The sequence below is a fragment of the Vipera berus genome (assembly GCF_964194415.1).
Source record: "Vipera berus genome assembly, chromosome: 5".
Taxonomy (NCBI): Eukaryota; Metazoa; Chordata; class Lepidosauria; order Squamata; family Viperidae; genus Vipera; species Vipera berus.
In genome coordinates, this window is record NC_138207.1 from 28,939,143 (window position 1) to 29,011,231 (window position 72,089).

The 72,089-nt window shown below is 38.0% G+C and overlaps 1 protein-coding gene across 1 annotated transcript; it reads left to right on the forward strand.

The window, feature by feature from the left end:
- Positions 1–34,387: 34,387 nt before the first annotated feature.
- Positions 34,388–48,280, forward strand: LOC308668533 (phospholipid scramblase family member 5-like; the record flags this gene model as incomplete). The annotated part of the gene is made up of 7 exons (XM_081328535.1): positions 34,388–34,400; positions 36,393–36,535; positions 40,749–40,791; positions 44,043–44,263; positions 45,298–45,459; positions 47,231–47,392; positions 48,096–48,280. The coding sequence occupies 7 exons, from the start codon at positions 34,388–34,390 to the stop codon at positions 48,132–48,134; spliced, it is 783 nt and encodes a 260-aa protein (XP_081184661.1). The 3' UTR covers positions 48,135–48,280.
- Between the last annotated feature and the right edge of the window lie 23,809 nt (positions 48,281–72,089).

Sequence of the window (72,089 nt, forward strand, 5' to 3'; positions counted from 1 at the left end):
CAGTACGTTGCAAATACGATAATTTAGAAATTAGAATCCGGGACAGAGTCGTGCTGGGCTTACGTGATGAACAATTACAAAATAGAATAATCGCCAAACCTACCGGCGATTTACAGGAAGTGCTCGACGAACTCCTAACGTATGAGTCAACCGGCTATCGCGACCCCCCCCGCAGTAGCATGGCGGCAGCACCCGAAATTAACCAAGAGGGCTATGTGGACTGTGGGGAGGTGGATCAGCAGTGGGAGGAAGAGATCGCCGAAGTCTCCAGGCGATTCGGAAAGATGGCACCAAGACAACTCAGAAGCGAGGGGCCTGAACCTGGCCGCCGGCAACAACCCGCAACACCGCAAAGACCACCGACCGGGGCACAACGACCGTGGCGGGACACCGCAACTCGACCATGCGACAACGAAACCCAGAACCGATGTGGCAGCTGCGGCGGCAACCATCCCCGCGCTTCCTGCCGATTTCGTACCGCCAAGTGCAGGGCTTGCGGCAAGACCGGCCACATCCAGGCCATCTGCAGAAACCGCGTTCGGGACACCCGTCTGAACGAAGTGGATGTGTGGCCAGAGGGTAAGGTAACCCCCAATGCTAGTGGCAAGGAGACCCCTAAACCCCGGGTAAAATTTCCAACCCTAAGGGAGGTGGCCCGCGTCAATCGAAGACGGCGGGGAAAGGGGCACAATTTTCCGGACGGAAAATTAAAAATCACAGTCCTTCTGCAAGGGGTCCCTTGCAGAATGGAAATCGACTCAGGGGCTTCAGTGTCGATAATTTCCACTGAAACCCTTGAGAAAATTGAACGACTAAGCGGAAAAAGACTTCCACTTAGTCCAACAAATATTCAATTAATGGACTTCCAAAAAAGTCCAATAATCGTAAAAGGGAAGACCAGCCTTAGAGTAAACTTTAAGGGGTTTAAGGGGGTCTTAGATTTGATAGTTACGGAGGGGAATAGGACCAGCTTAATAGGGCTTAATTGGTTTCCTGCCCTGGGAATTTGGATAGGGGGAATAAATTCAGTAATTAGAAATAAGACCCTCGAATCCGTCTGCAAAGAATTTGCAGACGTATTCGATGGGTCTCTAGGCAAGTACAAAGGGCCCCCCATTAATTTTAACCTAGACCCCTCAGTAAATCCAATCAGGCTAAAGGCCCGGAGGGTACCTTTTGCCTTAAAAGGAAAAATCGAGGCCGAGCTCGACCGGCTTGTAGGCCTCGGAGTTTTAGAACCTGTTGAGGGCGGTTTGTGGGAGACGCCGATTGTCACACCCCTCAAACCCAATGGGGATGTGAGAATCTGCGCCGACTACAAAGCCACCCTCAACATTGGAATGAAAAAGCATGCTTACCCGGTCCCGACGGTGAAGCAGGTCCTCGCCACGATCCAGGACGCCGCCATCTTCGCCAAGCTCGACTTGGCGCATGCGTACTTACAGTTGACTGTTTCCAAAGAGGCTGCAGAGGCACAGACAATTGTTACCCACAAGGGGGCGTTCCGAGTCCACAGACTGCAATTTGGAATTGCAGCAGCTCCAGGCATCTTCCAAGAAGTGATGGAGAGGACCTTAAAGGGCATACCTGGAGTATGCCCTTACTTTGATGATGTCCTAATAGCTGGAAAAGATGAAGGAATGTTAGTAGAGCGGCTGGAACAGGTACTGGGTAGATTTAGAAAGGCTGGATTAAAATTAAAAAAGGAAAAATGTAGTATAGGGGTTAAATCCACTGATTTTTTGAATTTCAGGATTTCCTCAAGGCCAACTCGATTAAGCATAAGACGTCTGCACCCTTCCACCCCTCCTCCAACGGATTGGCTGAAAGGAATGTGAGGACCACGAAGGACGCGCTTAAGAGAATCATTCGAGGAGACTGGCATCAGAGACTAGCTGAGTTCTTGTTGGCTCAGCACACAACCCCTTGTTCGGCTACAGGGAAAAGTCCAGCTGAAATGAGGTGGGGCAGGAAAATATTGACCAAGTTGGACAGATTACACCCTGACAGACTCCAACCAAACATTGAATTAGACATTCCTAACAGAACATTTGAAGTGGGGGACTTGATTTGGGCCAGGAACTACGCCCATGGGGACAAATGGATTCCAGGGGTGGTAACTGAAATCTTAGGTCCCCTATCATACATCATTGAGGGGGAAGGGAATAGGATCTGTAAAAGACACATAGACCAGCTGAGGAAAAGATCTAGTGGGTGTGTGCCTGCTGAGGGGGACCAAAGCTCAGTAAGGGGAAACAGTACAGACAACATTAGGCCTGAAAGCGATGTAGAGGTTGGGCAAGATGACACATTCCCTGATGCCCAACAACAACAATTCAGTCCAATTAATTGGGAAATACCCCTGCGAAGTAGGCCAGTGACCACTGAATCCCAAACACAACCTAATACACAAGACAGTACATCTGAAGCCAGTAACCCAGAGCCCAGGTCCAGTAGTAACCAGCATAGTAACCAGCAGCCAAGCAGTCAACCAGAAAGAAGGGTCCCTAATAGCCAAAGTAACAGGTACCCGTCCAGAATACATAGGCCACCAAAATACCTAATGGATTTTGTAAAGAAATGACACCAACTGGGGGGTAAGGGGTGTTATGTATGTAAATAGTTAGCAATAAGCCATGGAAGAGATTGCAAACACAGTGCAGCTTTGCAAGGTTTAAAGCGGGAAAATAAGGTGCAATCATTGGACGCCACAACCAAGGAGCGGGAAAAGAGACTGTTTGTATTGGTTACAGTTCAAACGCTTTCTCTATAAAAGGGTTGCAACATTTGACAGTTGACAGTTGACTTTGTGTATTCAATAAACTCGTTCAGCGTTTACCACTCTGAGTCCTCGTCAATTCGAACCAAACACCTAAAATCTGCATACCCCATCCAAACTCTAGGACAGGACATAACAGGATTAACTCACAGATACCAAAGGGGCACACTCAGGTCAAAGTACATGACACAGGAAATAACAAAGCCTCAAACAGGAAACTCCAAACAAAAGCCAAAAAGGATATAAACCCACTTCCTATTACATGTGCTCTCTCTTTTTTCCTCCAGAGCCATCTTTCTGTCTGGTTCTCCTCTTCAATAAACTAAAACCTTTTTTCTAAAGCAGTCGCCATGTTGTTTATTCCCGGCTTGGACTGGACCCTGATGAAGACTTTTCCTTCAGCACAAGATAGGCCTTCTATTTGCTTGCTTTTTTTATATTTTAACACTCATGTTACCATTTGTCCAGTTACTTCTGTACATGTAGCTTAATGCCCAATATATAATATTACATTACTTCCTCTCTTGTGTTGCCTGTTCCTCTCAAATTTACCGGACCCTTCCAGGGAAACCTCCTTGTTTATTAGTCAATAAATTCAAACTGGCAAATTCTGGCACGTCAAACACACTGCATTGTTACCTTGCTAATGACAATAAGACTTTCCTGATTAGTATACACTGAACAAAATGAATATTGTTCAGATCTGTTTGTTGGCTTTAATTAATGAAGTAGTGTACAGCTACCTGCTACACTTAGTCAGTCCCTCCCTATTTGGAATGAAGCAGTTATTTAAGAGAAAGTAATTTTAGTAATTTTTTTTTCTTTTCATAGGAAGCCTTGCACATTTTGTGTACTGCTTCATGTTATTGGATCATCACTGTTTAAATCCACTAATCTTCTGCATAATCATGAATTGACATGCTGTGCAAACACTCAGGAATCATTTTCAGACTCAATTTGAGTGGCAAGGAGGATACATCAAAAAGAACCTGCGTGTTATAAAATGACTAATGAAATTTAGGCTTTTTATATGTCTAGAGATGTAAAAAAACTGCTTCTACCTAGTATTTGCCCTCCACCGCAGCATTAGAGTAAAAGGAAACGTATATACAATGAAGCTCAGGACAAGAAATAAATACAGTCTTTTCAGAGAAACCTATAAGACCTTTTGACAATTGACTTTTCCACCATCATTTTCAAAAGATTCTGCCAGCTATTTACTTGTCAGGAGGTTGATTCAATTCTCAGATGCTCCAAAAATTGTTTTTCATGTTACCATACTGATATAACAAATTATTAATATGGGGGCTTTCATTGAGGGAAAAAAAGACTTCTTCTAATGCTGACTTCTCCCTCCCACCCCCTATACCAACTGAGAGACAGCCTTACTGCCATTTCTGGCATCTAGATAGCAATTTTTAGATCCTTTCAAAAATAAAGTCCCCCTCCCCATCCAAGCTAAAAATTACATTAAGAATGTATCAAAATAGCCTCAGATAAAGTGGACTTGACTATCCTCTGTCAAGCAGTATATTAACATACTGATTAGTTATTACTCTTGCCAGTCTTCTAAAAAATTATGACAGGCCACACAGCAGGAAGCAAATGATCCTTAATACTTTCTCCTTTGAGACACAATAAAATGCCTTTCACTTCCATACAAATAAAATATACATAAAACTTGTCATACAAGATGGCAGAAGGATAAAAATGCTTCAAAGTGACTTTGCAATGTAATAATTAAGTTTTCTTTTTTCTTTTTGTCTTAGATATGATCTTGCTATAATTGCTGTAGATGTACCTTTTCTATTTAAATCTGCCAGTCTCTCTCTCTCTCTCTCTCTCTCTCTCTCTCTCTCTCTCTCTCTCTCTCTCTCTCTCTCTCTCTCACACACACACACACACACACACACACACACACACACACACACACACACACACAAAATTGTATCTGCTTTCCAAATAACATTTTTCTACATTTGGTTGGGTCTTTTATGAGAAAAATCACCTATTTTACCGACTTCTTTTACAGATTCAGTGAAGGCCAACTCATCCATTGCACTGAGAGTCGATAGATTTTTAAAATATCATGAAAGCTCTAACACCCTTTTCTACCACAATTATTGGTCTGACAATTATTCTACCACAATTATTGCTCTGATCTTGTACCCCATGCAGTCACTCTAATGTACTGAGTATATGTACATATACAGTACATACAGATATCTTTATTAGGGATACAGCAAAAGTGTGCAAGGTTTTACATACTCCAGAACTCCTCTTGAGGAAAGATCAGCAAGAAGAAAGTCCAAGAATTAGGCCATGAGGCATGACCTTTAAATTCAATTCTAAATTGAAGACCATGGATTAGGACTACGTATGTAAAGCTAATTTCAACAAACATTCATTTGAAGCAGCTTCACACAGCAAAAATGATAAAATGTTATTACTTTGTTTTAATGCTTCATTTGACAATTCCATTTACTAGAAGAAACTTCTCGGCCTGCATTGCACCCATGCAGAATCCTCTTCCAGCTCATGGCACTGACAAGCAAGTGTATTAGGTAATGCAAGGTGCTTAATGAGACAAATTACATTGTATCCATGCCACAGTAAGGTAAATCTCTGCACCTAGACATGACCATGCTATACAGCTTTATTGTCCAAGTGAATTGTATTATCAGTAGCACATTTGCCATGATTGAATTACACCTAGGACAAAGAAACTTGCACTTTTATTTAAATACTTGTATCCACATTCAGTTAAGTTCCAACAACACAAACAGGAAAAAAAAATTATCTGTAATCATCTGTTGCCTTGCTGAACCATGCAATCTCTTTACCTGAAAAAGAACAGAATTACAATGAACAATTACAGATATGTGTATACAGTATACTGTAGGTGTGTGTATGTGTGTTTGTATATGTATTCGATTTATATACCACCCTTTTCCCGAAGGACTCAGGGTGGTTTTCAGGGCAAATTAAAACAGTGCAATGTACAAATTAAAATAAAATAAAATTAATCGCCCCAAAACAGTTTAAAATTTAAAATTTAAAACCTTAAAACCCCTCAGTCCAGGCCAGCTAAGTCAAATAGCCAAGTTTTTAGGTCCTGGCGAAATGAGCGAAGGTCGGGGGTGATCCGGAGTTCCACAGGCAGCTGATTCCATAGGGCAGGCACGCTCACCGAAAACGTTCTCCCCCTGGGGATTGCCCACCGGCACTCCCTGACCAGTGGGACCCTGAGGAGGCCCTCCCTGTGGGAGCGCACAGGACGATGGGAAGTGGATGCTGGCAGCAGGTGCTCCCTAAGATAATCTGGACCTATACCATTTAGGGCTTTATAGGTCATCACCACCACCTTGAATCTCACCCGGAGGGCAACTGGAAGCCAATGCAGCTCGCAGAGAAGAGGCATTACATGGGAGTATCGGGAGACCCCATCACAACTCACGTGGCCGCATTCTGCACCAGCTGAAGCCTCCGAGTGGTCCTCAAGGACAGCCCCATGTAGAGAGCATTGCAGTAGTCTATCCAGGAGGTCACAAGTGCATGAGTGACTGTACGTAGGGCGTCTCGGTCCAGATAGGGCCGCAACTGGCACAACAGGTGAACCTGGGCAAAAGCCCCCCTGGCCACGGCTCCTATATGATCTTCCAAACTGAGCTGTGAGTCCAGGAGGACGCCCAAGTTGCGGGCCCTATCTATGGGGGATAACACCTCACCCCCCATAGTTAACGATGGAATAGACTGGTTAATCCGAGATGCTGGTATGTACAGCCACTCAGTCTTGGCGGGATTGAGTCGAAGCCTGTTTCTCCCCATCCAAACCTGGACCGCCTCCAGGCAACAGGACATCACGTCGAGGGCATCACTGGGTTTGTTTGGGGTGGAAAGAAAAAGCTGGGTATCATCAGCGTACTGATGATACCCCACCCCAAAACCACGAATGAGCTCACCCAGCAGCTTCATATAGATGTTGAACAAAAGGAAAGAGAGGACCGACCCCTGAGAGACTCCACAAACGAGAGGCCTCAGGGCGGACCTCTGCCCTCCCATCAACACCGACTGCAAGCAGCCCAGGAGGTAGGAGGAGAACCACTGTAGAACAGTGCCACCCACTCCCAACCCCCTGAGGCACTGCAGTAAGATACCATGGTCGATGGTATCAAAAGCCACTGAGAGGTCTAATAGGACTAGGACAGAGGAACAACCCCGGTCCCGAGCCCGCCAGAGATCATTCACCAGCGCGACCAATATATATATATTGTAACAATGTATTATACATCAGGTTTTTTTGTTGTTATTGTATGTTTTCACTCATTTTTAAGCATTGATAGTATGTATTTTTGTGGCGTGTTTCTTTTGGCTTTTTTATTTTTATCCAACTCATTTTTAAATAAATAACTCATGACAATGAACATATTCATCCCTCCCCCTGTTTTCCCACAATAACAACATTGTGAGGTAAGTTGAACTGAGAGAGAGTGAATGGTCCAAGGTTACCCAGCTGTCTTTCATGTTTAAGGCAGTAGTAGAACTCACAATCTCCAGCTTCTAGCTTGATGCCTTAATCACTAGACCAAATTGGCTCTCTCTTTTTCTTCTTTTTCTGTCATTATTTTAAATGCAGTAAAGAAATTATTTAAATAAATCTGAAAGAAAACAAAATTAAAAAAGTTTTCCAGTCTTTTTCTCAAAATATTTTCCATTATTTTTGCATTTTTCTTCTTTTCATGGGATCTCTTCAGTGTCAGTATATTGTTGTGAGAATCAAATGAAGCTCCCATAAATTAAATTTAATTCAGCACTAAATACAAGAGATATTTATTGTTTTTCTATAATGTAGGCCCATCAGTTGTAAAGTACAGAGGAAATATGTGTTGATCACAAAAACCTAGGGCTGGCCAATGAGAAAAGGAGTCCCTGTGGGCTTTACTCCACTACTTGTTGCTGACTATAGGGGGCAGCACTCATCTCTGTTTCAAGGATTTTAAACCAGCACCGTCCAAAGATGGTTCCGTGTTATGTAGCCAGCATCATGACAGAAAGTGCTGTTTCCTGTTTTGATTTATCTACTCACATTTACACGTTTTTAAACTGTTAGGTAGGCAGGCACTAGGTGAAGCGATGGGGCTCACCCTGTTGCATGACACTCAGATCTTGAACCTGGACTGTCGGCTTTCCTGCCCACAAACCCAGCATCTTAACCGCTGAGCAATCGCACTGCCCAATGGGACATAGGTGTAAAAAATGTCAAGCAAATTAATTGGAACAGACTCATGGCAGATTAATTTTGTATAAGTACAAGCAAAATTATTATGTGTTCATAAATGGGAGAACAATGAGATTCCCACAATGGAGGAATGGATTGTGAATGTCAGAATTTGCTGAAATGACAAAACACTGAAACACTGGAAAGCTTATATGGACTTTTTACTGAAAGAAGAAAAAAATCATATTGTTTATCAATCTGAGTATTTAAAAAGATGTAAATTTGGAGGAGTTTGTATAACATCTAAGAGGAGGGAAGATTATAAGATTATAATTATTTGTTGAAGAGGTTGGAATTAATTATATTTCATAACTTTAGATTCCTTCTATTTTTTTCCTCGCACATTTTCTTTTTTCTTTCATTTTCTTTAGATTTATCTTTTACTTCATGTAAAATCCTTAACAAACATAAATAAAAAAGTAATGTGTCAGTTAAGTATTGCTCTGTACTGTAAAAGTTCTAGGGCAGATCTGCTGGCATAAAAGAAACGTTAGGAAGAAAGATGTAGAAATATGATTGCAAAGATGAAAAAAGTAGAATAGTTCAAACTGTTGTAAAGTAAATTCCATTGTAATGCAAGAAGACTCCTGCGAGTCCCTTGGACTGCAAGGCGATCAAACCGGTCAGTCCTAGAGGAGATCAATCCTGACTGCTCTTTAGAAGGCCAGATCCTGAAGCTAAAACTCAAATACTTTGGCCACCTAATGAGAAGGAAGGACTCACTGGAGAAAAGCCTAATGCTGGGAAAGATCGAGGGCAATAGAAGAAGGGGACGACAGAGAATGAGGTGGCTGGATGGAGTCACTGAAGCAGTAGGCGTGAGCTTAAATGGACTCCAGAAGATGGTAGAGGACAGAAAGGCCTGGAGGAATGTTGTCCATAGGGTCGCGATGGGTCGGACACGACTTCGCAGCTAACAACAACAACAATGCAAGAATCCCAGTTATCTAACCTATGTACATTTATTCAAAAGTAGACAATAGGTAATATATTGTCCTTAGGAAAGCATACCTAGCCACTATCCTTCCCTTCTAACTTTGCCTATTAAGGATTAGTTGCTCTTAGAAAAAGTGAATGCAATTGTGCTGATATTCCTGTATTATTGATATCTTGTGTGATATTATGATATTTTCTAAACTGACTATTGGGGGCTAAAGGTTTTCCTACCTCTACTGGAGGTTCTAAATGTGGCTTTAGTAGGCTTCTCCTTGACTCTGGTGCTACTAAGCTATAGAGGTCCTACAAGGTCTTTGAATTCAGGTAAGCGTAGATTAATCTGCCATTTTAAGGTCCAGTGGCATTGGTTGGATTGATTTACTAATTGTGCCATCAAGTTGTTTTCATCTCCTACTAATGGCATAAATAGGTTTTTCTCCCTGACGATCACTGCAAATAATGTACTCATCAGCACTGTTACTGAGTCCATCCAACTTGCTGCTGCGTTCTCTTCTTCTCTTTGCTTCCACCTTTCTGAGACTACAGCCATCTCCAAAGAACTAGATTTTTTCCATAATGTGTCCAAAGTTGGATAATTTGAGCATGGTCATTTGTACCTCAAATGAGAACTCTGGGTTGATTTGTTCAATATTTATTGGTTTATTTTCTTGGTTGGCCATGGTATTCATTCTCAGGAGTCTTTTCTACAACAAAGCCCAAAGGAATCAATACTCTTCCTATCTTGCTTCTCCAAAGTCTAGACAGTGGACTTTTTCTTTAAAATGGATTACCAGCTATGGTTGAAAAAGGCATCTGTATGAAAGTGTACAGCATTCTCTATCCAGGTGTCTTTTGGATTTTGAAATTATAAATATGTACCTATTGGCTATGCTGAGAAGGAATTGTGGAAGCTGTTTTTCCAGCTGGGGGACACTGAGCTTGACAAGGCTACTATAATCATACACAGTTTTGAGATAGACAAATATTCAAGCTTGATAGTCCTGGTTTTAGGAATCATTTGCACATTAACATACCAACTTCTTTACTCCTGTAATTTTCCCATTCCTATTCTAATTCTAATTCCAGAACAATATGTATCAGAGTTACTTTTTTTATAATACTTATGATATATGGTATATGGCAAAGCCCCTGCATTTCTATAAATCTCTGCAATTATGGGGGTCTATAAGATAATACTTTCTATTTTCCCATTCATGTGGATCATATCAAAAAGCAACATTCTTTCCCTGTATCTCAAATTGCTTGAGCTGAGTCTTGGAGAAGTTCTGAAAACATGATTTGGAAAAAAAACATCTTGAACTGCAATAACCCACTTGGAAAATATTACATGTGTTTCAATCATTTGTTGGAATACTATATCCTGTTTTATGAGAAAGAAATAGACTTCTCATGAGAATGTTTAAAATGTCACTTAGGTTCAATGTTGAGTTGGGTGCAGGTGGTCCTACAAAGCATTCATTTGAAGGATATGTGTTTATTCAGTTGTTGCGGAAAATGGAACTGATTGGCTGGACAACTAGTAAAATAAGCAATTGTGCTTTGATCTTGATTCTTATTCTCTCTGAAGATGGAAAAGTGGTTTTCATTGTTTATTCCTTTTATTCTGCTTATTTTAATTTCTTAACATTCTCATGCAACTGTTTGCCATCTTCTTTTCTTTATAGCCATGAAGGCATCATGCTGGTACAAAATATCTCCCACCGCCCACCATTTAACTGTGCTATTTTACAGCTGCTTTGGATCAATGGAAATAAGGATTTGCTGACCCTGATTCTCTATAGATTGCATTTCTTCCTAGTGACAAGAAATTTCTTGAAATAACATCACAAGAGGCATGCGTATTTATTTCCAAAATCATTTTAGTTGCTGGAAGGAAGAGTCATTACATTTACACTGACAAATAATACTGCATCAGCCTCTGCGAGTTTCTTTGATTTTCAGAAAAGAATCTCAATCCTTACTTATCTATATAACTGGCTCTTCTATAAGGCATTGTGGGATGACTGCTTGATGAGGTAAAGTGCCTAAATCAGCTAAGGACCAAAAACTATTTATTCTTTATTTGATTTATTTATTAAATTCATGTAACACCAATACCACCAAAGGCGACTCCAAGCAGCTTAAGTAAAGGTAAAGGTTCCCCTGCACATGTGTGCTAGTCGTTTCCAACTCTAGGGGCCAGTGCTCATCTCCGTTTCAAAGCTGAAGAGCCAGCGCTTGTCCAAGGATGACTCCATGGTCATGTGGCCGGCATGACTAGATGCCAAAGGCACATGGAACGCTGTTACCTTCCCACCATAGTGGTCCCTATTTTTCTACTTGCATTTTTACGTGCTTTCGAACTGCTAGGTTGGCAGAAGCTGGGACGAGTAACAGTTTACAACCAAGTAAAAGCAACAAGATAAAACAGGAAAATAATACAATAATAAATATTAACATTAAAATTGATTTAAAATTAACAGAAACAGCAAAGAAGGAAGCAAGATGCAGATGGGGTGGAGTGGTCTTATCTCAGTTTGTTAACCATCTCCAGTATGACATGTCTCCTTTGGGATGCCAGGCCAACTGGCAAAACCAGATTTTCAAGCCCTTTCACAAGGCCAAAAGAGTGGGTGCAGATTTTAATTTGAGGGGCATTATGTTCCAGAAGTCAGGAACCATGTCAGAAAAGATTCTTCTCCTGGACCCTGCAAGCCAGAATACCTTGACTAATGAGGTTTCTTCTGCGGTGTGAGTAGCGCAGACCAATCCCATTGGAGTAAGACAGTTCCTCAAGTAACTTGGACCCATGGCATAAAAGGCTTTAAAAGTGATAACCAAAATCTTGAATTGATCTGGAAGCAATCTGACATTAGACTACAAAGTTGCATGAGTTACATGAACTGTCCTATACTTCGTAAATTTGTCTGCTCGTGTCAAAAGCTATGGAAATCTTGATACCAAAAAATAAGCATAAAGCAATCATGGGAATATTTTGGAAGTCAGGGAATGTTAAGAATTAGGGGAGGGGGCAGAAGACTGCAATGGGTTGGATAATGAGATGCAAAAAATATTGGCTGGTGCAGATACTAAATTTTTGAGAGGAGTTCTTTGACCAATATTTCTCTTTGTGTGTAACTGCCTACTTTGGGCTTGAAACTTTTCATGTATTTCCTTCATCAAACTTGTAGAAACTACACTCAATTTTTGGCAAGTAACACAAAACAATAATCAATACATATACTATAAATAGAAAACTGATATTTAATGCTTTTATTAAATTTCTGAAGGTTGCAAAGAGAGTTTTACGAGCAACATATTGCCTTAAGACTGTCTTTTGCTAGGACAACATTCTGACTTCGGTATTAGAACTGTACATACCTCACCAAAAAGAATATTGTCTGCTAGTCCAATTTACATAAATATGAATGAAAATGTTTGCATTTTTAAAAATAGGAGTTCAGTACTTAGAAATAAGCCTCATATATGCTTCATATATGCTTGGGTGGTTACATTTTTAAAATATGCATACTCAGAAACTCCTGATCTAAAGTAGTTTTTCTCAACTTTGGCAACTTTAGAATGTCTGAACTTCAGTTTCCATAATCCCCAGCTGGCATGAAGTAGAGAAACATTGATCTAAAGCAGACATATCAAACTCGTGAGGTCACATGACATCATGCAATGTATTGGACTTTTTCCCCTATTGCCGGCAATGGGGTTGCCACAGTTTCCTCTTGATGCATCCAGCCCGTGGACCGACAGTTTGACACCCCTGATCTAAAGGAATTATGGAGACTTAAGTCTGGTTCAGGGATAAATTCTCTCTAAGCTTTGTTGTTTTCTTGCAGTCATTTCATTACTCAAGTAGGTAACATCATCAAATATTCTCAACTGCACAGCTGTGACCTCTACAAGTAGTCTGATAAGAGGTTTTTAGACAACCTTTAGGTAACCAGGGTCTTATACGTTCTTAAGAAACAAGCAGAGAAATCATAGTTTTTCATTTATACAAATAAGTAAAACCTGTACAACATTACTTCATAGTTTCTATAGTGCAGTCATGTCTTTTTCGAGTCCTTTGTTCTTGTTCCACACTTCCTCATTATCCAAAGACCAGGTTCAACTATGGATATGATTCCCAAGTTAATAACATTAATACCATACCTGCTAATATTTTTTCATAGGCCACAAGCAGCAGCAAAAGCCAGACCATTAGTTTGAAAAATCCCATACAGTTCATATTCAAGCTTGTTCCTGGCCAGTGAGTAAAATTAACTGATTTAAAACTTCTTATTTTATTTTTATTTGTCTATATTTAATTCTACCTGTCTCCACATTTTTTTCTCTATGATAATTCTTATGCTGATATGGTGGGAGGGATTTCTTGCAAGAAAAATATGTTTATTTGTTTGCAGAAGAGAGCTATATTTTGTTATCTCTCTGGGAAAAAATATCTGAAATGCATGTAAATGAGGCATGCAGTTTATAATGAATTGGTCTGAAGAACATGATGATCTATCTGCTCATGAACATTTCATTAACTCCGGGTGTTATAACGCTCCTATTAAATCTTAGTTTTCAGATTTAAAGTGAAGATAACATTGGTTTTACCAGTCTTACAGCTCTCCCACATAATTATAAGATGAATAACCACTTCTTAATTTCAGTTTATGGATTAACAGAAGGGCTAAAGTTAGAACTAAGGATTTTGGCTGGCTTATACAGTACACTAACCACACTGAATGTTTAACAAACAGGCATCTATCCCTCCCACATACATACTTAAAAACATATTCCAGCTAGCATAAGGGAGTTTATTCTGTATATACTATAGAATGGAAAAAATATATAGGAAAAATATAGGTTCAGTAAAAGAGGTTGCCAATCCAAGGGCATCCATGAACACAGATGAAAGAATGGCAAAGACTGGGAATAATATTTGACCCTGTAGATGCTGTTACTATGACAGTAGAGGTTGAATGAGTGAGACCAGCCCACAGTAGGTTCAGACTAATTCTAGGGTTAAGGTTTTGTTCTGCTTTGTACTCAGTGCTTATTAACAAAGAAGTAGATGGAAATTGAAGAGATAAAGAGTATATATTGCTCAGCACCGTGAAGCATTATATAGGAGATGTCATTTCTGAAGCTATAATCACTATTTGTTTGCCTACCCTGTAGTTCATTTTGTATACCCTTATGCATTAAAGAAGGAAAAGGAGGCACTCTGACACATACACTGCGCACGGAGTTATATTTGTAGAAGATACTTAATTGAGAAAGAGAACACAATATGTGAAAAAAACAGGAAAATTTATTTTTAAAGTCAAGCTCCCCAGACGTGTATGCATTTTGTTGATATTAATTTCTTTACACATGAAAGTCTTAATTAGTTGAGGTGTTAATCTGCCATTCTGATCAATCATCATTCTATTGTTAGCAGTTTTATTGTGAAAAGATCTATACAGTTTGTTTATTTATTAATTTTTTACATTTCCCTGGCTCTTCGGCTTTGAAACGGACATGAGCATCGGCCCCTAGAGTCGGAAACTACTAGCACGCATATGCGGGGGAACCTTTACCTTTACCTTTAACCCTCACCTAAGTGGCCCTTGTTATGATGAGCAATCTATTGCAACTTTGTAGTTTGCACATAACTTTGCTTTAGAATTATATCAATACAAATCTACATCTGGCTTGTGAAATTTAGCTAAAAGGCTGAGAGCACTGCTAGGCTGGTCAATGTTTGAAAAAATTAAATGTTAAAATCCATACATTTGAATGAATATATAACCATCTCTAGCAAGAGAAGAAGAAGTGATTTGGAGTTTAATACTTTTTGTCATTTATCTTATCTCGTATAGTTGATGTGTGATATAGTTTATCACTCACAAAATCAAAGAAAAAGAAAACCAGATATGCTGCTCTGAGCTTCATGCAAAGAAGGTGAGTGTTCTGTACCAGACTACTACCGGCCCTGCAGAAAAGGCAGGGACAACCCCTTTACAAAACGGCAAGAGGCTGGAACTAAGCCTGCCAAATTTATTGACATAAAACAGAGCAAACAGAGCAAACAGAAACACGAACCATGAAACAGGAGCTATTCAAACGGTTGCCTTCAGCAAACCAGCCCTCCCACACATTCCCCTTTTAAACAGTTCAAGGCGTGACTTCTCTCTGCCTCCTTCCAAGGTGCCCCATTGCCTTCCTCTGTTTACTCCTGATTGACTGCCTCCTGCATCGGGCGTCCTTGAACAGGGCCAGCTGTGGGTCATCTTCATCCACACTGTCAGGCTCACACAGCTGGGTCTGCGTCGTAACCAGATGGGAGGGGCCTGGCTGAGGGCTCTGCGGAGCCTCAGGGCTATCCTCTGGAGGCTCTCCAACACCCCGTCCTCCTCCTCTGAATCGTCCGACCCAACTGCCAAACCCACAGGCTGACCCTGAATCACAACAGTGAGATACAAACAAACTCCTGTCCAGATCATTTAGGTTCCTTCTGTACTGCTTGTCTTAGCTTTTTATAACTTAGAAAAGATATTAGGCACATGATTATCAGATTGATGGTTTTGAAGGAACTTTCACCAACAAGAAAAGGTGGCCATGAGTTTTAGCTCTTAATATAGGCTTCCTAGAGTCACCTATTATCCAGGGTAAAGCATACAAGTTGTGTCACCACAGTTGTATCCACCCGCCAAAACCTTGAGGGATAACTCTCAGAAATCTTACAAATTAATCTGCAGAAGAGGAAAATTATTATTCTACACACAGAGAATGTTATATTAAGTACATAAAACTAATGAAATTTAAATTCAAGGAAGATTTACATTACATCAAAATTTCACTACAGTTCCTAACATGCCACTCAGAGGACAAATGCAGACCTCATATGTTTGTAAATATACTATCCTACATATCCTCCAACTGATTGATAAAACTGATTTTATGACTATAAGCAACCCAATCTTACTCTGAAGAAGATGAGTAGCCAATAAATTTTACAAATACTGTAATTAAAAAATAAAATGCTGAAATATAATTATATAATTCAGCTTTTTACAAATTATATTTCTGTCTTTCACATATGTACATCTCAAACAGGAAAAAGGCTAAAAATGTTTTAAATGGCACATGTAATATCCCTTTAAAACAAAATCTACAATAGGGCTTTGCTTAAAAAGTCTGCCATTACTCAGGATGTCCAGGGACCACCTCCTGCTGTTTCTTATACAAATGAATGGGAAATCCAGAGATAAATTGCCACCTATAGTGCATGATAGTGGACATAGCAAGCAACTGTCACTGCAGCTCCATAATTATGCAAGTATTCTTCCAATATTATACAATTAGATGGCCTCATCTCTCTTTCTTTCAGCTGATAACATTTTGTAGGTGTCAAGAGCACTGAACCATCTACTTGTTCATTCACTTAGGCATTAATGCTTGCAGGGAGACTATGTTTTTGGATATAATTTTTTTTAAGTTTTTCCATTGATGTAACATTTTAAAGATGTGACACAAACATACATGCACACACACAGACAAACACACACACGATTAATTTTCATTCTGGGGCAATGAAAGTAATTTCTTTGTGGTTCCATTCTTTCTAAATATTTTATTTATTTATAGGTTATGCCTGAAATATATATTTTCCATTCTTCTAATTTTTATTGGTACCAGTAGCTTATATTCACTGGAAATCCCATCCCATCCAAGAAACATATTAACAATATGAGAAAATAAGTGTTATAAATAAATAAGCACACATGCGTGCAAACAATGCATAGATTTGCTCAATGATGCAACATATGTCTGTCTTTTTATATAGTTTTTATTTAAACAAATACTTTAGACTTTAAAAATTTTGATAATAAGATTCTGTGTTCACAATAATTTTGGCTGAGTTATAAAAACTATCATGACAACCTAATAGAGTACTGTTTACAGTAATTTTTTTTTATTTTTATTTATTTTAATTGCATTTATATCCCGCCCTTCTCCGAAGACTCAGGGCGGCTTACAAGCTTAGCAGTATTACCGGTAAATACATTCATTTATATTAGTTAAATGCCTCCTTTTTTAATGTGTTATGCTTTGGCTGGTCTCAAATTATCAAGTACCTACAATTATTGACACATCATTTCATTTTACTACCTATCATAAAAAATCTTTCATTGTTCTAATATGACAGCTGAGTTTATATATTTATATAGTGTCTATTTCATACATTCTGGTGAAAGTATATCAGAACCATCATGTGGTGGCAACATTTTATTGTGCAGGTTTATTTTTTTCTCCTGAAGGTTGGAGTTTTCACTCTGTCTTCAGAAGAAAAAGTCAGCTGTTGTAAGGTTGCAGCTTAATTTGTTATCACTTACTGCTCCTGCCCTACCTTTCCTTCAAAAGCCACTCTTTTGGTTCCTTTATTAAAAAAAGAAAGAACAGTGTCAGAAGTTGAAGAACGCTGAGTCTGTCAATCTTCCCTTATCATAATATGAAATGTCACAACTGTCCAGTTCTTCAGACATTGCCAGTAGGCTTCCAGTCTAACCTAAAATGCTGATTTTAATCTTTATTACCCCACATAACGTGACACTGAAGTTCTTTTGAAGACCTTCTTCTCTTGGTGGCATCACCTGTTGTGTACATGCATCAGGTTGTGAGGTTCTCCACATTTGTGAAGTGAAAGAAGGGAGATTCCAAAGACAGTGTGTTTTCCACTTTATGGAACAACCTCCCCCTGCTATTTACAAATCTGTATTGATATAATCTTAAGGTAAAGGTAAAGGTTTCCCCGCACATGCGTGCTAGTCGTTTCCAACTCTAGGGGCCGGTCGTCATCTCCATTTCAAAGCCGAAGAGCCAGCACTTGTCCGAGGACGTCTCCATGGTCATGTGGCCGGCATGACTAGACGCCAAAGGTGCATGGAATGCTGTTACCTTCCCACCGTAGTGGTCCCTATTTTTCTACTTGCATTTTTACGTGCTTTCGAACTGCTAGGTTGGCAGAAGCTGGGACGAGTAACAGGCGCTCACTCTGTTACACGGCACTCGGGATTCGATCCGCCAAACTGCTGACCTTCTGATCGACAAGTTCAGCGTCCTAACCCACTGAGCCACCGCATCCCTGATATAATCTTAAAATCCTTTAAAAATGGGTTATTTCACAGACCATATCATTAATGTATATTTATATAACACCATAGTTTTCTACTTACATTATATGAATAAAGAATAATAGAGTTGGAAGTGACTTTGGAGATCTTTTAGTCCAAGCCCCTGCTCAAGCAGAGACCCTATACTGCCAGCCCACAGGTCGGATGCATCACGCTAAAACTGCACCCACCCCATTGCCGGCAATGGGGAAAAAGTTGTGATACATCACAACACATCACGTGATGTCACAAGTTTGACACCCGTGCCTATACCATTTCAGTCCAATCTCTCCTTAAAAACCTCCAATGTTGGAGCACCCACAACTTCTGGTGGCAAGTCATTCCACTGTCAGGATATTTCTCCGTAGTTCTAGATTGCTTTCCTTGATTAGTTTCCATTCATTGCTTCTTTTCCTGCCTTATGCTTTGGGGAATAGCTTGACTATCCTCTTCTTTGTGGCAACTCCTGAAATATTGGAGCACTGCTATCATGTCACCCCTAGTCCTTCTTTAATTAAACTAGATACACCCAATTCCTGCAACCATTCTTCATATACATTTATATATTATATATGCATTTATAGTTGTTGTATTGTGTGGATTTAAATGACAGTAAACCTCTGAAAGTTAGTTGAAGGTATTTAATCTCTGCTTCTGAAAAGCTTCCCACCCTAAAAGTGCATGAAGTGGTAACAGTTGTTGTGCTGAGGATTAGGATTAACAAAAATAAGAATATCAGCCTATGAGGCCAAGCTCTGGAAAGAACAAAATCCTTAGTTCATTAGTGTAGCTTAAGAACTTACATCAAAGAGCAAGCAATTGAAACAATAATTGCAGTAGCTATTCTTTATATTTTTGTGCCTAGGACATTGACAGAATTTGTTCTCCAGATTTCTAAGCTTTGACTATCTATATACTCTGCATCTCATCCTATGAATTTACGGGATTGTTTCCTTGGTTCTCAATGTCTAAGAAAACTTTGATTATGCTTCCCTCCACTGTGGGTGCCCATTAAAATACAGGAAGCACCAAATCAGAATAGAAGGAATACATCTTCTAACACATTTGCATACCATGTAAAATGTAAAAGTAAACAAAAATAGTTTTCATAACTATAATGTGCAACATTTGAAATGAGTTGTGTGGTCAGTGGCAACCCTGAAGGTTATTTACTTACCCATAATCTAAAAAGCTTCTTCAAAATCATGCCATTAGCTTTATGTGGGTACCGCACAGCAGAGCTAATAATGCAAATAAGGTTCATGTAGTTAAACACTGCTATTGATATTTTTTTTAGTTTCCCAGGAGGTCTCCTTATCTAGCAGCTATAATCATCTCCATTGTGAAGTGGTATAAATTCTATGTATCATTTAGAAAGAAAGAAAATTGCATAAAGTATCAACCATATCCTTTTATATATATATAAATGCCAAATTTAGTAACGACTTCCAAATGCTGGAACCCAGTGCTTTTTTTGTAAAAGAAAAAGGTGCCGGAACTCACACATGTTATACAACCTGCCTTGCCTACCCTACAAGGTTCCATCCAAAAAAGGTGCCAGAACTCCGTTCTGAGCGTTCTATGACAAAAAAGCCCTGCTGGAACCTATATATGCTTGAGTTCTGCATCAGAAGCCCAAGGTTATCGTTACTTCTATATTAGAATGGTGTCTTTTCTCTGAACAGTGATCTCCCATAATATTTCTAAGAGAAAATGTCTGTCATTTTGGAAACAGCTCAGGGATACTGACAAACAAAAAAGAAGTTTAGCACATCCAGCAAAAGTATGTATACACATATTTTATTGTAAATATACTTTGTCAAATATATTACATTTTTTTTAAAAAAACAACAACAACACATATGCATACTATTCTTTAGGCCTTGGGTATATTTATTAATCCTCTGGATTGCAAAACAGCTGTTTTATTGTCAATCTATTTTTGATTCTGCTCTGTTCCATATTGTCATTGACGAAGAAGCAAGTTCCATGTGCAAAACAAGAGAGCAAGATCTTGGCTAAATGTTCCTCTGTGAACAGATCTTATTTATATATGGAATGTACATGCAGATATGTATGGTCCAACCTTGAGAGAAAATTTGTGTCCTGAGTCATGAAAGCTCGTTGCAGTATTTTTGGTCCTGTTCAGCATCTAAAGCTTTCAGGCAACCATGTTCCTTCATCTTGTCATCTAGGATAAGAGAAATTCAAATAGGGAAAAAGGAATATTATGACATCTGGCATGGCTTGCTAAAGTAAACCATTCAAAAAGTTCATACAAAATACCAGGGTAACATCTATTCTCAGTAAGCTAAAACCTGAAAAATAAATATAACCAGTTTTATCCTTTCTTCTCCCATACCACAAATGCATTTAATAGAATAAACACACAAAATTTGCTCAGGACGATTTTTGTTCTATCAATAATTTTAGCAGTCTCTTTCACTTGGTGGTTGAGTTCAATTGCCCCCTAATATAGGAAAAACTCTTCTCCCCTCCCCCAATAAGTGGGAGCAGGATATGTTCCAGTATTTTTGCTTGTTTATTCAAAAACTCTTGATCAGATCTGAAAATCTTGCTGAGCACAGCAACTTTTCCCTGTGGGTTACACATGGGAGAAAGAAATAACAGGACACATTCAGAGATAAATTAAGGAGATAGGTTTGTCTCTTGTGCATTTCACAGTATTTAATGGGCAATCCTGTTCCTTCTACTTAGGAAAAAAATGTTCAGGGATTTGCCTGGTAATTTATCAGTTGCTTACTGACCACTGAATTTACCAGGTATCTTCAGACATAGTGAACCTGCTGTGCTGGGAATGCATCAGCAACATCTGAAGCTGCTATTCATTCTGGTGGAATGTTAATGGGAAACAGTCAGTTGAGCTGATCAGTGCAAAAGGTTCCCTAACAGAGCATATAGCCTTCTTTTTGTTATCTGCATTAATGGCAGAGAAAACATTATGAGGAATGAACTGATGTGATGTCTAGCAGAAATAACTACTGCAGGGGAACAGAATAATATCATCAACATGCCATCAGGAAGATATTTGAAAGGAATTAAGCACCAAAAATAAAACTTTTATGAATTAAAAAAGATTACTCTGCAACTACATTGAATAGTGTCTCTAAACATTGCTATTAAATGCAGAAAATAAATTGGATGGAGACTTTTAATTCCTTTTATTATTTTTTTAGGAGATGAAATGCTTTATTACAATTAAACTCATCTTAAACTTATTATTCTTTCAGTATGCTAATTAATAGAGTAAGATCATGGAATTGTTAATTAAAATACAACACCTCAGGGAAACTGAAATTAATTTTGATGTCCTAATCGAGCTACCATTATGTCATTAAATCTTCCCAATACTTTGTTTGTTTTAAAAAAGAGAAGTAGATTTTTTTTTAAAAAATGTAGTTTGCATTTGTAATAGAACTGTAAAATGACACAATTTTAATGTGGGCAAATGTGATGAGTCAGTAGAATAACAACTGTGAATGCAACAAGAATGGAAATCTTGATAATCTAAGGGTAAAACATTATCCACTCTTAACAGATCATCGGCAGACTCTTAGTTTGGAGTCCATACTCCAAATGGGACAATGTTAAGCGGTGGTCTTAGGACTTCCTGTAGAGAATTCTCTGAAGCCCTGATATTGCTAGAACCCAGATCTTTTAATGTATCTTTCCTGTGACTTCTAGTTGACCTTTTTGCTGTCTGTTTCCATAGTTGGATATTTTAAGCAGGTCAGTGTCCTGTGTCTCTTGTATCCAGCTGTTATTGATCCTTCTGCATAAGAGTGTTAATAGGGATTAATTAAAAATTAATTATTTTTCTTGAGCAACAATACATTTTTTTAAGTTCAAGCATGTGTCCATACTTTGAACTATGGTGCTGGAGAAGACTCCTGCGAGTCCCTTGGACTGCAAGGTGATCAAACCGGTCAGTCCTAGAGGAGATCAACCCTGACTGCTCTTTAGAAGGCCAGATCCTGAAGTTGAAACTCAAATATTTTGGCCACCTAATGAGAAGGGAGGACTCACTGGAGAAGAGCCTAATGCTGGGAAAGATTGAGGGCAATAGAAGAAGGGGACGACAGAGAATGAGGTGGCTGGATGGAGTCACTGAAGCAGTAGACATGAGTTTAAATGGACTCCAGAAGATGGTAGAAGACAGGAAGGCCTGGAGGAACGTTGTCCATAGGGTCGCGATGGGTCAGACACGACTTAGCAGCTAACAACAACAAATGTGTCCATAACATCATCATTTTTCCTGGCTATTGATTTCTTCTTCAGTCCATAATCTTGATCTTGTCCTTAAGAATTAATTTACTCTTTGGTCCTAGCTTAGATTTCTTCCATGTTTTTTGTTTCTTGATTTATTTTACGTTCCTGCCCAGGGTCTCAACCTAACAGAATCTTTTGTGCTAATTGCATGAAATTAGAAATTTAGAATGAAATTAGAAATTAGAATGAAGAGCCAGTTTGGTGTAGTGATTAAGATGCTGGCCTGGAAGCCAGGAGATCATGAGGTCTAGTCCTGCCCAGCTGAAAGCCAGCTGGGTGACCATGGGTCAGTTATCCTCTCTCAGCCCAACTCTCCTCATAGGATTGATGTTGTGAGGAAAATAGGAGGAAAGCGTATTATGATTATGCGGCCTCGGGTTTCCAATAAAGACAGGATAAAAATAAGTAAATTAGCAATTAGAAAGATGGATTTTCAGTGTGGAAAGCATGCATTTTGCCACTGAACTGTTTTAATTTTTTTCACCAAATTCCTCTGGTGGCCCAAGATTAAACAATCCTCTGGACAAGGAATGTCTCTGATGCTCATTCACATCACTTAACTTATTACTTTCAAAAATAATTTCTGATTCTTCTAAGTATTGTATACAGGCTTGATCTACACTTGATTTCAGTCAAAAGGCTGAAATGAACTCTAGTACTTATAGAATTTGGTAACTCTAAGCATTAAAAGCATGTTTTGTTAATGTTTATTAGAACAAAAATGCAGCTGATTGGAAGCAGAAATGTATAATTATAATTAGAGAATAAATACAATTATAAACTATATGATCTGCACAATCATAAGGAAGAGATGTTTGAAGATGTTTGGTTTTCCTCTGCCATAAACCTATTGCAGCACACATGGTCAGTGGGCACTGACTCCGCACTGCTTCCTTAAATTTGGCATCTAGGACACAGGTTCTGCTTGTCTATCTCTAATACCAGTCCTGAATGTATTGCCCCTTTAGTGCAGAAGTAAACAACCTGGTTTGTTCTCTATGGTTTTTTAAAAAAATATAATTTCCAGTTCCTTACCATTTGCCATGTTGCTTGGAGATGATAAAGTCTAAAAAAATCTAAAACATCTAGAAAACTTTGAATAGCCTATCCTTGCCATAGATCCATATTATCTTTGCATTTGCACAGGGACACAAGAAGGTGTTAGCAAATTCTTTATTGTCTATAGGCTTGAGAAATGGCTGTGCATTGCATTTAAAGTTGGGGTAGGCTTAGTGGAATAATCATTCTGAGGATTAAACTGCAAACCTGATTCAATAAATATTTGATAGAGTAAAAGCCAGTGGTCAGCTGATTCTCTTAGAAACTCCAGAACAGAGAAAAAAGCCATTTTCAGACCATAATCCTTTTTATGACATTGCAGAAGATGAAAACAAAGCAAAAAGTTTTCCTTCTCTAAAATTCATTACAATTAGTGTTAGGATTTAAACATTTGCTCTTGTTTTGCCCTGCCATTTGAAATCTATGGTTAAATTATCACTGTGACCTAGTTCTTCATTTCAGTTAATTGCCAACATAAATAGTGAATTAGCTATAGCTACTAAGAAAATTTGCAATAAACTGTTAATTGTTATTTTAAAGATTTTCTTCTTTATGTTTTGCAAGAAGTCCTGATTTCAGCTCCAAACAAAGATTTTTATTCCTTCCATAATAAACTATCAAGAACATGCTGTACAAGCAGTGAGCAAGTCTTTGAATTAAATGCAGCTAGCAAAAATCAAAAATATTGGACAGCATTTACAATTGCTACTAGACTATCTGCAATACCTCTGAAAACAGACTAATATAAGTGAAGTTACTATACATACCAGATGTAGGAAGAGAATCAAAGAAGACAAAATACAGGCAAGTCACAAAACATAGTTCATGCTAATAATACTTTTATCCTAATACAGACTTTTTTATCCTTTTAGATGAATACGACAAGTTATTCACCAGCATAAGGAAAAAATAGCATTGTGGTTAGAAATCTTTTAAGAAATCAATAGCTTCAAACTCCAGTATAGCTATCAGACTGCCCACCACTTGAACCTCTATATAAAAATGATCCTTGGCTCTATTTGTTGAGAGAAGTATGTTTTTTAACAGAACAGAACAGAATAGAATAACAGAGTTGGAAGGGACCTTGGAGGTTCTTCTATTCCAACTTCCTGCTCAGACAGGAAACCCTATATATTTTAGACAAAAGGTTGTCCAATCTCTTCTTTAAAACTTCCAGTGTTCAAGTATTCACAACTTCTGGAGGCAGGTTGTTCCACTGGTTAATTGTTCTAACTGTCAGGAAATTTCTCCTTAGTTCCAGGTTGCTTGTCAATCCATTGCTTCTTGTCCTACTTCAGGTGCTTTGGAGAATAGCTTGACTCCTTCTTTGTGACAACCCCTGAGATATTGGAATTGCTATCATGTTACCTCTAGTACTTCTCTTCATTAAACTAGACATACCCAATTCCAGCAACTGTTCTTTATATGTTTTAGCCTCCAGTTTCCTAATCATCTTTGTTGCTTTTCTCTGCACTCTTTCTAGAATCTCAATATTTTTTTACATCATGGTGACCAAAACTGCATGCAGTATTCCAAGTGTGGCCTTACCAAGGCATTTTAAAGTGGTATTAACACTTCTCGTAATCTTGATTCTATCCCTCTGTTAATGCAGCCTAGAGCACTGCTGGCTCATATTTAAGTGATTGTCCACTACAAGATCCCTTTCACAGTTACTACTAGAGTTTTATTAGAGATCAAGTGTATTGCAGCACTGCATAGCCAAAACTGAGAATCAAAATCCCTAAGTTCTACTTTGCCCACCCTTTACTCTCTCTCATTGCCCACTCAGTGTAACCAATCAAGTTCATTCAAAATGTTTTCATAACAGTCAGTCCAAGTGCAGGTTGGTATGCAGCTCCCTTCTTGAGGCAACATATTGAGAAAGTACAGCCACTATTTTCTATTTTCCAAACATTTCCCCCATAATTCCCCCTTCCCACAGTCCATAGCAGTCTGTCACCACCTAGCAGTGAAGCACAGCAAGCATAAGGTGGGAGCTGATAGTTTCTTGCATTTTGTTTATATTTAGCACTTTTAATAATGACAAATAGAATGGAATGGAATGGAATGGAATGGAATGGAATGGAATGGAATGGAATGGAATAGAATAGAATAGAATAGAATAGAATAGAATAGAATAGAATAGAATAGAATAGAATAGAATAGAATAGAATAGAATAGAATAGAATAGAATAGAATAGAATAGAATAGAATCAGTGGTGTGATTCAAATATGTGAACAACCGGTCCTCTGTGCAGATGCTGCTTCTGGAAGTCCATTCTGGGCCTGGGCAACAAAAATTAGCTACTGGTTCTGCCAAAGTGGTGCAAACTGGATGAATCCCACCACAGAATAGAACAGAACAGAACAGAATAGAATAGAGCTGGAAGGGAACTTGGAGGCCTTCTAGTCCAGCCCGTTGCTCAAGCAGAAGCACCTATATCATCTCAGACAAGTGACTGTCTAACCTCTTTTAAAAAAATCTCCAGTGGTGGAACGACCACGATTTCTGGGACAAGCTGTTCCACTGGTTAATTGTCCTTACTGTCAGGAAGCTTCTCCTTAATTCCAGGTTGCTTCTCTCTCTCTTTGATCAGTTTCCAACCATTGTAAGTGTTCTTGCTTAGAGATGAGTAAACTCTTGAGATCTTAGTATGTGCCTGTAAAAAGGTTTTTGCAGATAGCAGAAGGACTATCCATTAGCATCTCTTTGAATCCTTCTGATTCCTGAAGTGTACTCCTTGCTAGGCATGCAAACTGATATGGGAGAACGTGGGAATTAGAATAATTTCTAGTGGCATTATTTATTTATTTATTTATTTATTTATTTATTTATTTATTTATTTATTTATTTATTTATTTATTTATTTATTTATTTATTTATTTGATTTGTATACCGCCCTTCTCCCTAAGGACTCAGGGCGGTGAACAGTGACATAAACACTAATGGCTCTGTAGAACACTTTGAAAGATATTTTATATGGTATGATGGCATTTGATCAATCTGCCTCCCAAATCTAAGATTGCAGCCTATTCATATTGTAGCCCCCTTAGTTTAGTTCTATAATTCTATAATTCTCCTTATTTTGGCAGTAAGAAAAAAGAACCTGGTTTGATAACATTAAATTAAGTTTGTACACAACAACAAATGTAACCTGCATCAGGGCATATATTTTGTGTAGGTATGTGTATCCTGTCTTTTTTGTAAGAGGTAAGCCCATATTATCCTTACAACACTTCTATGGATGGGATGGCTAAGGAAAAATGACTGGCACATAATTACCCATTGAGCTCTATGGTAAAGTGAGCACTTAAGCCTAGCTTCTCCTGGCCCAAGTCCAACTGTGGCAGTTGCAACCAAGAGGCTCACCAAAATGGATTTCAAGTTTGGGCATTCAGATGGACTAAGCTTTGATTTGTGGTCATGTAACACCATGTATTCCATATTTTAGTAGATCAGTTTACAGTTTTCCATATGCGGTACTGTAACAGATAATAGACAATAGACAAAGACTTAATCTGCACATGAGAGATGATGAATCTTTGAAAACCTTAGTGGTATGTTAGCAATACAATCATGAGAAAGGTCAGGACCTCATTTTTTCATGCTTTAAAAAATATCTGTGTTAACATTTTTAAAAAAAGCTAATATAAATATGTTAAGAGTATGTGCATGTGTGTGTGTTTGCATCAATCTTGAGTCCTAGCAACTGCCTGGAAAAGTCCCTGCAGTTTTCTTGGCAAGATTTAAGAAGTGGTTTATCATTGCCTGTTTCCTAAATCCTGAAAAAAAAAGACTGGCCCAAATCACAAAGCTGGTTTTGTTCCTAAGACTGGACTAGAACTCGCAATCTCTGAGATTGTAGCCTATTGCCATACCTTCTACACCAAACTTGTCTATTATGTTAGGGTTAGCAAATATTTATTATATATTTTTTAAAAAAATATTCATAAGAAAATAATTAAAAGCAAAACTTACTAAAATGTTGTTCTCACTAGATTCTAGCAATGGTTAGTTTGTATTAACTATCAATATGTACTATGAGCACTGAATTATCCCTCTGCTTTAAATGATATTTTTCTAGTAGTCATCTATTCAATTTATTCTTCCTCTTTTTGATACAGATCAGATCCATCCTTAAGATAGAGTGTCAGTTCAAATGGTAGACCATAATTCTTTTTTCTCCTTTTTCTCCTAGCACTTCCCTCTCTGTTACTATAAATCTTTGTGTTCTAGCTGACTGATTTGTCTGTACATAACTACAAAGGAATAACTAACCTCTATTTACCATTTGGTTTCAGTTTTTCTGAAAATAAGCCTTGTAAAAAAAGAAACACAATGGACAGATATCCTCACTTAACAACATTGCTTCATCTCTTTATCCTTTTAGATCAGGCATGTCAAACTGCCGGCCCACGGGCCAGATGTGTCACACCAGAACCACGCCCACTCCATTGCCAGCAATAGGGGAAAAAGTCTAGATACGTTGCAAGTTTGACATTCCTGTTTTAGATGGAATCAATCAAAAGTGAAGTAAAGGTAAGCTTTTAGTGATGTGGAAATATTAGAATCTCCAGTACTATAGCCTTGCCTGGGCCTAACCTTGCCTGGGCTGAGAAGCTACTCAGGATTTGTTTATTAGTTGGATAAGATACTTTCAGGAAATTTTCATTGTCCACTTCCACTTCATTTTCATATTCACATAGCTTTCCTAACAACAGTCTAGAAGTGATGTGCTATTACATTCCAGGCTAGACTGGAAAAGTAATAGCACATCACTTCTAGACTGTTGTCAGGAAAACTATGTGAATATGTCCATGGAGTGACTAGGTGGAGCACTTGAAGATTTCATTTTTGAAAGCCAATAATCAAAGCAAATTCTCTGAACTCACAAAGAATGGTGAAATAAAAATATAAAACCTAGTTTTGTACTTGTAAAGTTCATTGATCAATTTTTAAAAGCACAAAAAAGAAAAATTCAAATAATCCAAGTTGAAGTTTTGCTTTTTGAAAATTATATACTCGTATGCTCTGCTGCTATTATTAGCCAAGAATTTCTGGCTGCAATCCTGTAATTTCTAAACTGAAAGATTGTGTGAAAGTGTTTGTGAAGAATCGTGTGAAAGTGCTGATACTCCAGAAGAAAGACATTCTGGTGAAAGGATAGCAATTATCTCCAAGAAAAAGTCTTTAGGAGCCTCAGTACTTCAGGTCACTGGTCATTAGTTCCAGCTTCTAAAATCAAATCATAGATAGCTTGATAGGAAAAACTTTTGGAAGTTAATTACATAGTTTCATAGGAAACTATGCAATAAAAAAGATAATTTGCTTTCAGAAATAAAATATATGTGATTCTTTTGTGGAAGATCATGTGTTGGATATTAACACTACATTGTTTTGAAAACAGCTATGCCTACATGATATTCTTCGGCAATCATAAGAATACAGAGAATATATGAAAATACCTGAAAAATACAAATTTGAGTGAGGATCCAGGTAGTCCTCAATTTACAACCATTCATTCAGAACACATTTGAAGTTCTAAGCATATCATAAAGAGATATCTGTAAGCACTTTAGAAATGTAATGACTATTAAAAACCAACAGGGATTTCTCAATAAAAAGTCCTGACAAGTTACTCTTATTTCAATTTTTGATCATTTTCTGTATAGATTGTGGTAATGCAATGTTTATATCTTGACTACAGCTAAGATTTCATAAAGTATCCCATGTTGTAATACTACAGTAGAGGCACCTAATTTGAACAACAGAGACATAAAAAGTTGCTGGTGGTAGATGTTCATTAGTAATAATGATAAAGGCATAATTTTACACTGGGCAGGAGAAGGCAACGATAAACCAAAGCTGTATTTTACCAAGAAAGTCACATGATTAAATTATATAAAGATGATTGATGATATAGTGCTAGATGCTGGGCTTTCAGAAAGAGCTGGGAATCTTTTGGAGTGCTAACTAATCCCTATAAACACCTCAGAACATCTAGTTGCGGATATAGCTCACACTGGAAAACAAATTCCAAAACTGCAAAGACAGAATTACTATGAGATTAAAACATCCAATGAGAACTGGATGTAAAAACAAATGGTGGAAATTGCCTAGAAGAGAAGAGCAGTCAAGATTTAGTCCACACTCAGACATAAGAATCCCCAACCTTTTAGAAACCATTAGAGAAAGTTGAGATTTTAAGAATACATCATGAGAAGGCCAAAAGCTAAAGGTCCACAGTGAAAAGGATGTTCCCTCATACCCTCTCTAATTCCCCAGAATAGATAGTATTAATACCACACTTTACTTTTTTGTAAGAAAGAGGTGTATGAATTTACAAAGTAAGCAAGAGGATATGGTCACCCACTAGGTTTATTTTCAAATACTCTGTGTGTGTGTGTGTGTGTGTGTGTGTGTGTGTGTGTGTGTGTGTGCATGCATCCTCCAATTAGATTTGATTTCTGGATTACAGGGAAATTTATTTTTTGAGCAACACCTTCAGAAATGGTTTGCCACTGCCTTCTTCCCAGTGCTGAAAGAAACTGACTAGGCCAAAATCATCAAACTGGCTTTGTCCCTAAGGCTGAACTAGAACTCAGTGTCTCCCAGTTTTTTACCCTGATGCCTTTAACCCATACATCAAAATGCTTCTCAAGACTATTAGGTCTATATATAATCCAATAACGTTCTTGGAAATTCAGATAGTCACACTTTTCTTTGCTGCATAACTGCCTCCTTCTATTACATTTACAATTAAAGTAGCATTTGCACATTCTGAAAACAGAGTGGGGTAGATGACCTAGGTCCTAGGAAGTACCAAAAAAGCTGTACCTAAAGCAGTTAAAATGTTATATATGGATGAACCTATGAACATACATGAAAAACACATTATGTTCTCCCTAATTGTCTATTTAGCAAGTATTGACAACTCTTTCTTGTCATCACTACAATCTTTTAATTGTAGATATCAAGTGTTAACTCTGGAACTTCATGTGAGACATGTACTAAGCTACAATCATTTCCTTTTGCTGTTTAGGCTGCAATTGGCTGAATTCCTTTGCAAGCCTCTATTGAAGCTATTTGATCCCACGCATGAATGGATCTTAATGTAGAAAACTGGCAGGTACTATGATCTGGAATACTTTGGAAGCAGTAGTTATCTTATAGAATAGACTGTCAAGATAATAGGTCTCAAGTGTTTTCTTCCACTGAGTTTTGCTATGAGGCTCCTTGTATGCTTAGTGGAGAAAAAGGGAATATGGCTGAAGTGAGTGACAGTGTATTATTGCTCAATATATCCACCTTCACAATGGTGCTTTTGGGGAGTACTAAACGTTTTTAGAAATCTAGCGCAGCCAGGGAAGCCATTGTCGAGGAGATAACCTTCTTCCATCCTCTACCTTGTAAAATGTTCTGAAAACATAAACAGGTAGCATTATTTTTGTAAGTATTATTTTGGAGAAAAGTGTGTTATTGAAAATGTCTGGTATGACTTCGCAAGCATAATAGACTTTCTTTTTGCTATGGTTCCCTCCCCCTATCACACAACTTTTTTTCCTCTTCTCCATTTTGATCATAATGTTTGGTCTTTTCTTCAGAAGAAGGTCCCTTTTATGTTGCAAACAGATTTGTTACTTCAATTTGTAACACTTAGTTTTGTAGACTAGCAGCTTCTTTTACTGCACACAGAGACCCTCCAGAACGGTGCAAGCCAAAGCAATTTTCTTGTCTCTTCTTGATTATTTGTTAAAAGCAAACCTACCATTGGAATAAGGTGAGAATAAAGAGAGAAATTTTTTTTTTTGGGGGGGGGGGGGAGAGGAATAAACATATTGTTACCACCACCCCCTACAATTCCTATACTGGCCTTTATTTTGAAAAAGGGAAAAAGAACCTATAGTATGCTTGAAACAATCAAATGAGCATCAGCTGCCCATGATAACAATCATTCTGACACCTCAAATTGTAAATAACTCCATTAGAAAAACATGTTTCCGCTGCAAATCCCATAATAAGAACCTACTCTGTCTGTGCTGAATGATTTTCATAGCTGAGAGGCTTAGGAACAAAGCTTACTGAGGAACCAATATTTCCTAACTTATATTAAGTGTAATACAAAAAGGTCAGTTTGCACACATTAACCCTAACCCTATATAACCTCTCATTTAACAGGCCATTTTATCAGAGTTATAGTGAGCAGTTTACATTTGTTTCATTACACTCAGCAAAAACAAATGCATCCTCTGCTCTTCACTAATCTGGAAAAGTTTATTTGGAAAGGCAGTGTACAATTTTTAAAAAATATACAGGGAATCGTTTCAAATTGATCCTTTATTTCCAAGCTGAACTTTTCAAGACTTAATTAAATGTTAAAAACTATGGGAAGAATCTAGTTCTTGGGTTTAACCCAAACATGTATTTTTAGCCTGGTTTTGTTTTTTTAAAAAAGTCATCCTCTTTTGAAATAAAAACAGTATTGAACTTTTTTCTTTTCCTATTATATGTACTTTAAATTCTCAGACCAAATCTTATACTGACCCTAGCCTCATCCTTCTTTTCTATATAATTCCCTCACCAAACATTCTTTGTCAGAGGAGATGAATCTAATGTTAGGTTGGAGCATTCCAACTTTAACAGACCTTTGAGTTTTTCAAAATGGAGAATTATTCATGTTTCTTTGTTCTATTCCATGTTTTTATTCTTAAATTTACTTTCCTTTTCCAAAGCATTCAATGCAGGAAGAAATTTAAACCATCTGTCAAACTATTTTAAACTTATGCCTTACAATAGAGAATTAGTTTGTGGTTTCAACTAGTCCACTCCAATCCCTTCTGGGGCTTCCAACGTTAGGCTTCTTGATGTCAAAAACAGCCTGATCTGGAACATAATTCTAGTTCCTGGCAGCTGATACACATGATGGTGGGACCTTTCTTGTTTTTGCCTCTAGTAAGTGGTCTTCATTGGGTCTCTTCTTCAGAATTCTTTTTTTTTTAATTAATCATACAGGGAGGGAAGGAGAGGAACAAAAAAAGAAGAGAGGAAGAAATAAAGCAAAATGACAAACAGCCAGGTAGCATGTCAGATAAGGCAGATGTAAAGTCTATCTATTCAGGAAAGACGGGCTGGCTGTCACATACACAGAGAGTGGCTAATCCGTTCCTTTTATTTGAGGGATAAAATGTTGCTTCTCCTTTTAAAATCTGTCCAAGTTGTTGAAGTAAGGCTAAGAAAAGAAGGGACTAATCTAATTACCTGGAGTCTCAAATTAAAGGTTGGGAGGAGTCCAGATAAAAAGAAAGGGGGAGAGGAACCAGATTTTCAAGGGAAAAATATATTAGACATCTTTACAGAAAATAAACGGATAAATATGTAAAAAAAAAAAACAAACCAGGACTTTTTTATTTGTTTCTACGTGGTATGTTAAAGCCTTGTCTCCTCTCCTATTTCTATATGCAAGGTCAGAAACTATATATACTCCAGCCTTATTTGTATAGCTCAGATTGTGCCAGAGGATATTATTTTGGGGTTAGAATTATAACTATAAAATCATGTTCCATCTATTTACACACAATTAAATTTTAACTGGTGTATATATGGAACCAATTCTTAAAGAGTTAAAATATTGATCAGGGCTTTCTTTTAATGGGACCTATTAATATACTTGTGTTCTGTAAAAATGTCTAATTTGTCATTAATCATTAAGATACATAGTCAACAAATATTATATGGAAATGTTTTGAACTGTCTTCATATACTAATGTATGGCATAAGTAAGATATCCATAAATCTTGAGTGGAATCTTGTACCAACAAATTCTATAAATTAAAATTACTGTATATCCTGAATTTTTCAGTATATAAAATGAATCTCAAGCCACAGGTTATTTCTCTGAATGTATGGGGGCAAAAGGTTTAAATTGTAGTTCTGCCATGAGCCATGAAAATACAATTTAGATGTAATTATCCTGAGCAAGAAATGAAAAGATCATAAAATGAGCTTGAGCATGTATGATAACTATCAATATTATATAACAATGACTTTCAACCTGCTGAGATTTGCATGACAACTTTTTTCTTCTATTGGCCTTTTTGTGGTCACTTAATAGTTGTGAATCATGGCTGTGTGAGTCAGACATGTGTGAGTCAGACGTGGACACAATCACCATGGCAACTTGATTATGAGTTAGAAATATAAGCTGGTAACTCAAGGATATTTTTTTCCTAATGCTTTTAGGATGACCACTAGTTTTATAATTTAGTCTCTAGATTCTGAAGAAATATCTCCATATCTGAATTCAATTTCCATTGTAAGACAAACAGCATTGTTTCCTTGATATGGTTTTCTTCTGCCAAGGAACAATCTCCCTTGATAAAAGCTGACTGACAGGAGGATAAAACCTCCACCATACGTGCATGTTTTCTTCTGTTCCCCTAGAAAACATTGTAACATCATCTTTCTTTAATTTGTGCATCTTAATATTGATGTAGATAGTGGATAATGTAAAAGCAGAATACTGGATACGATATGCAGGTGAAATTTAATTCCACAGCCATTAATACAATAGCTAGTTTGTTAAATATGATCGTTTATATTTTCTCTTTATTTCATTATTCACACAGATGTAGAATTCTTTTTCTCAGTTCCAGGCATTATCTCCCCCTGTTGCTCATAAGAGCAAAATGCAGGAATCAGTAATATAAGAAAGGTGCTGTGTTTCCATGCTACTCTTTTGCAACCTGACTTGAAGTAGACAGACATTATGTGAACTTTCTGCATACTGTGCTTTTTCCATTCCCCTTGTGTCCAGTTGCAATCAGGTAACACGTGTTTTTCCCCCCCTTTAATCCTGCTCACTTTGAAGAAGTGATCCAGGCAGCTTTATGGCTTCTCAAGGTAAGTGCTGATATATAAAATATGAAAAGAAATAATATTCCTATAGCAATGTGATTAAATGGAAAGGTGAAAATCCATTTTAATTTCTGCTCTGAATAGAGGTGGAATAGAATGTCAACTATATTATATAAATTTGAATCTGAATATGTTTTCATAGGTATTCGATATTGATTATGCTCCACTGCCTTCTCTAGTCTGCAAGTATATATCCATGCTATTTATTCAACAAGAAAACTTAGAAATGTCAGCCTTCCATTAAAAAGGTTTGCATCCTTCAAACACACTTCACCTGAGAAATCTCACATCAGCAACTCCTGATCATTCTGAAACATGCTTGAGAAAATTCCTGCTAACAAGCTTCTGAAGGACAATTGAGTGCAATCAAACTGAAGGGTAGTTCATGCCATGTCTTCCCTTTAGTCTGAGACAGCTAACTTCTCATTAAAGGTGAAAATTGCAGCCTGGCTGAAAAGCCTTTCAAATCATCTCCCCACCCCCCACCCCTTTAAATAAAAAAAGAATGTTACACTTTAAAAATGAAGTCAAATTTCTCTCCTACACCTTGCAGCTTGTCTCTTTAAATAGCATGTGTGAAATCTTGGTAGAGGAATTCTCTAGTAGTATTAACAAGTTCACTCCACTCTTTTCCCATCATGGAAGAATCATAGACGAAATGCTTCATTAATGCAGTCTTCAGGCCTGCATGATTTTTGTTGCTTGTTCCAAGAAATCAAAATACTTTCCTCTTGGCACTTTCTAGTTTCCTCAAAAAGGTACTATTTGTAAAATGGAAAGTATATGGTCAACCTTCTGAAGAAAAGAAAAATTCAAATAGCTATTATAAAACATTCTGCAGAATGAATATTCCTGTTTATGTGGTAAAACAGAAATTTCTCTATGTAATATTTCAATTGTGTTAGCAAAATCATTACCCTCCAAGCACCAAAGGAATTTGAATTGTATATTGATTTTTTAAATTTTGATTAAATCACTTTATTTGCAGTTTAATATATTTTAAGTGACTAGAAAGAAAGAGAAATAAGATCTGCAGATTGAGAAAACAACACAAATCATGATTCAAAATGTCTTCATTTTTCCAATAATATTTCCAGTATACCTGATTATTGATTTTCTGGAGTTAATTTAAGTTTAACTGAAAGGAAAGACTCCACTTTGTTTGAACCTTTAACCAATAAAACCTCACAGTAGTTCATGTAACACAGGTTTTGGCAATAGCACAACCTGGTGAGGTAACATGATGCAGAAGAACCAATGAAATATTTACAATCCAGTTATGCATATTTAAAGAAAAATTCAAAGGGATTATTTTTCCTTCCTGTGGTCTTAAACCTTGAAGGAAAGCTGTGGCTGCAATAATAATTAAGATCCCAATATAATTATAGGATGAAGGACCAATGAACACATTCAAATAAAGGGCTGCAAATTCATCATGGTCTATAACTGCAAGAAAGATGGATTTAACTTTTCAGTCCAGAATGAAAAAAAACCATCATGTAGGTTTCTTCAAATGAGGTGCCTGACCTCTTTTTATTTTTAATTCAGGAAAAATTTGAATGGTAACCAGAATATGAGCTGGAAAAAGAAGGTAAAATATGAGTCCTTGGTATATAATCATGTAGATAAGAGATCAGTAGGAAGAAACAAAAACTTGAAGACTTTATTTATTTATTTATTTATTTATTTATTTTTGGGACTTAAATGCCGCCCTATCTCCTGGAGGACTCAGGGCAGCTAACAACAATAAAAACAACAATACAAAAGTTAAAAGAAATTAAATAAACAGCCCCAATAAATAAGTTAAACTAAACAATTAAAAATTAAAAAACATTTTAAAAAACCCTATCATCAGTCCAGGTCAGCCTGATGAAAAAGTAAAGTTTTAAGGCCGCGGCCTTATGTATGTATATTTCTTAAAATGGCAATCTATTTTCATTCCTAACATAAACATTCTGTTTCATGCAAATGCTCTAGGTCCAGTTAATAAAACCACGCAAGATCTTCTTCCAGGTTCTCTGCAGATGTCTGAGCAATCAAAGCCTTCAGAAGCAACCATAATCTGGAAACAAACCCAGCTTCCAATTGCTTTTCCACCTGGTTTGGAATACTTAAGACAGGTCCTGTTCCCATTCCACATAATAACTATAAAGCTATATTAGATGCATTATGAGCTCCTGTTTAAACATTTATTTCATCTTAACAAAAATAGTTGTTATGCCTTATGTATTTTTCTGCCTATGGTACAATGATAAAATTAATGTCCAGATTTGCTGCTATACTTATTCCTCTAAAAAAATTGCTGTGTTGTCTACAACAGGTGTTCCCAACAGGTGTTCTCCCAGTTCACAGACCGGTACCAGTCCACTGCCTATTGAGAACTGGGTCATGCAAGTGGAGGGTATGGTGCACAAAGTTCCATTTTCACATACGGGGCATTAGGTTGTGCACATGAAACAATTCCTGCCTCTTCCACTACTATAGCCACTGCCTGTCTGCGGAGCCAGAAAGGTTGGCGACCGCTGGTCTACAACAATAATTAGAAGAAACATATTGTTCCTGAAATATACACTTTAAGTATAAGGGAGGGTTTATTCCTATTTATTCATTTGGTTGTGTGTTTATAGTCTTGTATCTGCCTGCAGCGTAGAAAGAGTGGTCCTAATACAGAAAACTTTTCTTGCTCTTCATCTTGAAAACTGCTAACCCTAACCTTTATGAATGCACCGCCAAGGGTTTTTTAACCCTTGTTTCTTTGTTTAGCTCAATTTAATTTAATTTAATTTAATTTAATTTAATTTAATAACATTTATATACCGCCCTTCTCCCTGAGGACTCAGGGCGGTTCACAGGGCAGAATAAAATAGCAAATACAAACATTAAAAAAGATTAAACAATTGCCCTAGTTAAAAACAATATAAATACAACGCTAAAAACCCCCAGAAAAATTAAAAAGCGAAAGATAAAACAACCCCAACACACCCCCCTCAGGCTAGGCCGGCTAGGCCGGCTTGTACAAACAGAAATGTCTATTTAATGGAAATAGGTGAGGTACCTGAATCTTGTATGTAGTGGTTTACGAGTGAGGCCAATCAATATCTGCCGGTAGACTTACCAAAAGATTTGTGTAGATCAACAATGGTGTCTGTCTTTCTATTATTTAATGACTGAAGGATTAAAACCTATAAGAATTGAAAACCTGTCCAGGTAAAACGTTTACAATGTAATCATCATAGGCTCTTTCAGATTATTGGCCCTTCCATTTCCAAAACCCTTACAATCATTAGGTTAAAATCCAATAAAAAAAGTTTCTGATTTAGTCTTTTCTTCCCCTGATCTATGCTGACGTTCACATTCGTGCAAATGTCTTATGTTTTTATTTTTGCAATATAAATGAATGGATTTAAAAGCTGCATGGTTACCATGGCAACAAGCTTGCTTTTCAATACCTCCATAAATCGTAGCAGGATGGCTGCATGCTTATAAATGGGGATGTGAGGAGAAATTGAGAGTGATCAGAAATGGTTAAACTGAAAAGAAAACATTTTACATGTCAGTATAAATGATAGACGAGGGGTTATATACATGATCCAAGAGATTGGAAAACATATTGGCTGGGGAATTCTGGAAGTTGAAGTCTACAACACTTAACGTTGCCAGGTTTGAAAGCCATTGATTTAAACAATATGTACAGTAAGCATTCCACTAGTGGACTAAAATGAATGTCTGGAAGTGCCTGTTTCTTTCATGAATTTTGCAGATGGCCTATAAAATATGATCTGCAAATAAGCCCATATATTCCACTGCTGCTTTTGACTTTACTGCAAAAGTTCAGTAATGAGGAAAAAGAGTGGAATAGGAATATTTTTCAGAATTTTTTTCATGGCAGCATCTGGCTAAGGTTGGATGGGAAACTACTAGAGATCCCCAAAATTGTACTCTAGACTGGAAAGTCAATAAAACTTCATGGAAGAAGGCAATAGCAAACAATTTTCCCATTGCTGCCAAGAAAATTGCATGGATATTCATGTAGTTCTTAGGGAACAGTTTGATTCAAGGGTCCTTTTATTGTTTTCTGTATCTTTCAAATTGCAGAGATGTTTTATGTTCCCCAAAGTATTTTCTCTTCCCTCAGGTATTCTTCAAGCAAGGCAAATGCTCGCTGAATATAGAAACATTTCTTCTTTAATAAAGATTGGGGATCTGCCTATAACTCTGCAGTCCCAGAATATTCAGTTATTAAAATTGAATTGTTAAAATTTTGAAAACAAAAGAGGGTAACATAGTGTGAAATCCTTTCCTTTTGCTTATAAAGAAATAAAATGTGACAATAAGAATGAAGGCTAGTTAACTTGCTACTTCATTTTGTGCATGCGTGCAATCTGTGTGTGCATGCATCTTCACATAAGGGTTGACTCCCCTGCTGTTTTCCTGCAAGATTTTCAGAAGTGGTTTTCCACTGTCTTCATCCTAGGCCCGAGACTGAGTGATTGGCCCAAAGTTACCTAGTCAACTTTCATGCCTAGGACAGAATTAGAATTCACAGTTCTCCCCAGTGTCTAGCCTGGTGCCTTAATCACTATACCACTATGATTTATTTGCTTTTAGTTTAACAAACTGAATAAAGTCAACCAATGTGAATTTGTAAACATTGCTTTATGACATATCATGATCTGTGAATCCAGTCAAATGTGGATTTTTGAAGTAGCCATAATGTAATTTAAAAAGCCAATAGATCAAGAGAAAAAAAAATATCTAGCCATTAAGATTATAATTCAAGCAGTAGTTTTCCAGTCTGAAAAAAAAATTAGGAACAAATGTGAATGTTGTCAAACAAATCAAACAAATTTTGCTAGCTAATTTATTAAGGTGATTAAAGAAAACTAAAACAAAGGCCAATGGGTATAAACAACAGATCAAGAAGAAAATACATCAAAATGTCAAGGAAACTATGATGTAACAATTGTCAAAAAAAGGGTCCAATATTAGTTCACTGATTGGGCTAATGTTCTTGTAAATAGTGAAGGGAGTCTTGCAAGACTGAAGTTTGCCAATGCCATTTGTTGATTTTGGAGATCTTTTTTTTCTGATGAAGCAACAGAACTATTTCTTTCTTATTGCAAAGTTCATGATAGAGGAACAAAGGTTTAAGAAACTTTATGATTTTGTTATGATCTACCTTCTTCTGCAAAAAAAAAATGTGGTCTAACCCATCTAATATTCTGCTCCAGGCTCAGATTATAGAATGAAAGAAGCTGGTTTTGAAGTTTTCTACAAAGCACAACTTTTGATTTACTGCTGGACCTAACTCGTGAAATCAGTTTCAAATTATGAAACCTTAGAATGTCTGTCACACCATCACTGCAGTTTGATCTAAGGCTCTGTGCCTAGCGCTATCAAATTTGATCAAACACTTTCAAATACTTCATGAAAAGTGTTGCTAGAAATCCTGTTCAGTAATAACAGCATAGCAGATTCCAAAACCTTCTATCATTAAATAATGAGGGTTGGACTTGGATTTTTCTATATCTTGAAAGAAGGGAATAAACTTGTTCGATGTCAAAAGTGTTTGTGACACTGACAGTGTTGTGAGAGGTGTCTCTCTTCTGTCTGATTAAGTTTCTGGGTCTGAATAATAAGTTCCTCCCTCCTCCCACTAAATATCATATCCCTGTAAAAAAATGCATTACTTCTGAATGATCACCTATTTTAGAGGTCCACGAGTCATTTCAGTAACTTAAATTATTGGGTGATGCAATATTTTTCTTGCTTTCCAATTTAAATGGAAGAAAATTAATGTGTAAATCATCAGTGCAGCCTATTCTTAGTTTTTCTCCAAGAAGGTTTTTCTGGTGTAATATTGTTTCCGCTGGGAATTATCAGAAGCATAATAAACAGACCTAGCTCTGCTGTTATTTTTTTCACCCAGCTGATTTTTATTAGAGTCCTCATCAGAATAGCTAGGGACTCAAGATTCATGCTCACTACTACCATCTAGTTAGTAGTAATGTGGAAATAGAAGGACATTGTCATTTTTTACTGTTTGACCCTACTTAATTTTAGGTGTCACATTCCTAGGCTTTCCTCACATCTTACATGAGCCAACCTCTTACAGAAACAATGCTGTAAACATTTCCAACATATTTTTTTAAATAAATTCTCTGAATTTCCCTATGCAGATTTGGCTTAGTTTTTTTTTCAAGTAGTCCACGTTATTGAATTTTTATTATACTGTACATTTGATTTATCAATGAAGGTAGTTGATAAGCATGAATTTCTTTAACTGTCCTCAGATTTTCACTGTTCTCAAGCTATTTCTTCAATTTTGAACAGTTGGATCAGATCATTATTCACCAGCAAGTGGAACTTCTTCAAGGTATTTGAAATCTGAATTCTTGCACCAAATAGAAGATAGCCATATTTGCCTGTTTCTAGTTCATATAACTTCTGCATTTGTCAAGTTTTAAGCAAGTGGTTGGTTTTGTCACTTTGTTTACTTACAGAACTAACTATCTGCTTTTCTCTCACTAAAACCAAGTAATCTTGAAAAAATATAATATGCTGGTGCATTCCTTGAATGAGACAGTTTATGTAAATCTCAAGGAGTTGTACCCCATGTTTGTTTTTTTAATTTTTTTTAATTAATTTTCCACTATTACAATAATATCTTTAAAAAGCAACATGGTGTCTAGGTCACAATAGTGCCATTTCAGACAAATAGATATTATTACAGATCTCCAAGTTGTTGTAATTAATATTCTCTCTCTCTTATTTCCTTTAATACATATTATCTCTTAACTAAATTAACATACTTCTCATTGCTATCCATCAGTCATTTAATAGTTTTCTTATATTTATCAATACCTTAGTATATTTTATACTTTAACATTCCATTTTTAAGATATCAAAACACCTTATATATTTTCCAGCTTTAATTTTACATTAATATTAAGATTAAATGTTTAAAGTTTCTCATTTTCATATTAGTAAATAACCTTCTTTCCTTTACACAATTTTCTCCAACACCTAGTAATGTAAATACACTTATTTATCTCATTTTCATATCAACAAGTTAGTAGTACAATATGAGAATGGTAGTCATTAGAATACCAGTTGCAGGGAGGAGGAAGAGGAGGAGGACAATATAATATTCTTGTTTCTCATTTATAATTTCCACATATTGAAAATTAACCAAAATTTCTCCATTTCAACATTTAACACGTCCTTTCATGTTACTACATCCAAGTATATTAGTTACATTGTATCATTCTTAACATATATACATCTTAATCCATTTCATTTAAAGAGTTCAGTATTTCAATGTTAGTATTCATACATCTGTATTTTGTTTTGTTTTTTAATTGGTCAATATTTTTATCTACTCATCAAAGCAATCTCTCATAGTCCAAGTACAATCCTATATATTTTGGTGTTATCTATTTCAGGCCTCTTAAGTATATCCATATTTCTTCAATCTTATTCTTGCTTTCTTCCTTTGCCATGTCATTTTTTGCTTCTTTGCCTCGGGGTCATCAAAGCATTCTTGTATTGTTGTATCATATTTAAGTAGCCCTCCAGTCTCCATTTTTGAAGGATTGAGGGGTCTGTTAACAACACCAAATCTTTTCATTATTTTTGCCTCTTGATATAATTGCACTGGGCTGAATAAATCTTGTTCCAACTGTTTCTCATTTTTGTCTTCGAAAATCTGTGTTTGTTGAGTAGTTAATTCTTCTGCCAATGTATTTGATTCTTCTGTTAAGTTCTGTCCCGATAAAATATTGGTTGTAGTCACAATTTGAGTTTGTTTCTTCGAGACACCTTCTAATTCTTTTCCAAAAGCTCTTATTTCACCGCCAGCTGCAGAAAGGAACTGATAAGTTTGGTAGGATATTTCCCACATAGCATAGATTTGTTTTTGAAACTCTTCCATGGTGGAGCTTTACATCTGGTGTTCAAGGTTAATCTTATCTTATTCTTCTTAAACAACGTACATTCTATATTACAGTTTAGTTTTAGGAGTAATATTTTTATTGCACCAGTTTTTATTTAGCCACCCTTCTTAATTTGTTTTTGCCACAAATAATTATTTAATAAGCTTTTATATTTTATGTTGTGTAAAATTGTGAACGGTATAAGTACGCACATATCATTCCATATTTGTAAGTGGTCCCTCTATTATCCTGTTTTAGCCCTATTAGTAGGATATCTGTGTATCTTTGTGCATTACTGCATTAGGCAGAGTCACCAAAGAGATTGAGAATAAGATTGATGACAGTAGGACTCAGTAAAAGTGTGCTGAAAAGGAAATAAAATGCAGGATGAAGTTCCATTTTTCCTGAGTTACATTTCAGAATCCGGTCAAGATGGGCTGCACTCTGGACCAAAACAAGATAGCCTGGGCAATTTCAAAAGCTGAAGATTAGGTCCTTATAGAGCTCCATTAATATGCATAATATATTCATTAATAATGCCGCTTGGGGGGGGGGGCAAAAGCCCTAATAAGCAGGCATATACATAGAATGAAGGCTACTGCTAAGCTTGTAAGCCGCCCTGAGTCTTCGGAGAAGGGCGGGATATAAATGGAATTAAAATAAAAAAAATAAAAATAAAAATATTGGCTCAAGGTTGACTCAGCCTTCCATCCTTCCGAGGTAGGTAAAATGAGGACCCAGATTGTTGGGGGCAATAAGCTGACTTTGTAATAATGCCGCTTGGGGTGTGTGTGAAAGCCCTAATAAGCAGGCATATACATAGAATGAAGGCTACTGCTAAAGCTTGTAAGCCGCCCTGAGTCTTCGGAGAAGGGCAGGATATAAATGGAATTAAATGGAATTAATTTTTAAAAAAAAAAGAAAATCAGATTGCAATTTCAGGTCTAGCCACTGGGTGTCCCCCAAGTGCCCTGAAAGCTCTTTTCTTTTAGTCCGTTTTTTCCCCTCAACATTAAAAAAACACCCCTGAGCTTGCTCGCCACCTGCCCAAAGGGAGGGCTGGATTTCCCCCTCTCTCTCCACAGGGGGGAAGGCACACAGCAGCTTGTTTAGGTGAAAAGAAGAAGATTAAGGTTTAAGTGAGGAATCTTACCCTGTCTCTTCCACGCTGCTTCAATGTTGCCTGATGGTAAATTTGACTTCGGCTGTCTGCAGCCTAGTAACTGGCCAGTCTTTCATCTGCCAGTATGAAGGGAATGCAGGCACTAATGGGGGGGGGGGGTTGTGGCTCCCCCGCATTTCTGCAAAAGCCCCTTCTTTCTGGTCACCCCTCCAGGGCAACTCCTTGGCCCTTTTAGGACCCCCCAGCGATGCAAAACTAGACGTGGAAGACGAGAGCCATCCTCCAGACGTCCATGCCGGCTAGCTCGGCAAACCGGAAGCCTGTACCCCATGTTATATTTAGCAGTATAACGTATCAGTTCCATCTGATGTTAATATAATCCTCATGCTGCAGTCTGTTATATAAGGAACATCAACTGCTACACACAACTGGAATGGTATTCGTGCCAATGGAATGCATCCAGAGCTAATAACATAACCTCAGACTATTTGGTAGTTGAGACATTTTTATTTGGTTCAGCTCTAAATGTAAATATAGCATTGTTCAAAATGTCTATCCCTTTAACTGCAGTTATACTCGGAACTGAAACCTGCAGTAAATATGAGATAAAAAATCACATGGGGCAAAGAGTTTATTTTGCTGTGGAAGAAAATGGTTTCTTTGATCGGAATTTCTGTGCACCATTACGATCTTTCACCATAAGAATCACAGACAATACTGGTCAAGAGGTGATCACAGTGAACAGACCATTAAGATGTAGTAGCTGTTGGTTTCCATGCTATCTTCAACAGGTTTGTAGTGTTTAAGAATAGTTTAATTATAGAGTAACTGGATTAAATTGAATTTATAACATACTTTGATGAGAAAATGGTTTTGAATTTGAAAGTGGATTCTATTGAAAACTCAATTCAAAACAATTCAGCTCAACCCAGTAAGATTTTTAGAGGGCTGGGATAAAAAACAAAACAAAACTCATAAATGACTTGCAAGACTTCCTATCTCTAGAGATATTCTTTCCCAGTTTTATTTCTTCCATAATTTCTGTGCCCAGCAGTCCACATATGAGTCTGTCCCACTAAGGAGTGATGTGATGATAATTACAATCAGCAATAATAATAGCATTTATATAGCATCAACTTTATAGCATAAAACCATATTCCCTTGCCCAGTAGCCCTGTCTTGAAAGAACTTATGATATAAAGAGAGCAACTGAAAATATAACTATATATGTATATGTGTGGGTGAATATACATTGACTAAAGAGCTTGTAATGTAATACGAAAATTCCAGACATTTCATATTAATGGATAAACACATATTCTCTGATTAATTGTAACTTATAAATAGATTATGCCTTAAAATAAGAGAACTTTTATGGCAAAGGGCCCACTTGGTCCTGGAGTTTCTTCTTCCATAAACTGAGAAGAGATAGAACAAAGGTGGGTGGAACTAGGAAAAAATAATGTAGTTAATCTAAATTACATCAATTAGCAAAGTAATTAGTACAATATGTATGTTTATTGAATTTCATCTTCAGTCATACATTATTGTATTTTAATTGTGATGTTAATTTTTTCAGTTCTAACTATAGTTTTATGTTTTCATTGTAAAACTTCAGGAGATTTGCTAATTGTTAAGATAATAAGCTTAATAAGCAGTCAAACATTCAGCCCCAAATTTTAGAAGCACTTAAGGGTTGAATGCAAAGCTTGGTGGGAATGCTCATTTTATACCTATACCATTTAAAGAACAAAACAAATGAAAAATGAATCTATGCATCAGGTGTGTCCATATGCTGTTAATTGTATTTTTCATTGCCTACTAGTTAGAAGTTCAATCACCTCCTGGAACCACAATTGGCTACATTGTGCAGAAATGGGACCCCTTTCTACCAATATTTACAATCAGGAATGGGAGTAATGAAGATGTGTTGAAGATCACAGGTCCTTACATCACATGCGGTTGCTTTGGAGATGTTGATTTCGAGGTTGTTTTGGCAACATTACTTAAGTTTTCAGTAATAAGAATCTGCATCAGAAATATCAGGCAGAAGTTTGAGGGAGTGAATGAATTAGCCTTTTCTTATCTGGAATGTTCATGTTTGGCCAAACTGACAGGAAATTGAAGGATTTGCAGTACCTACATCCTCTGGAGGACGTTGGTTTCAGGAAAATCCTGATTTGCAGTCCATAAATACAATTTCAATTAATAATTATATGCAAGTCATTCTTATATTCCTTGTCTTCTTCTAGCTCTCTTAGCTCCTAGGAGATAGGCATATGTATGAAAGCCTGGAAAAGCAATATCCATTCTCCACAGAATGTGATTTATACCAATATATTATCAACAATAGTTCCATTATTTACAGAGCAGCTGAGAAATAAGATATACTACTTTTGAAAAAGTGAATAAAGGGAAGTTAGTCTCTCTCTCTCTCTCTCTCTCTCTCTCTCTCTCTCTCTCTCTCTCTCTCTCTCACACACACACACACACACAGACTAATATAATACTCACACACTAACACTGCCAATATACAGAATAGAAGAGTGAAAGTACCTATTCAGTGAATGTAAAATCATGATTGCAACTAGCTTTTACAAGATAGCCATTGGTATAAATGTTTTAAATAATTCCAAATTCAGAAAAATTTAGTCCATCGGTGGTTTTCTTAATGCAATTGCTATATAGCATAGCCATGTTGCTAATGGGATAGAAAGAGAGACTCTTTGAATATTATTTGCAGAAGTGCCATAGTTGAAAAAGGCTTTTCTCAGAAAATGGCATTCTTAGGCACACCAGGTATCCATCATTTGAAATATTCTTGCCCTTACTTGTCCATCACTTAAAAGAGGGGTGGTAGTTGAGTTCACACTTAATGGTTTTAAGCAGTAAGAACTACGGGGACTAGGATGATGAGGAAAAGTGGGTCCATGCTATGCATTTATTTATTGATAACCCAAATCAACAAAAGTGACTCTGGATAACTAGAAAAGTCAATTACAAATACAAAAAGCACATAATGCTTTAAACACCAGCTAAAGACAGAAAATGTCAACTAGACTGAAATGTACTCCAATACAACATTCGAGACTCCAGTCACCTGGACCTAAAGGCTTGGGGAAAGAATCAAGTCTTAAGGCCTGCAGGGTCAGAAGCAACCCCATATAATGCATGTGTAGGCAGGACCATGATTTTTTTGGTTTTCCTGGGATTTGAGATATTTGCTTTGTTTTTCATTTTAAATTATGAGGCATACACATTATTTCTGGACTGTTTCCAAATGACAAGGAAATAAACTTTGGTAATGCAACCCAAAAGGTTCCAGAGAACACAGACAATATGGCTGGAAATAATATCCAGCCTGGGAACACAGATTGCCCATCCCAACATTTATTTATTTTAAACACTTGCCCTCCCATCTGATGTACTATAATCCAGGATGGCTCACAAACAATGCTGCTAACATCAAATCACAAAACCATAGGGAAAACTCTTAGTTCCACAAGGACAACACTCCTCATCTGCTCTGAATTCCACTTTATTGACCTTCAGCTTCACTTATGCTAACATTTAGCATGCTACGAATATCCTTGGCCAAATGGAGATAAAATACTCAGTAAATACCACTTTATTACTTTGTTAACCAACAATGTGTTAGAAGAATTCATCACAGTTAGAGAAATTATGTTACAAAATGTTTTAGGAATACACAGGTGAAGTTTTCCAAATAATTTCTATGCTGTTTTGCTTCCTGGCAGGTAAAATCCGTAAATGATATGTCAACTATCGGCAAGATTTCTAAGTATTGGTCTGGATTTGTCAATAACATATTTACTAATACGGCCAACTTTGGCATTCAGATTCCTGTGGACCTTGATGTAAAAATCAAAGCTGTGATGATCGGTGCTTGTTTTCTCCTAGTATGTTTACCCTTCTTTTACAAGGTCAAGTCTTCTCTTTTGATTACTTTATAATATTTTGATGCATTCCCAAAATAAGCTACATATCACGTAATAGCTTTTAAAGGTATATCCAGATAATCACCTGTGCTACTACCAAGGCTTGTGAACTCTGTGCTAAATACAATAGACTTATATTGGAATGTATATCCCTTTGTTCCTATTTTGGAATTATTGTTCTGTGTCCTATCAAAGTCAATGGGTGGACAAGCAGATTAATTATGGGAGCTGTAGCCCTAATATATCAAATGTGTAATATTGATAGAAATGTATTACATGGCATTTTTAAAACCCTGCCAGAAAATCTTATCAGCAAGGAAGGCTGTCTGGACAATTTATGTTCTACCTCTGCTTTCCTTTCTGCAATCCAAGAGCTGTGATATAACTTTTTAAAGAAAACTACATACCAACTAGTTGCTATTCACCTTACTTTATTCATACAAGACTAGAAATAATATCCTCCTGATACTTAAGGCTCTCCAATTTCTTCTAGCACAAATTTGTCTTAGCCCAGAGGCACCACACAGAAGAACAGCCGTCTAATAAAAATAATAATAAGCACAATAAAAGTCTTTGGTGTAATGAAACCTTACAAGTCAGCTTTTTGATATTAATTGTTGCCATTTTGTATCTTGTTCATCATTCACAGTTTATTTATTTGTAGGACTTAATGTTCTTTGAGAATTCCTTGGATGGATTGTAACAAGCAAGATGATAGGAATAATAAAATATGCAAACGACATTTCAGTAAGTAAGAATGAAACATAAATTGGTTGCTTTGGCTTTGAAGACTTATACATAAGACACTTCCTAATTCTTTTTCATTTTCTTCCAGCAGTCCCTTGAGCACTGGATATTACTTTTGAACTGTACAATCTGATTTTTTTTTGTAAGGGGGAGGGGGCAATAATCATGATTATTAAACTCTACCTTATGTAAATAATTGTTTTCTTCTTTTAATTGTGGGATGGTTGTTAACTGTTTTATTGTGAGTGTGTGCAACATTGCTTTGGAGCGGCTGCAATTCTCTTTGGGTTCCTTTGATCTTATTGCATTAGAAAGCATGAAAGATTAGAACTCAGACGAGCTGCCCCACTGATGAAAAGCTTTGATTCACAACCCCTTTGAAGTTTTGCAAGTATTGGCCCCAGCTATTAGCAAAAGAGAGAGCGAGAGTTTTATTTCCTTATACCCCAAGAAGCTTTCAGATTTAGAGTTCAATTAACAGTAACTTACAGAGACATCATCTACTGGGAAAGTTTAACACAGCGATCTCTTGGGACAATGGTGGACGATGGGATAAATTGCTCAAATTTAAGAGATGCATAAACAAGACAGTATCTTTTTAAAGATCCACATTGACAAGCTTGTCTTTTCCCCCCCTGCAATATGTGAAGGAGCATAACACATGAAATGAAATAATTCAAATGCACAGGGTGGTAAGGATGTTTGGTTGACAACTGTGACTCTGAAATTTATTTATTTAAATTTAGGCTACTGCTAAGCTTGTAAGCCGCCCTGAGTCTTTGGAGAAGGGCGGGATATAAATGTAATAAAAATAAATAAATAAATAAATAAATAAATTTCTTATTTATCAAATTTCTATTCTGCCCATCATACGTGCATGCCTCTGGGTGCTTTACAGATAAATATATGCTTCCATTGCCATAGTTATTCTATCTGCACATGGGAACAGCCATGCAGGAGAAGCTCAGGCTTATCTTCTTCAAATATTTTGTTGATCACTGCAATGATCTGTGGGAATACCCTTTGGAGACAGGAGGAGGAAAAGTCAGGGCAACAGTTGGATAAGATACAGTCTACAGAAGGAATGGAGTGTGGAAAGCATCTTAGAGGGACCCTCCCTAGTTCTCTGGAAAGTAAAGGTGGCGGGGGGGGGGGAGAGATGCTTTAACATTAGCATGATTCTATTACTGTAACCTTACAATAAAGGTAGTATTACTACTCATGGTATTGGTTTCTTGTCTCAATTACCCTGAAGGACTGACATTCACAAAAGTCAACCAGATGCCTCCCACATACTTGCAGGCCAAAGATGAGGCTCCTGCTATTGTTTCCCTCTCGTAATTGCAAGAAAAGTCATTTTGCACCTAACTGTAAAGTAACAGTGAGTCTCCAGGAGCAAGGACCTTTGCTATACCTGTCCTCCAAGAATTCCCAATCCAGTTTTAAAGCCATCCAGTTCAGTGTCCATAATCATGTCTTGTGGTAAAGATTTCACCAGGTAATGCTCTGTTTGACTGTTGAAAATACAGAGGATGACCTTGACGGGGAGAAGGAAGATAAGGGGATAAACACTGAAAAGTCTCAAACACCTCCTGAATTCACATAAATAAAAGAGAGGAGGAGAAGCACACTCAGACTTGCAATATTATTACAGCCAATATTAATAAAAGTGGTTTTAGCCATAAATAGCATTTGTTTCTTGGCTTGATCTATTTGTAAGGCTGGCAATAAGGAATTGAATAAGAGTTGGAAGGGATCTTGGAGGTCTTCCAGCCCAACCCCTGCTGAAGCAGGAGACCCTGTACCATTCTAGTCAAATGGCTGTCTAATCTCTTCTCTAAAACCTCCAGTGATGGAGCACCCACAACTTCTGAAGGCAAGCCATTCCACTGGTTAATTGTTCTCACTGTTAGGAAGTGTCTCCTCAATTCCAGGTTGCTTCTCTCCTTTATTAGTTTCCATCCATTGTTTCTTGTCTTGACTTCAGGTACTTAGGAAAATAGGTTGAACCCCTCTTCTTTGTGGCAGCCCCTCAGATTTTGGAACACTGCTGTCGTATCACCCCTATCCTTTTCACTAAACTAGACAAACCCAATTCCATTCTTTATATGTTTTAGCCTCCAGCCCTCCAATCATCTGGGCTGCTCTCTTATGCACTCTTTCCAGAGTCTACATCTTTTTTTTAATATAGTGACCCAAACTGGATACAGTATTCTAACTGTGATCTTACTAAGGTTGCATAAAGTGATACTAATACTTCATGTGATCTTGTTTCTATCCTTCTATTAATGCAACGTAGGATTGTGTTGGATTTTTGGCTGTTGCCACACACTGTTGGCTCATATTTAAGTGATTGTCCATTAGGACTCCAAGTTCCCTCTCACAATTACTGCTTTTGAGCTAGGTTTCACCTAATCTGTACCTGTACATTTGATTTTTCTTGCCTAAATGTAAATCCTTACTTTTCTCTACATTGAATTTCATTTTGTTAGATAGGACCCGGTGTTAAAGTTTGTTGAGATCCATCTGAATCTTGAGCCTTCTTTTAAATCTCCTTCTTACATGTTACTTATTGTAGGGTAAGAATTTCCTCTATTATCTGGCCATTGGGATATTGATGCTTTGCAATGTAATGAAACAATTCAAGGATCTGACACATATTAGCAATTACTAGGCAACTTCTTTACTTGCCTGCCTACTTTGCTCCTTTCTAATTCAATTATTTTTTTTAATTCTACCTTTTCCAATCCATTCATAAAGTTATGTAAACATTTGGGCAAGAGTGAATGAATTCTTGCTCACTGATTCCAGGTAGGGGATACTGCTGTAGTTCTGATTCAGTGCCCAAAGGCTATGTGGATCTGGATGAGGAAGAACTAACTCTATCTCAAGTATGGCAAGTTGGAATGGCTTTGCATTTTGAATGCTCAGTCTGGTGTCATCTTTGACTCTAGATGGGTACCACATTTCCAACAGAACTGTTGCACAATGTGAGTGTCCTCACAGCTACTATTTGAGGAACAAGTGGCTAGGGGGGACTTTATAAAGATTCATCTTGTGCATCAAACGTTGGAGGCTTTGCTCATGGTCATATATGCCTTGGTTTTTTGGTCATTTCCCCACAGGACTACTTCTGTGCACTCTACACTCTACCCTCCACCCAAGTTCTACCATCTATTTTGCAAACTGCACTGCCTCCCACATTTATTTCACAATGTAATTCAAGGTGCTAATTATTACCTTTTAAGTCCTATTGGAACAAGACCTGATAATCTTCAGGATCATCTCTCCATGTGGGTGTCTGCCCATCCCACCAAATCAGGTACAATAGGCATGTTCAAGGTCCCTTGCCTTAAAGGTTGTCATATCTTGGTACCTGGGAGATGTGCCTTTTCCATAACATCCCCCTGCCCTGTGGAATACCCTTCCTTTTGAGATCCAGTAGATCCCTACCATCTAAATCTTTCCGAAGGCCTAAAGAGACAGTTCTTCCCTCCAGGTATTTTAATAGAGTTTGCAAAGAGCCTGGAAGTGGTGGTTTTGGCTTCATTGAAGGAGATTAGTTGTAGTGCCAGTTATTTTTAATTGCTTTTATGGATTTTTGGCTTTGCACCCCTGCTGTGAGCTGCTCGGAAATGTTTCTGTTAAGATGGGTCTTCTTATAAGTCTTATAAATGAATTAATATCTTGAAAACAATATCTTTCCTAGTTTGTTTCTTGTAGCTCACAACTTCTTTGAATAACTTTGTTTTTCATCCAAAGTATTTACAAATCTTGTGACTGCATTTCTTGGCTTTTATATTCAGATGAGCCTAGAATTCTACAGTCTTTGCCTGAAAGCTATATATCAGGCAAAAAGTTATTAATCTTGGAGATAAGATATCCAATTAAATCAGTCTTTTCTACATTCTCTCTGATGCCTTTAACTCTCACTTCTTCTCTTCTGGTCTTAGACATCTGCTAAATCTTGTTTAATGTCTGTAATATCTTTTTGAACTTTTACAATATCAAGCTCATTTTTCATACCATTGGCATATGTTTTGCTAGAAGTCTGTGCAATCTCTGGTATTTGATAAAGCACTTCTGTAAGTTGTTTATTAATGTTTCCAAGCTCTTTCATATATCTTGGTAGCTCACTTTCCACATTATCCCTTCATCTCTTGTTTAAGTTGCTTAATTGTATATGCCACTGAGTTAAAATCCAAACTCATAATTTTTTAGCATCTCTCAAAAGGTTTTCTCCTTTTCCATTTCTTCTTCCTTATTACTAAAGGGTAATGACCTACAATGACCTACAAAGCCCTCCATGGCATGGGTCCAGAATACCTTGGGGAGCACCTACAGCCGGCGTCAACTTCCCTCCGCCCAGTACGCTCCCACAGAGAGGGCCTCCTCAGGGTGCCGCCGGTCAAAGAATGCCGACTGGTGGCCCCCAGGGGGAGAGCGTTCTCTGTGGGTGCACCGGATTTATGGAACCATCTTCCGGTTGAGCTCCGGATGGCGCCCGATCTCCGCTCCTTCCGGCGCGACCTTAAAACCTATCTCTTTAAACAAGCTGGCCTGGCCTGATGGGACGGGGTGGGATTTTTATTAACGACTTCAATTTTAAATTTGTATTATCTCTGGGCATTGTTTAATTATGTTTTAATAATCTAATTTTAACTTTTGTATCTAATTTTTATGTATTGCCCTGTTCACCGCCCTGAGTCTCTTGAGAGAAGGGCGGTATATAAATTAAATAAATAAATAAATAAATAAATAAATAAATAAATAAATCCACTCGGTTTCTTCATTTAGGTTTTAATTCCTCTGCCTCTTTGTAAAGTTCTCTTTTGGACATTTTTATTATTTAATCTTATCCCTCACAACGACTCCAAATAAATTTAAATGGTTAAAGATCTCAAAAGAGCTGGTTCATCAACAGCTTAGCTTAGCACATCATTTTCACCTGTGGTTAGTTCTGCCTGCAAAATCTCTAAGTAGTTCTGTCTTCAACATCTTTCAAATGCAGAGGGGGGTGGGGGGTGGAAAGGAGGTGTCAGCTTGGTCTTTATAAAGAGACTGTTACAGAGAACCAGGCAGCTACCAAGAAGCAGCTCCTTTTGACCTCAGCCACCTGAAAATAAGGCACAAAGAAGGATTTCTCCAGAATATGACTTAATAGATCAGACTTATTCCAGTTGGAGCAAGCAGACCTATAGGTATCCAGATGCCAAGACAGAAACAGCTCTATAGAACAAAAACAGCACTTTGAAATGTATCTGAAATCAAACGTATAATTTTTGAAAGAAGGGTTAGTCTTACAAGTCTTTCTTATGTAGAGTGCAACGTTCATAAGAATAGTCTACTAATTACTATTTACAGATAAAAATGGTCATCTCTGAGGCAGAGATACTATTATTAGTAATTTCACATAGTACATCCCTATCTGTGCCCTTACAGATGAGAAGGAAAAAAAACAGCTTAAAGGCTCAAAGCATTATGCTATAACAATAGCTTGCAAAGTTAAACCTGAACAGCAGGGGACAGTATTGCTTCATTTTAAGATACTTCTCTCTAAATTCAAGTCCCTGTTAGCAGCATATGAAAGAAAGAAGAAGAGAAGAAGAAAAAGTATGGAGTGCACTTGATAAATTAACTTTGAAAATATTAAAATATGGATTCAGGGGAAAATGTATTGTGCAGCCCAGTAATAAAAAGGGGGATGTGATCAATTTGGTTCAGCTAATAGAAAGGTACACAACAAAAATAGTTGTTGAAAAGAATACATTCAAATTGATCTTGCCCTGAAATGGCCTTAGATTGTTGCCTAAAAAGGGATGGTCCATTTGCTGAAATCACTGGCGAAAGTAGCTTCTCCTTTCCACAGCCACCAAGTTACCTGTGATTAGAGGGAAGATAGGGAGACAGAGAGATGTCTCAATAATACATAGATATATGAAGGGTCACTAGGTGGCAGCACTTAGCTAATTTTAAGTAAATTTAACAAGGTTGCCTTTTAATATTTGGACAGGAGATGCATGTATTTGGAGAAGTTCTACTCTGAAGGCTAGTGTGTGTGTTTTTTTAAAAAAAAAACTTTGAAAATGGCAATGGCGGTATAGTTTTGTGCTGTTGGCAAGAAAATTACATGAATATATCCATAAAAGTTCCAAACATTGGACTTTATGTGGAAGCAAGGTTTTTTTCTTAATCATTTTTATTGAATAATTTTACACAATACATGTGGTCCTCGACTTGAGAGCACAACTGAACCCACAATTTCTGTTGTTAAGTGAGAATTTGTTAAGTGACTTTTGCCCCATTTTACAATCTTTGTTAAATGAATCACCCAAATGGTAAGTTACTAACCCGGCTGTTAAGTGAATCTAGATTCCTCATTGACTTTGCTTGTCAGAAGATCGCAAAAGGTGATCACATGACCTTGGGACACAGCAATGGTCATATATATATGAACCAGTTGTCAAGCATCTGGGTTTTGATCACATGATCATGGGGATGCTGCAAAGGTCGTAACTGTGAAAAATGGTCATAAGTTACATTTTTCAGTGCCGTTGTAACTTTGAACGATCACTAAATGAACTGTTGTAAGTCAAACACTACCTGTGTGAAAGCAAGTTGTTTGTTTAGTTTTGTTATCATTATGAACAAATACTGTAGCTCTTATCAAAATAACATATATATGCTTTGCACTAATTTCCATGATTGAATTACTTTCTATTGTAAGCTGTTTAGAAAGCTTGACAATAGACAAAATCATCGATATTGTAATGATATGATAGCAATTGATATCATGATGTATTTACCAAGCTGGGCATATATTCTGAGCAGACAATTGGTCCATCTTGTTCATCAGGATTCACTTTGGCTAAGTAATTTTTCACTCTTAATCCTGCCATGAAGAACCTGTGAGAGGGATCTTGGAGTCCTAGTGGACAATCACTTAAATATGAGCCAGCAGTGTGCTGCAGCTGCCAAAAAAGCCAACACAGTGCTAGGCTGCATTAACAGAGGGATAGAATCAAGATCACGTGAAGTACTAATACCACTTTACAATGCCTTGGTAAGGCCACACCTGGAATACTGCATTCAGTTTTGGTCACCACAATGTAAAAAAGATGTTGAGACTCTAGAAAGGGTACAGAGAAGAGCAACAAAGATGATTGGGGGACTGGAGGCTAAAACATATAGGGAACGGTTGCTGGAATTGGGTATGTGTAGTTTAACGAAGAGAAGGGTGAGGGGTGACATGATAGCAGTGTTCCAATATCTCAGGGGCCGCCACAAAGAAGAGGGAGTCATGCTATTCTCCAAAGCACCTGAAAGCAGGACAAGAAGCAATGGATGGAAACTAGTCAAGGAGAGAAGCAACCTAGAACTAAGGAGAAACTTCCTGACAGTTGAAACAATTAATCAGTGGAACAACCTGCCTCCAGAAGCTTTGAATGCTCCAACACTGGATGTTTTTAAGAAGAGACTGGCCAGCCATTTGTCTGAAATGGTATAGGGTTTCCTGCCTGAGCAGGGGGTTGGACTAGATTTTATTTTATTTATTTATTTTATTGGATTTATATACCGCCAAGGTCCCTTCCAACTTATTATTATTAATTCAGCTTATACTGTAGAACACGAGGTTCAAATTACAGAAAGAATCCTATGCAGCACTTTAGGCAATACAAGCTCAAAAGAAAAAATGGCGCTACAAGGTCTCAGTTTACCCGTCTCAGTGGGTTCTTCCAATTTGGTATCTAATCAGAGTGCACACAAGTGGCTTTATCTGCCTAGAAAACTGCAAATTTACCCAGTATGTTTACATGGACTTTGTACTTCCTGCTCTTTCCCTAGAAGGATCCTAGTAATTCTGAACAGGGCAGATGCAATAAATGCACAGAACTATTCCTGCTTTGAGCTCTTATTACCGTTCTGTAGACTTAAATGTGAACTCCTACAGTGCTTGGTCACTAGTAATTTACAGACATTAACATTCTAAGTGTCTTTTTGCTTCATTTCTCTCAACTATTCAATGAATCAAGGAGCCACTTGGAATTGGTAATTGGGGAAAGACCTTGGAGGAGAAGTTCCATCCACTACATTCGGTTCTAGAGATCATCCAAGTATGAGATGAAACTGCCCAGTCTCAGGATGCCCTCCATCCTAGGGGCTATTTGGAATCCCTGTATATCTAAAAGGTAAAGGTTCCCCCGCACATGCGTGCTAGTCGTTTCCAACTCTAGGGGCCGGCGCTCATCTCCGTTTCAAAGCCGAAGAGCCAGCGCTTGTCCGAGGACGTCTCCGTGGTCATGTGGCCGGCATGACTAGATGCCAAAGGCGCACGGAACGCTGTTACCTTCCCACTGTAGTGGTCCCTGTTTTTCTACTTGCATTTTTACGTGCTTTCGAACTGCTAGGTTGGCAGAAGCTGGGACAAGTAACAGGTGCTCACTGTGTTACATGGCACTCAGGATTTGACCCGCCAAACTGCCAACTGTCTGATCAACAAGCTCAGCGTCCTAACCCACTGAACCACCGAGTCCCTTCCTGTATATCTACTACAGGCCTATGAAGACCATTCTAAAGATCCCCTTTCACATGAAGGTCCAAAACACCATGATATATCATCTGACCAGGAAGTGATCTGACCATGTTGAAGGACAGATGTCAGTGTTCTCCATTCCAAGGTCATGTCTCATAAGCTATGAATTAAGCTTATGCCTGCCTATCTATGTTATGGCTGCAATTACTTGTGTCAAGAACATGAACTTATAAGATTATGTACCCAAGGAATGAAGGTTGGACTAATCCAGGAAAAGAAGCCCTGGGAACTCCAATGCCAGCACTAAGCTAACTTGCAGTTGCTTATCAACTTATCACACCGGCCATCTTCAGGGCAGAGTTACTTGCCACTGTGAGGGTTTTATACAATACCAACAGAAACCCTCCTCCCTGGCTTTGGTGTTGTGGCTGCTGCAAGACCAAAAACTCAGATGACAGGGATATATTTCTGACAGGGCTGATGCCCAGGGCCACCATGAGACTCCCCCCCCTCGCTGTATTTCGGGCCCATGGGGCTCGACAATAAGTCTGAGCAATACATGCTTAGTCTTCATGTACATTCATGACAACTTCTTAGATGAATGCAGTCTTGGTGAACAAATACTGAACATGGGGCTTATCAGCAGTAGCTGGAAACCAAGGCATCCAACAATTTGAATACCTAGGTCCAGATAGGGGCAACTGACTTAATGCAAGTCCTTTTCCTGCAGTGGCTTATACAATGTTTCTGTGCCATTCCTGATCCTGACCTTGGCCCCATTGCATAATCCCAAACAATAGGTCCTTTTCCTGTAATCAGCCCCACCTACACCCCACCACTGTCTGGCCAAGGCATTCAGCCACACACTCATAGGACCTAAAACTACAGTAATTACCCAATTTATGCTCCAAACCATCCACCTGCTGCATGAGCCTTCCATACTCAATGCTATCTCCGTCTTACACAACAGTAGAGAAGCTCTTTCAGCATTTCTCAACTTTCACGCAATTTATTAATTCATAATAATCTATCTGGACTGGAGCTCCCTTACCCACTTAGATCTTCCCAGTTGAGCCCAAAGTCAACTCTGCTGATAGGTCTATCATGAGTATCCACATAGTTTATAACATAGACTTGTAGTATTTCTCTCAGTTCATGCTAGAATCTAGGCAGCTTAGAATCAAGAAAAGTAAACTAAAAATTAAAAACTCAGAATAGCCTAATGTCAATTCAACCCAAACAAGTCCCCACTCAGCAACTTCTTACAAACAAGTATAACCTTTTGCACTCAAAGGTCTGGGAAGAAAATGGCCTGTTTTGAAGAAAAAGAGCTCCTGGCCTCAGAGATTGTGCTATTCCAAAGCAAAGAGGCTATGACTGAAGAGGCTGGCTTTCATGTTCTCACCCTTTTCATAGTCTGAAAAGGGGGCTTCTGCAACATGTTGTCCCCAACCAAATGTATTGAATGAGTAGATTGTATCTGAGCAGAAAAGCCTGAACATAACAAGGGCTCAAATCACAAATGCAGCTCTCACAGAATAGGTATTATTCAACTAAACCAGTTATTTCTAGTCAGCATGTAGGCCAATGTATTTCATATCGCCTGCTGCTTCAAGGGTACATATATGCATGCTAGGCTATATTAAACAAATAATCTAAGATGATAACAACATGTGTTACTATTGTCAGTGTCTACTACTAAGCCAAGGAAGAATACAACTGGTCCAAAACAAAGGCATTCTTAGTGATGGCTTTCCCCTACTGATCTAGCAGCAACTTTTAGTCTATAAGATTTTTAGATTGCATCCTGTGGAGAAAACTCAGGGATAGTTGCATACCATCCAGTCCTTCACAATGTTCAGGCATCAGATCAAGACATCTATCTCCACTAGGGTCCCAGCATGGCAATATAAAGCTGGATATTATTAGGATACATTCTGAACCAACATCTTGACATTCTTAGATACCTGAGTAGTAGACAGGAAATCTATTTGATGTACATTCAATTTCAATTTAGAGTAGAAGAAATTAATTAACATGTATGTACTTTTCCTATGATATAGTAAGTATGAGCGGGGAGTTGAACAAAAGCTAAGCAATATGGAAACATGCTGTAACTTCACAGCACCACCAGAGGGCAGCCTGAGATTATAGTGCAGTTTCCATAAAGACTAAATTAACTGGCAATGAAAATTCAGCCACAATTTGTAAATAAACATCTGAATAAACATCTTCACAACAACTAAAGAAAACTTGGCTACCCTGAGAATTGTGTGGGACTTTACATCCAAAGTATGTGCAATCTATCAGTACAGGCCTAATATATCTTTAGTACAAGTTATTATAGAAAGGTCAATATAGTAAAATGCAACTTATTGTTCCAATTTCTCCACATTTACAGTGGCAGTTGCTTTTGTCTATTAAAAAGGGAGCCAGTTTACAAGAAACCAGGAGACTGATTTCTAGTCTCACGTTAGGCATGAAAATAGCCTGAGTGATCTTGGGCCAGGATATCTCTCTCTCTCTCTCACTCTCTCTCTCTCTCTCTCCAACTGTGGGGAAAATAGGAAGAGGGTTAAGGTATTAGGTATGCTTGCCGCCTTGAGTTGTATATTTTTAAAAAAGCATAATAAAAAATCCAGATGGAAAACATTGTTTGTAGCCATAAAGCACTTTCTTCACACCTTTTGAAAGGTAAGTTTCCTAAAACAAAGGTAGTCACTGACTTACAATCAGTATGAACAGTAAGCAGGGTGAACTGGAAATTCAGGTAAATGAGGGCAGATATGATATTGTTGGGATGCGGTGGCTCAGTGGGTTAGGATGCTGAGCTTGTTGATCAGAAGGTCGGCAGTTTGGCGGGTCGAATCCCGAGTGCCGTGTAACACAGTGAGTGCCTGTTACTCGTCCCAGCTTCTGCCAACCTAGCAGTTCGAAAGCACGTAAAAATGCAAGTAGAAAAATAGGGACCACTACGGTGGGAAGGTAACAGAGTTCTGTGCGCCTTTGGCGTCTAGTCATGCCGGCCACATGACCATAGAGACGTCCTCGGACAAGCGCTGGCTCTTCGGCTTTGAAATGGAGATGAGCACCGGCCCCTAGAATTGGAAACGACTAGCATGCATGTGCGGGGGAACCTTTACCTTTACTTTTTATGATATTGTTGCCATTATGGAAACATGGTGGGATGAAAACCACAAATGGAACACACAGCTAGAGGGATTTAAATTATTTAAAAGAAACAGACTAAACAAAAGAGGAGGTGGAGTTGCTCTCTATATAAGAAATAACTTTATCTCTACAGAAATAGAGCACAACAATGATGAAAACTGTAAACTTGAATGCATTTGGGTCAATATAAAAGGGGGGGGAAAATGACATTGCCATAGGTGTATACTATAGGCCGGCCAACCAAGCAGAGGAAATAGATGAACTTTTTGCTAGTCAGCTAACTAAGGTATGTAGGAAACACATCACAATAGTAATGGGGGACTTTAATTACCCTGATATCAACTGGGAGACAAACTCTGCACCAAGTGGAAGATCAAACAGATTCATGACAAACCTAGCAGACAACATTCTCTCCCAAAAAGTAGAGAAGGGAACTAGGGGATTAGCCATATTGGATTTAATTCTCACTAACAGAGATGAAATGATAGAAAGTGTCGAAGCCACAGGAACCTTGGGGGGAAGTGATCATGCAATATTGGAATTCAACATTCTGGAAGCACAAGCAATAGAACACAGCCTAACTAGAATCTTGGATTTTAAAAGAGCTAATTTCAATAAACTTAGAGAGACCTTGGGAAGAATTCCTAAAGGGGAAAACAACTCAAGAAGTTTGGGAAATTTTGAAAAGTGAGATAATAAAGGCCCAGTCTAGCACAATACGAACAAAGAAGAAAAATAACAGCTCTCAAAGGAAACCAGCATGGTTGCATAAAGAACTCTCTGACAAATTGAAAGATAAAAAGGACAAGTATAAGAAGTGGAAAGAGGGGCACATAACTAAGCCCGTGCCTGCAAAGATGAAGTGAGGGAAGCTAAGGCTCAAAATGAACTAAGGCTTGTGACCAAAGTCAAAAATAACAAAAAAGCTTCTTTCAACATATAAAAAACAAGAACAAAAATTAAGGAAATGATTGGTCCATTAGTGTGGGAAAGTGGCAATAAGGTGACAAGCAACAGGGAGAAAGCAGAACTATTTAACTCGTTTTTTGCATCTGTCTTTACACAAAGGGAAAAAATGGTCCAACCTACCAGAACCAGTGCTATGAAAAACAGAATAGAAACGCAGGTCAAGATAGGCAAGAAAATGGTAAGTGAGCACCTGTCCAGCCTAGACGAGTTCAAATCACCAGGACCAGATGGATTACACTGCAAGGTTCTCAAGGAACTGGCAGACATGATCTCAGAACCACTGAACTATATTTTTCAAAGATCCTGGAGCACTGGGGAACTACCAGAGGACTGGAAGAGAGCTGATGTAGTTCCCATCTTCAAAAAAGGGAAAAAAATAGATCCAGGAAACTACAGACCTATCAGCCTAACCTCAATACCTGGGAAGATTCTGGAAAAGATAATCAAACAACAAATCAGCGAACACCTTGATGCAAACAAAGTCATCACTAAAAGTCAACATGAGTTTGTCAAAAACAGATCATGCCAGACAAATCTTATTACATTCTTTGACCAAGTGACAAAACTAGTGGACCAGAGGAATCCTGTACATAGATACAATTTACTTGGACTTCAGTAAGGCATTTGATAAAGTAGATCACATGAGCCTTGGTGGAGCAGTGGGCTAATGCCTCCTTAAGTAACACCAGCTGCCTGCAATTAGTGCAGGTTCACATCCCACCAGGCTCAAGGTTGACTCAGCCTTCCATCCTTCCGAGGTAGGTAAAATGAGGACCCAGATTGTTGGGGGCAATAAGCTAACTTTGTAATAATGCCACTTGGGGGTGTGTGTGAAAGCCCTAACAAGCAGGCATATACATAGAATGAAGGCTACTGCTAAGCTTGTAAGCCGCCCTGAGTCTTCGGAGAAGGGCAGGATATAAATGTAATAAAAATAAAAATTAAAAAAAATCACAACATACTACTTGATAAGATAGAAAAATGTGGGTTAGATAGCATCACCACCAGATGGATTCATAGCTGGCTGACAGGCTGTACTCAGCGTGTGGTCCTCAATGGAACTGCATCTACATGGAAGGAAGTGTGTAGTGGGGTGCCCCAGAGCTCTGTTCTGGGCCCAGTGTTCTTCAACATCTCCATCAATGATTTGGATGAGGGGATATATGGGGAATTCATCAAATTGCAGACGACACCAAGCTGGCAGGAATAGCCAATACTCCAGAAGATAGGCTTAAAATACAGGAGGATCTGGACAGACTCGAACACTGGCTGCTATCTAACAAAATGAAATTCAGTGGTGAAAAAAGTAAGGTTCTACATTTAGGCAGGAAAAATCAAATGCACAGGTACAGTATAGGTGATACCTTGCTCAATAGTAGTAACTGTGAGAGGGATCTCGGAGTCCTAGTAGACAATCACTTAAATATGAGCCAGCAGTGTGCTGCAGCTGCCAAAAAAGCCAACACAGTGCTAGGCTGCATTAACAGAGGTATAGAATCAAGATCACATGAAGTACTAATACCACTTTACAATGCCTTGGTAAGGCCACACCTGGAATACTGCATCCAGTTTTGGTCACCACGATGTAAAAAAGATGTTGAGACTCTAGAAATGGTACAGAGAAGAGCAACAAAGATGATTAGGGGACTAGAGGCTAAAACATATAAAGAACAGTTGCTGGAATTACGTATGTCTAGTTTAATGAAGAAGAGGACGAGCGGTGACACAATAGCAGTGTTTCAATATCTCAGGGGCTGCCACATAGAAGAGGGAATGAAGCTAACTTTAAAACAATGTAAAACTTAACTTTAAAACAATGTAAAACACAAGCCCTGAGAATAATAATCCTATAGTCAGCTCTGGATTTCACCCTGCCCATCCATTCCATCCATCCCATCCATTCTGATATGTAGCTTGTCTTTAACAAATGAAAAAAGAGTCATTGAATCCCAAAGTACATGTTTAAGATTTTGATAGTTATACACTAACTGTAATATCAAAAACAACATTGTCTGTTGATGATTAGGTGACTGGAGGCTAAAACATATAGGGAACGGTTGCTGGAATTGGGTATGTGTAGTTTAATGAAGAGAAGGGTGAGGGGTGACATGATAGCAGTTGCTCCAATATCTCAGGGGCTGCCACAAAGAAGAGGGAGGCAATCTATTCTCCAAAGCACCTGAAAGCAGGACAAGAAGCAATGGATGGAAACTAGTCAAGAAGAGAAGCAACCTAGAACTAAGGAGAAACTTCCTGACAGTTAGAACAACTAACAGTGGAAGAACCTGCCTCCAGAAGTGGTGAATGCTCCAACATTGGAAGTTTTTAAGAAGAGACTGGACAGCCATTTGCCTGAAATGGTATAGGGTTTCCTGCCTTAGCAGGGGGTTGGACTAGATGACCTCCAAGGTCCCTTCCAACTCCTCCTCCTCCTCCTCCTCCTCCTCCTCATCATCATCATCATCATCATCATCATCATCATCATCATCATTATTATTATTATTATTATTATTATTATTATTATTATTATTATTATTATTATTATTATTATTATTATTATTATTATTATTATTATTATTCTGCTACCAAGTTGCAAATGCTTTCTCCAAAGCTGGTTTAAAAATCTGACAGATGCTCTACCCCAGAAGTCACATGATCTCATTTTGGGAACTTAGCAACCAGCCTACATTTATGGTCATTTGCAGTTTCTCACAATCGTGTGAGTGCAATTTTTGGCATTTTTTTTACTGGAAATTGGTGTTTAATTAACAGTTTCTGCCAAAAAGCATCCATTGGCCTAAATGAGTTCATTTAATAATAGCCACATTTGCTGCTACAAAAAACGTCATAAAATTGGTTGCAGCCACATGGTGACTTGCTTAACAATATCCACAACCTGCAAGCTTAATTCCAGGGTCAATTACAATTGTAAACAGAAGACTGCTTATAATTTGCTGGTTCTCAAATTGGATTTTTAACCAAATCTTTTTGTTGGGTTCACTTTATTTTGGTGTTCTACATGTTTGACTCTTTGAAAGAGAATCTTATTTAGCCAGCTCATATCCTAGAGATAGAATACTAGAATAAAGAGTTAGAAATGACGTTGGAGGTCTTGTTGTCCAACCCCCTGCTTAGGCAGGAAACCCTATACCATTTCAGACAAATAGTTGTCCAATCTCTTCTTTAAAGCTTGCTTCTTGTCCTGCCCTCTGGTGCTTTGAAGAATACCGTAGCTTGACTCCCTTTTCTTTGTGGCAACCCCTGAGATTCTTCCCAAAGCCTTATATCAGCAGGGTTTTTTTTTAACAATTTTGATTTTCCATTTTCATAAATGTTTAACTGCCAAAGCTACTGAAGAGGTGGAAAGCCAATAACTAATTGTCTGTTACCAAATTCTCATTTCTATTTTAAGCATCCCAGTCTCTAGTCTAAGTACTGTGTTGGATAGTCAACTAGTCTGCCCATTAAGAGAACAAAGAATAGCCTTGAAAACCGTAGTCTGCATAGTCTTGAATTCATTATGCTGAAATCCACTTGTACCCCACAAAAGTTAGGCTATGGTTTTACCTCTAAAGTTTTAAAACTGCTGGGATCAATTCTTCTACTTTAGATAATAATAATAATAAAAAACTTTTAAAAGCCCTCAAGGATCTTACTATTTTTTTTCTTCCTGAAATGCTCAGCATGGTCCTTCCAAATCCCAGATGATGAAAAACCCCAGATGGAGTTATGGATCTGTTTGATTTCATTTCCCTTGATCATCCATCTCTGTGGTTTCATCTTTTGGGCAAATACTATTAATGGCCGGCATGTTCTCCCTGTAGGATGGATTATAGCTTTTAAGGTTCTCTAAAGACCAATTGGAATAGTGAAATGATTCATCAGCATATGGCAAGATGGGAGTTTTGTTGCTTGACAGTTGGGGAAGGTGGAAATCTGGCTTGCATAAGGGTTTGGGCTACAAAGTTAATGTAGATTGGGTAACAATATATATCTCCCCTTAATTCCTTTCTGCATAATACCACTTTTAAAGGGATTCCTTGTGGTTTACATCTCAGTATTAGGGAGGTGTTAGCACAGAGTCTCTGGATGAGAAAAAGAAGACCCCTATTGACAGATAAATTTGTGTTATGTTATGCTGTTTATGTAAAAGACTTATATGGCCACTTATCATCTGTGCCACATCTATAGTTCACAAAACAGCACTGAAAATATCAAAATACTAGAAAACTATAACTAAATATCCCGGCATCCCAAGGGCAAGTTCTCCTCCACACATCGGCATTCAACTGTACTGAAGGATTCCACCCTCACTGTAGTCCAATGACTTGGTGAAAAGCCAGTGCTTCAAGGTCACCCAGAAGGTTAGGAGGGTAGGATCTTAGGGGGAGAGATGCTCCACAGGCTAAGGGCCTCTACATAATATGTTCTTAAGTTCCTAGGTCCCTATGTTTGTTCCATAAAATTGCCTAAAACTGAATGGATTTAAAAGCAAACAAAGTTCAAAAAAGAGCAAGAGGTCATTTAAATTAAAGAGTATATTTTTCTATGAAATGGAATACAACTAAATGGAATACAACTAAAACGTCAGATGCTGAATATACCCAGATTCAAAGTTTCTTGTTCATAGCCAAACAATAAGCTTTGCCCATTAATCTAGGTTGATTCTTCAGCAGCCCTGGTGGCTCACTGGTTAGAATGCAGTATTGTAGACAAACTCTGCCTACGGTCTGGAGTTTGATCTTGATGGGGCTGAGATTGATTCAGCCTTCTATCCTTCTGAAGTTGGTAAAATAACAGAACATTCAGAATATATTATTTTATTCAGAATAATATATTATTTCATTCAGAATAAAATGAGGACCCAGATTGTTGGGGGCAATATGGTGACATTGTACCCACCCTGAGACTGCTGTAAAGCACCATGGGGCTTCATATAAGTCTAAGTGCTATTGCTATTTTAATTAAGGTAGTGTTCTGTCCCAGCTACATGAGTCCTTGTTATGCTCACAAGGAGAAACCCCTCTTCCATGAAACAGGCAGGAGCTGCAAGAAAAAACCAACCAACCCCTTTTATTCTCACAGACGCTGGCGCTCACATATGTGCATGCAGCCTGACTCACACAGTTCACAGAAACTCAATCCTCAACATGAATGGTTGCCTTCATCAACCAGCACCTCCCACACCTTCCCTTTTATAATGCAGGCAAGGTGTGGCTTCCTAATGCCTTCTCCTTTACCTTTGGAGCCACCCCATTGCATTCCTCTGTCCTTCTCACTTCTCTTGTCGGCACCTTTGTGCATCCTGGATTTCTCCCAGCTGTGCTTCATCACTGTCCAACTCAAGCTCCCAGCACAGCTGTGTCTTAGCCTGAGCGCAAGTAGAGGGGCCAGGCTCCTTGTCCAACTGTGAGTCTTGGAGCTCCTCAGAGCCTTCCTCTGACTCTAATGTCACTCCAGGCTCCTCCTCCTCATCTGATTTCTCAAACTCAGTTGCCAGATCCACTGGCTGGTGAGGAATCACAATAGGTAGGAAGCATTAGCTGAGACTCAATCAGTTTAGTAGTGCTAGCCTTTCAAGGTAGACTAGAAAGGAAATACGACTGATGAGTAATTCTACTTTACAGTAAGTTTACACTAACAGAAACTTGCAAGTCTGAAAGTACATTTATCTCCACAAACTCTTACAGCTCAAGAAACTAGAAAGTCCCTTCTGAACTTCTTGCTCTACCGACATTCCTGCTGTGGGCAAAGTTGCCTTTTAGCTGACCATTCCCTTGGCTTCATCATCTCTCTCTCTCTCTCTCTCTCTCTCTCTCTCTCTCTCTCTCTCTCTCTCTCTCTCTCTCTCTCTCTCTCTCTCTCTCTCTCTCTCTCTCTCTCCCTCCCTCCCTCCCTCCCTCCCTCCCTCCCTCCCTCCCACCCCCCCAGGTCATTCTCACATAACATTGCAGATAGCTTCTGGTATGGTTACTGTGGGACAAAGATCGTTGCCCAATTCTACAGCAGATGGCTTGGGTTACAGAATTTATTCAAGGCTGTGTAGTGTTCCTCCCACCTGTGCACTAGAACATGATTACTTGGGCAGGTTGGCAGTTTACCAAATCTGATATTAATTTGCCAGGAAAAAAAGAAGAATCCATCTTCATAATTGCCCAGGATCTTTTTATATATTTAATTGCCACCTGTTTTTACCCACAAGAAGATTCTTATAATGTTTTTTTTATAATTCCTGCACAAAAATCAAGTTATGGTAGTTATAAATTTCTTCCTAAACTCCACACAGTCTTTGTCAAAACATGCCTGGCCTTCATTTCTCTGCTAGTGTATATGCCTATTTATTCAATAACAGAAAACGTTTGGAAATAATCAAGACGGCAATTACATGGTCCAATGTATCAAAATGACATCATCTCATTTGTGAAAGTTGATTAGATTTCTCCTATGAGTAACAAATTTAGACATGGTGCAGTGTATTTAGTACATCTGGTGATCCGGAATTAGGAGACAGCATAGGAAGTATAAATTGTGAATATGTGCAGATGGCCCTGCTGCATTTGAGCACTTGCAGAGTCATGGATGCAGGTTCATGAAAGGACAGCAAGGAAAACACCCAATGTCCTAACCCGAGAATGTATGAGATGAAGTGAGGAAAGCTAAGGCTCAAAATGAACTAAGGCTTGCAACAAAAGTCAAAAATAACAAAAAGAGCTTCTTTCAACGTGTAAAAAACAAGAAAAAAGTTAAGGGAATGATTGGTCCATTAGTGGGAGAAAGTGGCAAGAAGGTGACAAGCAACAGGGAGAAAGCAGAATTGCTAAACTCATTTTTTGCATCCATATTTACACAAAGGGGGAAAAAAATACTCCAACCTATCAAAAACAGTACTGTAAAAAAAACAGATTAGAAACACAGGTTAAGATAGGCAAGAAAATGGCAAGTGAGCACCCCAGATGAGGTCAAATCATCAGGACCAGATAGATTACACCCCAAGGTTCTGAAGGAACTGGCAGATGTGATCTCAGAACCACTGAACTTTCAAACATCCTGGAGCACTGGGGAACTACCAGAGGACTGGAAAAGAGCTGATGTAGTTCCCAACTTCAAAAAAGGAAAAAAAAAATAGATCAAAGAAACTACAGACCTATCAGCCTGACCTCAATACCTGGGAAGATCTTGGAAAAGATAATCAAGCACTGAATCAGTGAACACCTAGATGCAAACAAAGTCATTACCAAAACCCAACATGGTTTTGTCAAAAACAGATCATGCCAGACAAATGTTATTGCATTCTTTGACCAGGTGACAAATTAGTGGACCAGAGGAATACTCTGGATATAATTTACTTGGACTTCAGTAAGGCATTTGATAAAGTAGACCACAACCTACTACTTGATAAGATAGAAAAATGTGGGTTAGTCAGCATCACCACCAGATGGATTCATAGCTGGCTGACAGGCCGTACTCAGCACGTGGTCCTCAATGGAACTGCATCTACATGGAAGGAAGTGTGTAGTGGGGTGCCCCAGGGCTCTGTTCTAGGCCCTGCTCTTCAACATCTTCATCAACGATTTGGATGAGGGGATAGATGGGGAACTCATCAAATTTGCAGATGACACCAAGCTGGCAGGAATAGCCAACACTCCAGAAGAGACGCTTAAGATATAGAAGGATCTGGACAGATTTGAACATTGGGCGCTATCTAACAAAATGAAATTCAATGGTGAAAAAAGTAAGGTTCTATATTTAGGCAAGGAAAACCAAATGCACAGGTATACTATAGGTGGTACCTTGCTCAATAGTAGTTACTGTGACAGGGATTTTGGAGTCCTAGTGGACAATCACTTAAATATGAGCCAGCAGTGTGCTGCAGCTGCCAAAAAAGCCAACACAGTGCTAGGCTGCATTAACAGAGGGATAGAATCAAGATCACGTGAAGTATCAATACCACTTTACAATGCCTTGGTAAGGCCACACCTGGAACACTGCATCCAGTTTTGGTCACCACAATGTAAAAAAGATGTTGAGACTCTAGAAATGGTACAGAGAAGAGCAACAAAGATGATTAGGGGACTGGAGGCTAAAACATATAAGGAATGGTTGCTGGTATTGGGTATGTCTAGTTTAATGAAGACAAGGATGAGGAGTGACATGATAGCAGTGTTCCAGTATCTCAGGGGCTGTCACAAAGAAGAGGGAGTCAAGCTATTCTCCAAAGCATCTGAAGGCAGGACAAGAAGGAACAGATGGAAACTAACCAAAGAGACAAGAAACATAGAACTAAGGAGAAACTTCCTGACAGTTAGAACAACCTGCCTCCAGAAACTGTGAATGCTCCAACACTGTAATTTTTTAAGAAGAGACTGGACAGCCATTTGTCTGAAATGGCATAGGGTTTCCTGACTGAGCAGTGGGTTGGACTAGATGATCTCAAAGGTACCTTCCAACTTTATTATTATTATTATTATTATTATTATTATTATTATTATTATTATTATTATTATTATTATTATTATTATTATTATTATTATTATTTGTTGCTCTTCTCTGCACTCTTTCTAGAGTTTCAATACCATTTTTGCATCATGGTGACCAATATTCCAAGTGTGTTGTAGAGTAGAAAGCAGTAATAACACTTCACATGATCTTGATACTCTCCCTCTGTTAATGCAACTTAGGACTTCAACAATAGTCCTACGAATAAATGGATGAATAAAAATGAATGCATAAAATGTTGGAATAAAAACTGACTAAAATGCTTGGAATTATGCCCCTCTACTCAAGTATTAAAATCCCTTCTGATTATTATCAAAACTACTGTATAAGCTTAATTCCAAAGGGTTATTCTATATTCTTCCAATAAGTATAATATGAAGGTGAATTCTGAAATGAATTCCTCTGCTGTTCTATAGTACTAAACCTGATTTTTCTCAACCTACCATAGTTGAGAAAAAGAATTGCCTGCCTTCATACTGTCATGCCAAAAGAAGAAAGCATATTACTCCTCTTATTCTTTCTCCACACAACAATCCTGTGAGGATTGGGCTAAGTGACAAGGACTGGCCTAAAGCTACCCTACCAATATCCTAAAACATCACCTTAAAATACCTGAAAATCTTGATGCATGTTGTGCATTGCATTTTCTATATGACTCTCAGCCTCTAAAAATATATATTATGGTATTGCTTGGCCTGTGGTAAGCTATGGTTTCTTTAAGTATGCTTGTTGAACAAACCACAGTAGTGTTGTGATTCAGGGTCAGCCTGTGGGTTCGGCAGTTGGGTCAGATGACTCAGAGGAGGAGGAGGAGGGTGTTGAAGAGCTTGCTGATGATGGCCTTGAGGCTCCGCAGAGCCCTCAGCCGGGCCCCTCCCACCTGGTCACGACGGAGACCCAGCTGTGTGAGCCTGACAGCGTGGATGAAGATGACCCACAGCTGGCCCTGTTCAAGGACGCCCGATGCAGGAGGCAGTCAATCAGGAGTAAACAGAGGAAGGCAATGGGGCACCTTGGAAGGAGGCAGAGAGAGGCCACGCCCTGAACTGTATTTAAGGGGAATGTGTGGGAGGGCTGGTTTGCTGAAGGCAACCGCTTGGATAGTTCCTGTTTCATAGCTCCTGTTTCATGGTTGGTGTCTTGTCTTGCTCTGTTTTATGTTAATAAATTTGGCAGGCTTTATTCCAGCCTCTTGCCATTTGTAAAGGGGTTGTCCCTGCTTTTGCTGCAGGGCCGGTAGCAGGCTGGTACAGAACAAGTGGCTAGATTTTATGTCAAAATAGTTATGTCAAAATCAAACAAATTATATTGTGGAACACATGTCTTCTTTTAAACTCATGTAAACTGACAAACAGCTGATGGTTCTTGATTCTCAAATCAACAAATTAGAACATTAAAGTGAGAAAAGAGGAAGTTCAGACAATCAACCTTTCAAAATCCTTGGCTGAATGAAAGAGGTCATATTGCAATTCTCTTAACTACAATTTGCAAACTTTCTGAGAACAAAACTGACAGAACTGTTCCAGGAAGAACCTGTAAATATTTCATACCAATTATGCAATACAAGCAAGAAAGAAAAAAATATGACTCAGCCTTCCTAATACATTCTTTTCACATACAGTATTTTTACCTCATGTCTTGACATTTGGCAGGAAAGTTTTAAGAGAAGGAAATTCTCTCCACAGCATTCTCCATGTACAACTGCTAAGCTGCTCCTTATGTTGTTTCACAAAACTGTGTTAAAAGTCTGTCTTTTGAGTTTTGGGGAAATAAAACTGAATTAGAATCATGGAATCACAGGGCTGGTCCAACCTCTTCTAGCCCAACCTCCTGCTCAAGGCAGGAGACTTACACCCCCCCCCCCAATCAAATGGTTGTCCAGTTTATTTTTGAAAACCTCCACATTGATGGAGCACCCACAACTTCAGGAGGCAAACTATTCCACTGATTAATGTTCCTTTACACATCTTCTTGCCACTTTACATGGGTTGAGAATTCCTTGGCCAGATGAAACTTAGGAAGGAGATAGGCAGACGTGGAAATGTTAGAAGCATTGATGACAGCCATCATCCTGGGCAGAAAAATTGTAAAGCAGAGGAGTTAGAAGTGAACATCTCCATCCATGCTAATTCACAGAGGCTGCATTCATTCAATACACTGACTTGGTTATTGAATGAATTTATTTTTTTGTTTTCCACAATACAGTGTTAAAAATAAACACAAAGAAATGTGAAGATGCTTAAAACATAACAAAATAATGGTGAAACTCTAATCAAGCTCAGTAACTTGGAGAATGAAGCTACTAGCTTTTAATTGATCTTGTTAAGTCTGTTATGTAAACAAAGCCTCGGTCTTCCATTACTGCTTTGCTAGATCATGGGCTCAGTTTTATTACTGTTGTAACATAGTTATTGCACAATTTAGGAAAAGTGAATAGTTGAAAGACAGGAAGGAAATAGTAGCTATGAACAGAATAAGAATGAAGCAGTTACGTATGTCACTGTTTAAGGTTAATTCTAACATAGTTTTTTTATTATGCTTAAAATGTTTAGTTGCTTTCAGGCAGCTTCAGTCTGTCTTTTTATCTGAGAGTAAAAATTATCATTCAGACAAAGGCATGCTCATTTCTCATCTTGCCACCTAGAAAGGGGAAGAAAAATGTTTGGGTAATCTCCACTCCACCCAAATCCCATGTTTTCAGAGCATGTTGTATGCATTTGACTGGCCTGTTAAAAAAAAAGT